Genomic DNA, 71300 nt, shown 5'->3' with positions numbered 1-71300 from the left:
ATCTGGTTTGTCTACACAGAATTTCATGCCCCTCTTCGTTTTTACTTAATTCACACCGTTCATGAACTTCGGTCTGTCAAGGGCTTTGAAATGTTGTCCGGGCAATTTACATTACATCAAGAACGTGATGGTCTTTTTCGTTACTCAAAATGATAAACACTCAGGTCAGGAAAATTCATGGCATTCCTTTCAAAATCTGACTTTTAAAACTGCATTTGACCTCTAATTTAAATTGTTGCTTATACAATAAGCTGAGGGTCCTTAGAGAGAGAAAAGGAATGCTTTGTATTCCTGTCGACAAATACTTCGATATAAAATATGTCAGTGGTCAACTCCACACTAAGCTCGTATCTTTTCAAACAAGTGTGTAGCTTTTCTATAAAGGTTTTGCGTGGATATGCCAACTACACACTGCTTGGAACATAAATACCCTCAATTATAGTAGGCCTACCACTATAACCAAAAGAACAAGGAGTTCCCAATTTACTAACGGGTTGTATTTCAAAACCTCATTTTTTAAGTACTTGGAACACAGAATGCATTTTCCCATGGCAACACTGTTGTGACTATTCCATTCAAAGGGGGCTGCCTAACAGCCCTTCCTTCACGCTCTTCCAAGCCCTGCCCCTCTGACTTGACTCATGCATCTTCCTCCTCTTGGAATGCCCTTTACCCCTCCTCTCCCTCATGTCCAAAGCCAACTCATACCCTTGACAACCAGCTTAAATGTTACTCCATAAAGATTCTCAACAGATGGAACCAATCACCGGATCCTCAGAACTGAAGGGCTCTTCATGGTCCTTCTGTAGTATAAACATTGTGGTTATTTCCCCCAACATCTGTTCTACCCCCCCAGGCCATCCAATCTGTGGTAACAAAGATAGGTTTATGGTGAGATCAATCCCACCCCTATTTCCTGGAGCAGGGTCTATGCCAATAAGGATAATCCCATCTCTCTTGATCTACACATTGGTCCAGGGAATCCAGGCTTAAACCAGAAGGTGTTTGGCATTTTCCTGGCCACGTGGGCTGGTTTAGGTCCAACTAGCATGCATGAATCTTAGGACTTCTGACCAATGGCTGTGGGCGGGAGCATTCTCTTCCTGGATTTGAAAGTTGGGGATTATATGGCTCACGCTCCAGTGGGCAGGCATTTTGTTCCCATGAAGGAAGCCAACATGAAGTCGATACCCAGAGGAGGGCAGAACCAAGGGAATCAGAAAGAAATGGAGCCAGGATGCTGACAGAACAAGCTCCCTGAGCCTGACCTACCTCTGAACTTTTCAGTTACATAAACCAAGGATTTCGTTCCCACCTATCATTTAGGCCACTCTGAGTTGGGTTTTTGTTTCCTCCAGTGAAATCATCCTTACTGCTTCCTACTTCGTATCATTTTCATATCAGCTTTACATTGCCTCTTATAGCTTTTGACTTTATCTTTGGACCCGCCCAGGGTGCCTATAGTATATACATCTGTATATGTAAACATAACTGCGGGTTGAACTCAGCCAATGAATCCAGTATTTCTCAAGTGAATGCCACTTATGTGGGATGTTAGGGCATTTTATGGAGGGAAATAATTCTACCTTTAAATAGGATTGACAAGCACTGGGTTTTTTAAAAAACGAATAATTACTACAGTATTTATTAAAGTCCTCAATAAACTACACTAACGTGCATGGGGACAAAGAGTAAGATCTAATCTAGTATATGTGTCGAACATATTTAACTCCTTGTCTCTCATCCTGCACATCCTGAGGAACGAACGTGACAAAGACACATGAGGGAAAACACTACCGTATGTCGCAATGTACCTAAAGTACGCTAAGTACTCCAACCTGATAGGCTTTGAGGAGTAGAAAGGAAGAGGAAAAGCAAGTTTTCTTCACAACTTCAGAAATGAAGGCCAGCCAAAGAATTTATCTTTGATGCCCTCATCCCTTTCCACACACCTTCCTATCATAAGAAAAATAATTGCAATTCTGTGTGGTAATAGATATTAGCTGAACTTATTGTGGTGATCATTTCACAATATATACATATATCGAATCATTATGTTGTATACCTAAAACTAATACAATATTATACATCAATTAATCTCAATAAAAAATAATAGTAGTGGTAATTTTTATGCTATTCTTACCTAGTAGGCATTGTTTTCATAATTACCTCAGTCATAACTTTGTAATATTTTCCTAGACTGTCCCAAACAGTCTTGTAAAGTTGCTCTATTTCTATATGGCTAGTTTTTATTGCAAAACAAACCCTTCCAAAATTGAATGGCTTAAGCTTTTTGTGACCCAGGAGATTTCTGACCCACCAGTTCCAGGGCTATCCCTGTAGTCCTTCTAATTCTCGTGGTCCCTGTCTCCTAAGCCCGGTCCTTCTGTGTCCTGGGAGCTGCCTCAGACCTAAGCCATGCGTGGTGTGCTTGGGCCATGGCTTTGATTCCGGAAGCTACACAGCCGTCACAGACCGCTCTGGCCCAACGGACATGGGAGCAATAGTGAGGAACTGGAAAACCTAGGCAAAACAAATACTTTCTTGTTAGATCTCGGCCCACAGTCAAGGGTGTATAGCAGAGAGTATTTCTTGGTGGCTTTTTATGGCACCAACATCCGTCGAAACTGAAAGGGAATGTTTTTCTCAAGACATTGATGTGATTAGGCCTAACGAAAAGATGCACCAAATCGCATCTTTATTTTTAATTCTTTCACGCATGGACACTATTAATCTAGTTTACAAACTTGACCTTTATCCATTTAGAAATGTGTTGCAGGGGCCACTTGATTTTTTTGAAGGTTTAGCTTCTGAGCCCCTCTGCTGGGAGGGGGAGATGAAACAGCTCACTGAGAGCCTCTCTGTAATCCCTGGTACCAGCCGATCACTCTAGACTTCCCTTTCATTGAGGAAATTTCTTTGCCAGCGGGACCTTTTTGTCTTACGAGTTTCTCAGGTTTTACATCAGGCAACAATATCAATAACACCATTCTGCAGAACAAAATTTATTAAAATTGCCTCAGATTGCCAGCTAATCGTTCAGACTGTTGAAGCATGCAAAAACAGATTTTTAAAAAATCACCGTAGTATATAAGCCTTTTGATCTGGGTGGTAAAAGTGACATTCTAAACAAACTAATTAAAAAGTGAATATTAAGTGGCTTATAGGGCCAATAATTTATTATTTCTCTCAGCCCTTCTGATGGGGGTCAACCTGTCATGGACTGAAAGGTCTAAGCCAAGGCCTCACAAGTCTGAGGTCTCAGCCAGAAAAGCTGAGATGGCTGGCCTGTCTCCAGGTGCTTTCTCCTTCTCCAGGAAGTTAGTTCAGGCTTCCTCAGAAGGTGGCCTCTTGGTTCCCAGCAGCAAGACAAGAACCCCCAGTGCTCAAGTACTTTCTAGATATACGCTGTGGCACGTGTGCTCATGTCCCATTGGGCAAAATTAGTCCCAAGGTCAAATTCAAATACGAAGAGGAGAGGAATACACTCCCCTGTTTGATGAGAGAGTGGCAAAGTCACATTACACAGGGGCATTTGTGAAGGGAGGGAAGCGATCAACACGGCCATCTTCGCAAACCATCCATTTTGCTCCCACTTGGACCCCCGTGGAAGCTGAGAAGAGCAGTCCCAGCTGAGCCCAGCACAAATTGCTGACCCACACAATTGTGAGCACAAGACTGCCATTCAGGCTACAAAATCTGGGGACTATGCCTCGACTGCAAAAGCTAACTGAAACAACTTCGGAATCCATAAAGTAGGTAAAAGTTCCAAAATATTTTTCAGTTTCCTTTTTAAAATTCCTCTTATTTTTTTATGTGGAAGTATTTTAAAGGACTTTAGAGCCATCACGTGACTTTCCCCTACAATTTCTAGTAGGCAGGTTGCAAAACAAAGGGTTGTTCACTCATGGAAGTCAAGTATAAATTTGGTAGTTGAAACTGGGAGCAAGCCTCTCCTGGCCCTTCTGCACCCAATGTGCCAACGAAGAGAAGGAAGAGCGAGGGTTTGATGGAACCGTCACAAAAGCAAAACATACGTTTGACTAAGAAACAATGTAGGAGAAACCACCACGTGCCTTCATGCTCAATATGACATATTAAGGCCAAACCATAAGCAATGCGTTTCCTTCTGAAAGCTCTCAGAATTCATAGAACAGATTGCACAGCAAAGAAAAAGCAGGCAAATAAGAGAGGCTGGCAACTCGGCTGTAAGTTTGAATTTTAAAAGGAAACATTCCCACTTTACCCACCCACCATTACTCAAACTGTGTTTCCACACTAGTCCTCTATCAGAATGTAGAATAAACGCCGATGAGAATTGGGACGCCTGGGTTTTCATTTTGCCACTAAGCAGCTGTTGAGCCTCAATTAAGTCATTTGACCCCTCTGGGTCTGTGCTTTCACAACTATGCCCTGAAAGGGTCAGACTAGGTGACGTGCCTAAAAGTTGCTCTTCTAGAAATTAAATGCCCGTATTGGAAAGCTGGGCGGTAGAGCATTGTGGTCAAAAACATGAACTCTGCGATCAAAAAGAACCAGTTTCAGGTTCAGCTCAGCAACGGACGAGCTGTAGAATCCTGCGCAAGTGTCTTAAATTCTCAGTTTCCTCATCTGTAAAAGGAGAACAAGACTGGTACGAGAATCTGCTAAGTATGAGATACCGCATATCACATAGTCAGCCTGTGTCCAGCCCATTAGGAAGTGCTCTTCGTGTTGTTGACAGGAACCTACACCATGTCTGTTAATCCTGCCCAGACTGTCAGAAAAGACATAGATCAGGTCACATGTTTCACAAAGGAATCCTAAAGCTGCCCCCTCACAGTTGCCTGAAACTCAGCTCTGCTTGCATGTCCTGGGGACAAAGCAGAAGTTGACTATCCAAAATCCACAGAACATTCTGGAACTACTGCTCTCCCTGCCCAAGCTGTTTCACTTCCCTTTTTAAAAACTAATATCAAGTCTAAGAAAGAAAAAGAGATTCAGGATCTGAGCTTAAAGAGGCAAAAAGCAGGTCGTGCAGACAACTTTGACTTCTGCCCTGATTTGTGGAGGATCTCCTAGCCCCAGTTCCCAGAGTATCTTTAGCTTCCAGGCATTTGCTTGAAATAGGATACTCAGTCAAACCAGTAATTCTGGTCTCTCCATGTTTCCCCTTGTGTACAAGGCATCAAAGGAACAAATAATGTTTAAAACATCAAAATATCTTTATTCCTCTAAAAACAACTATATCATGCACAAAATGAGAAATAAGCGAGAGTAGACTTAGGCAGGAAGGCTGTTATTCAATCTTGAAGGGTCTCCACTGGAATTACTAAGGATAATAACAAAACAACAATAGCAATGTGGGGGCCGGGGGCAATCTCACCCCCTCCACCTTCATCTAAGCCCGTAGACCCAAGGAAGAATTTATATGGAAGCAGGGCCAAGACAGGAGAATGAAGGAATGCCCACATACCGTATGAATAAATAATTAAAAGCTATAAAAATAGGTGAAGAAATAGATAAACAAAATAAATTCTATTTTCCTGCTTTGACAGCTAGACCTTTATTAACAAAGAAGACCAGGCTGCCATTTGGAGTTCCACGTTGACACATGGTGACCCGGGGAGAGCCGCCCCCTGAACTCTGCCCAGCCCTTCTCCATCTCCTGGTTCTATCCAGCACCACAAGCAGCCCAAGGCGCATTTAGGAGTCACCTAGCCCATATATCCAAGTCGTTCAAACTCCCTCTGCCAGTCACACAGACCTAAAAGTGCACAACAGTCTGTAGCCAGGAGGACAAACCCAGGGCAGATGCCCACACAGGCACTGGGGTCAGGCCTGGGGAGGTCAAGAGGCCTGAGTATCTGGGATAGGGTCTCTAAAAAGAGCATAAACTTTATTTATTTATTTTTATTTGAAAAAGAGAGAGAGAGAGCACAAGTTGGGGGAGGGGCAGAGGGAGAAGTAGGCTCCCTGCTGGGAGTAGGCCCCTGATGGGACTTGATCCCAGGACCTTATGATCATGACCTGAGCCAAAGGCAGACGTTTGGTATCTGAGCCCCCCAGCTGCCTCAGAGCACAGACTTCCGACAGGTGTATATCCCCTTGACCTCTCAGACTCCTCGCTCAGTCGATCCCAAGGAAACCAGATGGGACCTGCTGAGTGTGGAGCTCAGGTCAGAGGCACCTCTTGCCTTGTCCCAGGAGCAAAACTGAGGAGACCACAGCCTTCTCAAAATCTCCTCAGACCTTAGTCCCAGGGGTTGTACCACCAGGGAGAGTCCCCCACACCTTCTTCCACGGACATACCGCCTCTGTGGAAATTCCCTGCACTTCAACTTCTTTTAGGTAACACCTCTGATCCCACAACCTCTGCCATAAATCATGAACAAATGTCAAGCAACAGGCTTCTTCTTAACATCACCCTTTTGACATGATTCTTCAGTCTAAAAGTGAAACCCAGATTTCTCATTTTCTCCAAATTCAGAAAATTCGTCTTATTTTCACATTTCACCCTGCTCTGGGGTATTCTGTTCATTTGTTATCTACCTCACGAGATACATACCTCACACAGGCACCATGACCATCTTCAAGTCATTACGCCTCCCTCACTTCCCATGAAAGCAGGAAATCAAGAGACATAAGAAATACTGTGTCGAATGCCTGGTTCCGTCTTTTAAATTAATAATTACTGATCTCCAAATTTACCTCTTTATTTCTGGGCCCTGATTATCTCCTGACCTTATTAGTGTCCCCTTTTCTGTAAGGTTAGTCCTCCCAATAGCCCTAAGACTAAAACCAATTCCGCCCGAACCACAGAAGTTACGGTTCTGGAACGCCTTCCCCGGAGCCCAGGGGGTGCTCCTCACCCCTCTGCACAAAGGCCATCACAGACCCCTCAGGCAGCTGCCTTTGCCGTCAGTCTTATTCTCTCCCTCAGCCACTCCCCGCTGGCTCGGCCCCCTTTCACCAACTCGTGTTAAGTGGCCTCTCCTTTGTCCCTGTCTCTCACGCTCCTGTGTGCGCCCGGCATAACCTCTCTGTTCTAAGTGCCACCTTCTCAGCCAGGACCCATTAAGATCCCTCCTCACAGGCAGTGTCAACTGTCACCAGGCCGAGATACAGGGAAGGCGCTCAGACAGCAGGCTTATTCTCTTTCAAGCAGCCCTTGAATATCTCCTACACGAACACCAGGCCAGTTCTAGAAAGAGTGGAGGGAAAAACAGGGCCAGTTTCGTGAACGTACAGCTTTCCGGGCCATGTGCTTGGTTTAAGGCTCTGCTGTCACTGTCCTAAAACTCTGAAATTTTCTTATAAGTGAAGTGCAAGGGGCCCTGGGGCACGCATGTGAGCAGAGGTGCACACCCACCGCGCCTGTCTGCTTCATTGCCACCGGCTTCACAGTGTGCAGTGCCCCGTGAGGAGCACAGGACCCCCTGCGGCTCTGTCATGTTAGGGAGTCCTGCAGGACTGCACGCAAGCACAGGATAAGCGCTTTCCCTCCGTGGCTGCATAAGTGGGGGTGTGGGCCATGCCTGGGGACCATGCTTTCTATTCCGCCCAGAACTTGCTACAAACGCAGGAAAGCAGTGGGGTTGGAAAAGACCCAAACAACCAAGGGAACTATTATATCTTTTGTTACTCCCGGTACTTCCCTGTACTAACCAAGCACCTACCCTGAAAAAGATGACATCGAAAAAGGGAAAGACAGGGCGACAAATAGCTCCTTTCCTTGTCATCCCTTCTTACTCATCAATAAGCAAAAGGCAGGGTGTTGGTACATGTTGCATATCAAGAAATGGAAACAGTTGGGTTCATATAGTGCATTTCCGCTGTTCTGGTAGGAGCAAAATCCATATGCATGTGTGAACTACAAGACATAGAAATGTACTCTTGTGATTCTGTATACAAGTAAAGTGATCTTATACTTGCATTTGAAACTGGCACTGCACAATATAGACCTGAATGGTAAAATTAATGCTAATAATTTTAAATGTTCATGTCTCCTTACTTAGAAGTGTATTAAATGGCAAATTTAAAACACTATGATAAATTGAAAAAGGAGCTGCAGAAGAAAGGGAAAAAATTATATTTTAGTATTTTTGGCAGTGTATTTTTTTCTTGCTATTTGAACAAAAGACCCTATATTTCTTTTTGGACTGGACCATGCAAGTTACATAGCCATCCCTGGTGAACAGTGAAAACACTGAATGGGACAGAGTCCGGGCTTGAGGGTGTCAGAGCCGGGCCACAGCCCAGCAGTATGTAGACATTTGTCTAAATGTGCTCTTTTACACCAGACCCCATACTCGAACTCCTCCAGTAGGGTCTCATCTCATTCAGAGTGAAAGCCAAAATTCTCGCTGTGGCTCTATACCTCCGACACCTTCCCTGCCCACCTCTCTGACTGCATCCCCCACCTGTCCCCAGCTCTCACAGCTCCAGCCAGGATGGCCTACTTGCATTCTCCCACCTGTCAGGCATTCTCCTGCCCCAGGGCCTTTGCACATATCATCACTTCCCCTAGAATGTTTTTCCCTTCAGCTATCTGGAGCATTCCTCACATTCAGACATCATATCACATGTCACTGTGCCAAAGAAGCCTTCCCTGAGCGCCTCATATAAACAAATAATACTTCATTTACCTTGCTTTATTTTCCTCTTTAGCACTTCTCACGACTGGGCCTATTACATAATGTATTTATTTCTTTATTTAAATTCTTGGTCTCAAGGCGCCTGCCTGGCTCAGTTGGTAGGGCATGCAACTTTTGATTTCAAGGTTGTGAGTTTAAGCCCCACGTTGGGTGTAGAGAGAATATTAATCGATTAGCTAGTTAATTAAATTCTTGGTCTCTTCCACTGGAATGTAAGCTCCGTGAGAGTAGAGACTTGCCAGTTTTATTCCCTACTATACACTCAAACTAGAACACTACACATATCTGTTGGATGAATAAGGCGAATACACTTCCTAGAATCTAAAGTCATTTAGATCGAGATAAGAAAACTTACTTAAATACAGAAACATAAAGCTGGATAAGCTTTCATATTACAAAATAATCTCTCCCATGGATCCACAAATGGTGTTTGATGTCCAAAGTCAGGAGGCATTCTCCTTAGGGAAAAGAAAACCACCCAGCCAGGGCGCCAGGGAGCCTGGGGCTGGGGTATGGACTCTGTCTTTAATGAGCAATGCCATCAAAAGCAATAACTAGAAGCTCCTAAAGCCTCAAGTCCCTTAGCTGTAAAATGCACATGATTTAATAATACCTGCCCTCTTTATCTCACAGGTTTTTGCGTGTGATGAATGAGACCATAAATGTAAACATGGTTTTGCAAAGCTGAAATATTAGGAAACTCTAAGGACCTGTATTTGCCCAGCTGAGTAAGGCGCCAGCGGGACGAAGGGAGGGGCTTTGTGGCGGGGATACCAGGACTGTTGGGCCATTTAGCGAAGACTGGTATTCAGAGACGCAAATGAAAGAGGCAATGCAGAATCTCAGATGCCAGGTCCTTGCTGACCTTTCACACGGCGACCCCCATACGTCTCCCATTTGGCATAAATGTCACTGAGCCCAATTAGAATTAGCCTTTCACATAACATTCAAATTCCTGGACTTCCGAGAACAGCCATATAAGGGAGGAACAGACAGTGCAGATAAGAGGAGAGGAAAGGAGAGGCAAAGGTTACAGAAAAAAATGAAGAGACTTTTGCATTCCGCCCCACAAAGGACAAAATGTTTCAACAAATCCTGCAATTCTGGAAAAGATTTAACTGGAGAGTATTTACCCAAGTGGCCGGCCATTCTCTTTCCCAGCATTTTTATGGGGGGTGTTTTGTTTTGTTTTGTTCTGTTTTAATTAGTTTTTACTTCCAGACCTTATTTTTACTTGTTTTATTTGTTTTGTTTTTACTTACTTGTTTAATTTTTCATTTCCTTTTGCTGCCCTCACTATGTAAGCTGACATATTCCCAGCACCAAAGCCACCCCACGTCCCCCAATTTAGTCTGCTTCGCTATAGAGCAGAATTCGTCACGGCAGGGCACTCGCCTCCGCTAGAATATATTTTTAAAATTCATTTTCATGTTCACAGTGCCCCTGCAAAGATGGCAAAGCCCAGCAAATCAAATGGTGCGTGATTCTTCGTCAGGAAACAGAAGCCTTTTTTAAGGCGCCCTTAGATGCTTTAAACCAACCTTTCTGGTCAAGGGCTCCAGATAACTTAACTGAACAGTGCTGAAATAAAAATAAAAACGCTGTGACATGTAACAAAGAAGGGGGGTAGAAGTGGCTGTCGAAAGTGGGCAGCCTGACAGCGCTCCTGACAGGGAAACCCTGCACTCTATTTTTAAACCAACCTATGTAATTTAGGAGAGAAGTTACCACACCTCCTAATAAAGCTTCTGGGGGCGGCTAGAAGATAAGTTTGCCGTGCTGGAAATGGCACTGCCGCCCACACTGAAGTACGAGCCTGGAGAGTCTGCCTTTTCGCAGCACCAAAAAAAAGAGAAGAGAAGAGAAGAGAAGAGAAGGGAAGGGAAGGGAAGGGAAGGGAAGGGAAGGGAAGGGAAGGGAAGGGAAGGGAAGGGAAGAGAGAGAAGAGAAGAGAAGAGAAGAGAAGAGAAGAGAAGAAAAGAAAGAAGAAAGAAAGAAAGAACGTAGACAGAAAGAAAGAAAACCAAAAGTATGCATTTCCTGAGTAAAATGGAGGAAGCAGCCTCTAAGAAGAGAAAACACAGGGACGCCTGGGTGGCTCAGTCGGTTAAGCATCTGCCTTGCACTCAGGTCATGATGGAACCCCACATGGGGCTCCCCGCTCAGCGAGGAGCCTGCTTCTCCCTGTGCCTCTGCCCCTTCCCCTCTTCATGCACGCTCTCTCTCTCTCTCTCTCTCAGATAAATAAATAAAATCTTAAAAAAAAAAAAAAGAAAGAAAGAAAGAAGAAGAGAAAACACAGAAACTCCTTGTTACTGTTGATAGCAAGCAAGAGATGTGAGGGCCATAGAGTTTAAGTGAGTGACATGGGGAAAAATCAGTAGTGGGTCATAAATAAATGTGGTTGTTGAACATAATTTCAATGAGAAAGATGGAGCAAATAGGACAGCATTTGTACAGTAGTGCCCCTAAGACTCCAATATCTGGTCCTCAGAGAAAGGATGAGGATGGAAATTCACCTCCACGGTGACGGTGCAAAGTGTTCTGTCAGAGAGAAGATAGAATCCCACCCCTCAGCTTTCTAACTGAGTGTGTACTCTTAGTTAATGAACCTCTCCGAGCCTTGGTTTTCCTTCTCTATAAAATGGGACTGATGACATTGTACCTGGCAGGCTTGCTGTATTTAATAAGAGCAACAGTGAAAGGCACACCCTAAACATCTGTCAAGTTAAATTGGTCCAAAGGGCAATTACTATGAGGAAACAGAAGGGGTTTTCTGGGGGCACCTGGCTGACTCAGTTGGAAGAACATGCCACTCCTGATCTCAGGGTTGTGAGTTTGAGCCCCACGTTGGGTGTAGAGATTATTTAAATGAATAAATACTTTTTTAAAAAGGGGGGGTTCTGGGGGATACCACACAGATTCTCCTTGGCCATCAAATAAATGCCCCAACTGCCTCCTCCAACTTCTAGACAGACCAATGCCTGGGCCTGACTTAAGATCTGACTAAGTCAGTAACCACACTCCCAACCCCCCCATTCCAACACCCACTACACACTACACACACACACACACACACACACACTCCCCAGGCCACAGCCAAGAGCACACGCTGTGCTATTGCCTGACCCTGGGTGACCGACCCTGACATGGGCCCCCGAAGGGCAGTTGTTTGACTGAATGGAACCTCTTATTAAAAATTAATTTCTGTCAAACCCGATTACATATGAACACAGCCTCATTGTGATCACTACTGTGATTTCTGGAAACAAACATAGGCTCTACTGTTGCCAAAAGCAAGGGGCAGTTTAGGACAATTCTAAGTCTTGATCTATGAACATGGAGACAAGGCCAGCAGATTCCCTGAGGCTCACAAAGGCATTTGTCCCCCAAGGACAGCCCTCTGCCTCACCCTCTTCCCCCTACTCCACCCCGCCCCACACCCACTCCCTCTCTCCCTGGGGCAAACGTGTAGAGATGGAAAAGCATGCTCCTTAATGCAGATAGACCAGGTACTGAATCCAGAGTCCACCTCTTCTAAGAGCCTGTGTTTGTCCTTTAAGAATTTAGGGTTCCTCCTCAGTAAATATAGGATAATAATGGCAATGCCACCACCTAACCCATAGGGTTGTTGCGGTGGATTAAATGAGACGATATATCGAAAGCACCTAGAACAGAGCGAGCAGGAACTCAAGAAATACGCATCTTACCTCCTGCTGCCACCCTTTCCTGTGCGTTACTTACTGGAATCCTGTCTTCCGCAACGCTTTTTCTACATTTAGGGCACAAACTTGGGGCTGCTGTTTTCTGAAAAGCAATGGGTTGAAGAGAACAGAGCTCTGTGGTTAAAACACTCAAAACCAGATTTATGGGTCCCATAGATCTCTAATAATATTTGTGTTTTCCCCTCTGCATTGATCGTTTCTTCTACTTCCATCTCACGAGATCAAGAAGTGAGAGGTAGAGGTAGAAAGCCCCTTGTGTCCCCCTCTTCTCTACTTTATATAGCTTCACTATTTTTGCCATCAACAACTGTGACCTGGCATTGCGTGGTCTTCTCATGTGACGGAGAGAACCCCAACTTCTGTCCTACTAACTGAGAAAGAATAAAAAGAGTAACAATGTCCAAAGAGATTACAGTGGCAAGTCTGAAAGAGGGCAAGTAGGCAATATGAATCAGATATAAAATGTGTGAGATCATTGACCCAGTCATTCCACTTCCAGGAATTTATCCAAAGGAAATAATTAAGCAAGTGTAAACCAATGGTTTTCATTATACTATTGCTGATCATAGTGAAAAATTGTAAACAAGCTAATGTTCCTTAATAAGAGGTTGATCATATAAACTATTGTACATTCATACAATTGAATACAATGGCATAATTTTTTTCTAAAAAATGAAATAAAGCTGTGCTTAGTGAAATGGAAAGAAATCTCTATAAATTGTTGAAGTTGAAAAAAGTTCGTTGCTGGAAGTATGTGAATATAATCCTGTTTATGTAAAAATACAAAAAGCTCTTATGTATATTTATACAAACATTTGTAAAACTTAAACTATGCTTTGTCAAACTTCTGAGTGGTTATCTCTGGTGGGAGGATTATAAGAGTGCTTTTAAAAATATTTTATAAACCTAGGCATGGTATGAATTTTGTAATTTGAGCCCCTACGCATTTATAGTCACCCAAACAAAATTTTTTTTTTTTAAAGATTTTATTCATTTATTTATGTGACAGAGAGACAGCCAGCGAGAGAGGGAACACAGCAGGGGAGTGGGAGAGGAAGAAGCAGGCTCACAGCGGAGGAGCCCGATGTGGGACTCGATCCCGGTACGCCGGGATCACGCCCTGAGCCGAAGGCAGACGCTTTAACGACTGCGCTACCCAGGCGCCCCCTCCCAAACAAAATTTTTAAACGTTTTGTTTTTTTCAGGGTGTTACAAGTTTTAACCTTTCTCATCTGGAAAATAAAAGTGAGAGTATGCACTTAATTAGAGAGCAAAAATTGACAGAATTAAAGGGAGAGATAGACAATTCACCAATCAAGTAGCAAATCTGAGCATACCTCTCTCGGTAATTAATAGACCAACTAGACAAAAATGTCAGTAAGATATAGAAGATCAGAACACCATCAACTGTGTTGAACTAGTTGATATTTATAAGACACTATACCCAACAATTGCAGAAAACACACACTCTTTGAGTGTATACAGTATGTTCACCAAGATAAACCACATGGTAGGCCATAAAATGAGTCTAGTTTTTTTAAAGTTTGAAATTATATGAAGTATATTCTCTGACCACAGTGGAGGTAAATTAGAAATCAATAACAAATCATCTAGGAAAATCCCAAATGTTGGGAAATCAAGGAACACACTTCTAAGTAATCCATAGGTCTGAGAAGAATTTACAAGGGAAATTAGAAAATATTTTAAGCATAATTAAAATAAAAACAGAACTTATAAAACTTTGTGGGATGCAGCTAAAACAGTGACTAGAGGGAAAGTTATAGCTTTGAATGTTTATGTAAAATAAAGTCTAAAATCAATAATCTCGAGTTCCTACATTAGAAGCCAGAAAAAGAAGTACAAAGTAAATCCAAAGTAAGTAGTAGGGAGGAAACGATTCAAATAAGAGCAGAAATCAAAGAAATGCAAAACAGACAAAAGAAAAAATTAATACAATAGAAAGACTGGATGAAGATCTCTAAGATCCCCCTTTTCCAAAAAGTTATGTAATTCTATGTGCCTTTAAGATATCAGATTCCCAAAGACTTTCTTCCTATCTCTGGGTGACCCATCATTCTATTTTGAAAGCATTCATTGATTGGCATGTTTGTCCTGGGCAAAACCCATATAAGACTCACATACTGTTTGTACCCCCCAGAACATAAGCAAGGCTATGTATATCTATTTAATGAAATGTAGTCACCCAGACTCTTTACAAACACGCACATTATAAATATTTATTAAAGATCTACAAAGTGTGTGACACTCTGTTTTACATATGCATTGCATTAATTCATATGCACCACAGTCCTATTTGTTCATGCATTCTAAAATATTTACTGAGCACCTGGTATGTACCAAGCACTATTCTAGGTGATGGGTTAATGAGTGGAGGAAATGGAGTTTCAGAGAAGTTAAGTAGCTCAGCATTGGAGAGGATTAGTTGAACAAAGATTCTCAACCCATCTCAAAGACTAGTTTTCAACTATACTGCATGAAAAGACACTAAAACGCCAAGATGAAGTGACACAGTTGAACCAACGTTTATAATAGAATCTGAGGTACTATTCAATGGAAATAAAGGCAAATTGCCATGGGAGCATGTTCAAATCTACTGAAGGAATTCAGAAAGCTTCCCAGAGAAAGTGGCATTTGAGATGAGACTTGAAAGAGGAGGAGAAGTTTGCCAAGAAGGCTGGCAAACACATCCACACATTTCGGCTACACAATAACCCTGGAGGGTGGCCATTATGGCTCTTTCATGGATGAGAAGACTGAGGTCAAGATCACTGAAAGGACTTGCTCAGGCTCAGACAGTCACTACGGTATATGCCAGGTTCCGTGCCAAGCACCTCACAGCCATTGGTCTTCGGACAACCTGTGGTTCAGAAACCCCTCCCCGCCGCCCCCACCCACCCAATAACACTGTTGCCGCTGGGTCTCGCCTAGGGTTTGGCAACATCCTGTTCCTTAGCAGTGAAGCTGGGCTACACTCCCAGCTCAGCCTGACTCCCCAGGTCAGTAAGACTTTTCTGAATTATGAGTCCAAAGTCCTGGATTCTAAGGAGAAGAGGGACTTGAGGAAAGAAAGGGAGAAAATTTTTATTTACGTAGATGTCAAGAATCTTGTTCTTCCCACCAAAATAAATCATAGGTGTACCTGAAATAAAATCATAAAATCCTAAAAAATCCCTTCAAGTTAGGGAATAGACTCCAAAATGTTAAAAAAAAAAAAACAAAAAAAACAAAAAACTCTTTGCTTAAACCTCCCTTCTCCCCAGCACCTCCCTTCAAGCTGATTTACTCACACTCCTTAAACTAAGTCAGGGACTGGCCCAACTCTAGTTTCCCTTGGAAGGCGAGACTTGAAGCTGCCTGAGCTTCCTGTCTTTTTGTGACCTTCTGATGACCTGGGAGTTCTCCCCCACCCCCACGCTTTGGTTAAGGCCACTCTGGGCCTCCAATCTACACATCAGTGGGATTTATTTTTCCTTTTGCTTTAATGGTTCCTCAGAACCATACTCATTTAGCAAGCCCACCCATTTCCTTTCTTGTTTCTCTGGCCTTCAGAGGTTATGACCCACCTCTCCTCCGAGCAGGCAGGCTCCTTGGAGGCCCATGGTGATTGATTGATTTGCAGTTCTCCCTATGTTTTATTTGGTTGGTTTGGTTGCTTTGTTTTGTTTTTCCTTCTCCTGTGGGGTAATAAGCCAAACTGTGTTTTCCTTTCACTGTCTTACGACTTCGGGTGACAGCTAGTAATCCTTTGACTTCTCTTCCTATGTGAGCCTTTGTTTTTTAGTTTAATTATAGGCCTCCCTGCACCAGACAATCAGGGATTAAATGGGACTATGCTTAGGCTGAAGAAATCATCTTGAAAATCAGAACCAATACAGGCATCATGTTATTACATTAACATTACTAGGCCCCAACATCTGAAGAGAAAATATTCTGGGGGGCACCTGGCTGGCCCAGTCAACAGAGCATGCGACTCTTGATCTCAGGGCTGTAAATTCGAGTCTCACATGGGTTGTAGAGATTACTTTAAAAAGTAAGATCTTTAAAAATATGTATCTTTTTTGAAAAGAAAGAAAGAAGAGGAAAAAGAAATGTTTGACTCAGTTGGCACAAGCATGTAGCCTTCCTATCCACCGTCACAGGGGTCAGGAAAAGCCTTTGCTGAGCTGGAAAACCACCAGCAGCAAAACTCTGAGATTCTGAAACACAACTCTACAAAATGCCAAGTGTATTTGGCATAAAAGAAATACACCGCCCAGAAAGTTTTGTCGTTGTGTAAAAAATTCTATAAATGAAATAAACTACAAAGAATACATGTAACAAATTTTATAATGAGCTTTCAAAAGCCTGACATTTCTCAGGGGTTTCTAAAGTAATCAAATGTCCCACATGGTAGCATCCATTTCTTTTTTTTTTTTTTTTTTTTCGCATTAAAAAAAAAAATGTTTTCCTGTTGGTTTATAAAAAGGTAGCATCCATTTCTATAGATCTGAGTTTCTGCTCTGAAATGATGTAATCTTCTATCTGGGGCAGCTTATCGTGATCTTCCCCAAATGATCAAGAAAGCAAATTCAGCCTCGTCTCTTCCGTTCCTAGTAGAACACGCCATGCGGGGCTGCACGTTAGTATCCGTCAACCAGGAAATAGTTAGTAAACAGCATTTGCTCTCCATTTATTCTGAGTTTACTTTAAGAAGCCACTTATCTCTTTTAGAAGGACTTCCCTTGCCAATCACCTTTTGGAAAAAGCCTGGGAGAGACACTCCCTGAGGACGTGCAGAATCCTAGTTCAATGGATTGTTTGGCAGAAATAAACAACAAAAGCATCGACATCTTGGGATCTTCCCTTTTCCTTCCAAAGGCAATCATTGTTTTTAGGGCAACTGAAACACATGTGCAGGTGTGCACGCAAGAACACGCATATGCACAAGCACACAGGTCCATGCACACACGCAAATACACATTGCAATGTCCCCTCTGATACATTCTTAGACACATGACCACCATTTCTTCCCTAACGACGGCTTATGCTAAAACACCTAAAATAAATAATAATTTGAGGGGCAGAAAGGCCCTTAAAAGTCACATTGTTCAACAGTTCATTTTGCAAATGATAAAGCTGAGGCCCAGATATGTTAAATTTCTTCCAAAGAATTTCTATTCCCTGAGAAATTTTGAGGTAAGATTCGAGTTTTTCCTTTTCTGATCTCTCTCAGTCAGAAGATCAAAGGCTCTGAGGCCAGATCAGCCTGGGTTCAAATCCTGGATTTACCATTTACTGCCTTAGTGATCTAAGGTAAATTAATTTGTCTAAGCCTCCATCTTCCCAACTACAAAATGGAGATGATAACGTTAGGACGGATGCAGAATTTACCACTGTAAAGAGTTTTGTTTTGTTTTGTTTTAGCTCCTCTTATTTGCCTAAAAAGAGTCTCCCAAAAGAATTCAATGGTCATAAATGTCCGTGCGGAAGGTTTCACAACCAGGAAAGATTGATTCCTATCGCTGGAGAGAAGTCAGCAGCAAGATAAGAAACCACCTAAACAGACCTTGTCACAAAATTATCATACCTCCCATCTATTCGCCTAAGGGCCCATTTATTTTCCTAAAAGTCATTTGCTTCCTCTAAGGGCCCTTCCCCTTCTCCCCTTCCCCTATTAAGATGGTAATTCTAACTACTTTCTTGAGTCCTACTTTTCTGTGAATTCCTGCAAACATAAGTGATTAAGAGTTTGTCTTTTCTGGGGAGCCTACATGGCTCAGTTGGTTAAGTGTCTACCTTGGGCTCAGGTGATGATCCCGGGATCCTGGGATTGAGCTCCCCCATGTCAGGAAGCCCACTTCTCCCTCTCCCTCTGCCCCTCCTCCCCCCCACTTGTGTTCTCTCTCTCTGTCTCTCAAATAAATGTGTAAGGTCCTTTAAAAAAAAAACAAAAACAAAAAACGTACAACTAAGAGTTTGTCTTTTCTCTTGCCAATCTGTTTCTGGTCAGTTTAATCTGCAGGTCTCTGATTATTAAACCTAAGAGATTAGAGAAAAAGTTTTCCCTCCCCAACTGAGCTACTAATAATGAGGAAGACACTGTTTAAAGAGCATTTAGTGTCTCAATTCATTTTTTCCCCACCACATTCTTATATTATTTCAATTTTAGAGATAAGAATACTAAGGCGTAAAGAGGTTAACCCACTTGCTTCAAGTCACACAGCTAGCCAGTGGTGGAGTCAGGATTTGAAGTTAGCAGCCGAGCCCCGGAGCCCTCTCACTTAAGCTCTACCTCACAAGAGGGTACCAAAGATTACAGGAGAAAATCTGTGTATAGCGTCCAACCAATTCTTACTATGAGAAAAATGTGATGTGTCCATGTGCTGTTGATGAACCTGGAGCACTTCCTGTCTTTCATCAAGAGGTTAGGGCAGAACAAGGAATCTAATCTACAAGGAATATTAACTATTTTGTATTTCAATTAACTATCACTGGACAGTCAGTGTGGAGGGTTCGGAGTTCCTGAAGAAGGACAAGGACAAGAGAGTCAGCGGATAAAACTTTGTTAGGATTGTCCAGAACCACCCAACGGAACCCAACATTCCAGTGACTAAAAAAGTGTGGGTTTTGTTTTGTTTTCTTGTTTTACCACAGAATAGGAGTATTTGTCTCGACCCTAATATAACTTGGAGGAAGTATGCCACAGACTCCCTGAACCCTGATTCCTTGCTTGTCAGCAATCTTGCGATGGCGAATTCAGCTCTCTGTGTACCCTCATCCTGGGAAGGGAGTGGCCCGTGAAAGGAGAGATACCCACATCACTGGAGATGGGTGGACAGCAGATGTTAAGAACCTGAGCTTTTGAAGTAAACAGACCTATGAACAAATACCAGCTTCTCCACAACTTACCTGGGGACCCTTTGGCAAGTTACTTCATTTAAACTCTGAATTTCTGTACGAAATCGATCTGCTAGGATAGTTGGGCCAGCCTCACAGTAACAGCTCAACTCATATTCTCTGGTAAATTTATAAATTGGCTCTATGATTTGTCAGCCACTGGCAGGAAGTCTTCCATGATTCTTTCCTCCCCCATGCAGAAAAGCCATTCCCCAGCACCCCTGAATTCCTGCAGTACTTCTTCTCCATTTCTTTTGGGGAAATAGGTGACATGGCTTTCTATGTGCCTCAGACAGTGCTCAGAACTTTATGTGCATTTTTTCATATAATCCCGATAACACTATGAGGTTAGTACTACTATTATTCCCATTTTTTCACAGATGAGAAGAGGAAAAATTTAATGAAGTCAAGAACCTGGTCAGGGTGCCTGGGGGGTGGCTCAGTCAGTTAAGCACCGGACTGTTGGTTTCAGCTCAGGTCATGAGCCAACTTAAAAATAAATAAATAAATAAATAAATAAATAAATAAATATTTAAATTCTTTTTAAACTCGTAATTGTTTTTGCCAAGAAGCTAGAAGAGGCTTCAAGATGTGAAATTTGGGGCAGAGATTAGTGAGAATTCCCAAATTTCCTTATAGGAAGGGTTTGGGAATAACAATTTCTTTGCAATTGAGGTGGAGGGGAAGGGAAGGGCAAGGGCTTTCTTTAAATTAGCATAAAGCTGTATTTTCATAGGAGGCTCCCTACTTTTTAATCAGGTTCCAGTGTTATTTGTGGACTGCCAATGGATACTATAGGGGCACACTAAAGGGATAATTGGTCTTGTGTTTGAGGACATATTTTTAAATGTGTATTCCATGAATCTGTGTGTGGACCAGTCTTGCTTATCACTTTTAAAAGTGATTTAAACAACAATAAAGAGAAGTCTCAAATTTGTAAAAGACACCAAGATTTTCTGGCAATTGCAAAACCAACCTGACAAGAATAAACATGAAGAAGATCTCACGGAGCTGTGTGAGTGGGCAGAGAATATTTACGCGCAGTGGAGGCGGTTCACGTAATGCCAAGAGGAAAAGGGAACCCACCTTGTTCTCGGGAGAGCAAGGCTTCTGAGTGCAGACGTGATCCAGGAAGAGGATGATGGCATCATTGCAAACCATTCCCTGAAGAAGTCGGTCCAAAGCATTGTGGCAGTTACAAAAGCAAGCATCATCAGGAAGGATGTTAAAAACAAAATAGAAAGCACAGTGTTACGAGTGCTCGCACACACGCACACACAGAGACACGCGGAGACACCAGAATTCATCTGCTCCAGAGGCTCTGGGTAGAGTTCCAGTCATTCAACCTCAAAAATGTCATAGCGAAACTGGAACATGTCCAAAGAAGGTCACTCAAAAGTATTAAGGTTTGTAAAGACACCAGAGAAACTTTAAAACCCTTCAGCCTGAAAAGACAAAATATGAGAGTTGGTGGGCCAGAGTCTAGAAAATCACAGAGGGTGCTGATAGAGTGAACACAGACTGTGACAAGGCCGACTTAGAAGCCCTGGTGAAATTAAAATAAAGTATTTTTAGGGCAATTTATGTTTTCCAATGCTACTTTATAGAGCAGGTAATAAACTAGGGGGTGGGAAACCCATAACTCTTAAGAGAGCCTATAGTAGTGAGAGCGTAATAAATTCTGATGCAGTTATAACTAAACTATATACTCAACCTTTTGATGTCCATGTTATGAAAGACATCCAGCAAGCTCCCTTTCATGCTGTCCTTTGCAGACCCCCAAAGAGAGGACATGCTAGACAAAATTAACTACTGGTTTAATACATACAGCCTATCTGGTAATTCCCAAACTGATGAGTCAAAAGAATCAATCAGCTGTGGATCTTTGAAAACAAAACCAAGCCAAACCAAACCAAAACAAAAACCAGACTCCCAGGTCTAATTCGGTAGATCTGGAACTTCGCAACTCTAAGAGAAAAATTCTTTCCGTGAAAAAATCCAGAGTGTAATCTGATTGGCTGGATTTGAATCATGTCTCATCCCTGAACCAATCACTGAGAGGGGAAAATGAGACCCTCTTCTTGCCCTGGCCTGGATCCTGTATCCGCCGCTCTGGTGGGAGTAAGGTTCTCCCCCGGGGGGAAAAAGTGGGTAACAAACATTCAGCCTCCCCTTCTTCCCAAGTAACAGAACCTCAGTTATATTAGGGGAAGTAGATGCCTAACTAAACATGTATATTCCTCAGACTCCATAACTAGGGCCATGTGGCTAATTCTGGCCACTGAGTACATAGAATATGGGTCTGGTATAGGATTTCCAGGAAGCTTCTTTAAGGGAACTGACTCTGCAGAGAAGTGCTCTCTCTTTCTTTCCTCCTTCCTCCTTCCTCCTGACAGGAATGTGAATATGATGACTAGCATGTAGCCCCCATCTTGTGGCTGTGGCAACCAAAGCTAGAATAAGCTTGAGTTTCAAATGATCCCATGCAGTTGTCCTACCAGGCCAGGATTCCCCACCTCCTGACTTTGACAGAAGACAATAAACCCGCATTAGTTTTGATGGTTTTTTTTTAGTTTTTATTCCCTATTTTAGGCTTCTGAACCTAATTCTCCATGAAACTGTAGGATTCTGTCACCAGATGTGTGATACCGCGATTAATAAGGCACATTGGTCTCTGTCCCAGTTCCTGACACAGGACCCCTGAAACCCTTGTAATTTTCTGGGTAACAGAAAAACCTCTTTCTAATGAGGTGACTCTGGGTGGGCTCCTGGTTGGCTGCTGGGTGAAGGCTGCTCCCTGGAAGGAACGAGTCATGATTAGAAGCTTAGAATTTTTAGCTCTACCTCCCGTTCCCCTGACAAGGGAGAAGGGCAAAAAAAGAAAAAAAAATGGAGTTAATGATCCGTCGTGCCGGTGTGATGAAGCCTCCGTAAGAAAATTTCAATAGTTAAGGGTTCAGAGAGCTTCCAGGTAGGTGAACACATCCCTGCCAGGAGTATGACACATCCCAGCTGCAATGGTTACAGAAGCTTCTACACTCAGGACCCTTCCAGATCTTGCCCTATTTCTTCATCTGGTTGTGTAGTTCTTCATTTGTCTGTATCTTTTAACATATCCTTTCATAGCTTGTAAACATAAGTGTTCCCCTGAGTTCTGTGAGCTGTCCTAGCAAATTAATGAAACCTGAGGAGAGGGCAATGGGCACCTCTGATTTGTAGCCGAGTTGGACAGAAGTTGTGTGTAACCTGGGGACCTGCTACTTGCTGTTCACATCTGAAGTAGGGTGGCAGCAGTCTTGGGGGACTGAGAGCTTAACCCGTGGGATCAAACACCATCTCCAGGGTAGATGGTGTTAGAATTGAATTAAATTGTAGGACACCCAGCTGGCATCAGAGAGAATTGCTTTATGTGGGAAAATCTCCACACATTTAGTGACCGAAGTGTCTAAAGTGAAGTGTTCTGTGTGAGTAGTCAAGGAGACACATAGAAGACTCACGGGAAGGAAGAACTGCAGTGTTTCCAGTTCCAGATGTAACTGAGAGGCTAGGCTGACCAAAACCCCAAGTATTTCTACACTCTGCAAATTCTCCTTAAATGTCATCCCCCATAGCCCTGAGCATTCCGATGTTTTGCTCTCTGTTCCATACTTTGAAAAATACTTTCGCTAGGCTACATGAAGAATTTGTCTTATACTCTTCCAAAGCTAGGCTCAATTCATCACCTACAGCTCTGGCATTCTTTTCTCTTCTCTGTGAAAAACCACCCTCTTCCAAACTTTTCAAAATTTAGTCTGCCCCAAAGCACTTCTACACCAGCCCCACTTTAGTCTAAATCATCAAACATAGCTATCTTTTCAACTCAATGTCTCTGACTCTGTTTCCATGTGTATTAAATAGATTCAATCAATAGTTTTCACACATTTTTAGCTACAAGTCCCTCGATTCAAAAACCACGGGCCTCTAAGACATCCACGTAAGCTTTTGCAGGTTGGCCATGCATTTTTGTCACTGTCTTTTTGACTGGCGCCTTTTAGAATTGTACAGGGTACAACCTGCCCCAAATGCAGCTACCCCCTTCCCTGAGGAGGAACAGAGGAACAAAGTTTGAAAAGCATTGAACTGATATTTTCAATACATATAATCAATACAAGACCCGTCTTTAGAATATCAGAGCACTCCTCATATCGATTCAAAAAACCCATAAATACCTCCATTGAAAACTTGGCAAGAGATTTGAATAGGCGCTATGCAAAATAAAATATCCTTTGGCCAATCCGCAGAAGACAAGGTCTCACCCTCTTGACGAATCAGATGATGGAAATCATAATAAATAATCATTTCACATCCACCAGATAAGCAAAAACTAAAAAGTCTGACACTATCAAGTGTTGACAAAAATATGGAATGCTATGGCAATTCAGATACTGTTGGTGGTAACGTGAATTGGCACAACCACCTTGAAAACAGTTCGTCATTATCTGAAGTTGGGGATCTACACAGTCTATACCTATTTTACTTCCTTTCTACCCCAGGGAAACATATGCATATGTACATCATTGGGCTATGTGCACCAAAGTCTTAGCAGTATTGCTCAAAATAGTTAATGGAAAAAACCCAAATGTCTATCAAAGGAAGATGGTCTACTACAGTGGAATGCGATGAAATACAGTAGAGTGCTATTTTGCTTGAAAACAATGAACTATCACCGTGCTTGATAACTTTGGTGGATCTATCTTGAACATAACATTTTCTCTGCCAAAATGAAAACATTGACATTCTTTTTGAAAACTATCTTTTATTCTATTTTATGGATCAATCTTAAGGATTATTTTGATGATATTGCTCTGTTGTGAAAGTTAGAGGCGGATGAAAAAAGGGCTAGATTGGAAAAATAATTTTAGCAGTTGTTGACAAATATAATGTTTTTAAGATGGGGTCCTGAGACTAATTTAGGACCTCACTATTGCTTCTTACGGTTTTACATTCAAAGAGTTTCCATGTAGGATGTGGCCGACTGTGTTTTCCCCAAATGGCTGCAACAGTACTTCCCATCCCATGTTCTCTTCCAGAATCTTGCCCCTTCTTCATCTCCTCCTTTTGAATGGAGGTAGATCTTGGCATACAGCAGAAGTAACTTCTGAGCCTAGGTTCTAAAAGTCAATACAGTTTCCACCTGGCTCTCACCGTTGGGAGTTTCACCTACAGAACTCGGACACCGTACTGTGAGAAAATTTAGGCCACATGGAGAAGAACCGGAGTCCCTGGCCCTAGCCCCTGGCTGAGCTCCCAGCTGACAGCCAGCACCAACTTGCCAGCCATGGGAGAGAGCCATCTTGGAAATGGAGCCTCTGGCCCACAGTCAAGCTGCTGTAGATAATAAGATGCTGAACAGAGATCAGCCTTCCCTGCAGAGTTCTGCTCAAATGCAGACTTAGGAACAAAATAAATGAGTGTCATGATTTGAAGCCACTAAGTTTTGGGGTGGTTTGTTACAGAGCAATAATAACCAACGCATAAGGTAAAGGGGCATTCCTGCTAAGGGGCACCTTAGTGGCTCAGTCAGTTAGCTGTAATTGTCCTGGGAGCTATGTGTTCCCCCAACCCCCCTTCTTTGCCCTCTCCTCTTTCTTTCTTCCTTCTCCTGTTCATATTTGCTGTAGGAATTAAACTGGATCTCATGAAAAATCCTTAATCTAATAAATAATTAGGCTGTATCCAAAAGCAGGAAAGAGGGAATTCTAGCTTAGAAGAAGCAACTTTTTTCAGATTTGCTTGATGCTTTTTAGGATGTTATCAAATGATGAATGATATTTTCTCTTTCTTCTTTTGTGTGACCGAGGGTTCATTTTTGAAGATACAGTGGTCCAAAACTTCTCCTTGTATATATCTTCTTTGGAGATATATACATTCTTGAAAGGTATTTTCCATGACAAAACAGGGAGGGCCAGATTGCATACATGTGGCCTATTAATCCTCCCCTGTTATTTTGACTATTGCAGCGTGTAGGGACATACAAGGACCTGCCCCAGAGTTCCTTGGGGGTTCTGCTCTGATTTGGGGCACTAGCAGAGAGATTAAGCCATCACACTTAGAAGTATTACATTGCCGAGGTGCCTGGGGTGACTCAGTCGGTTAAGCATCTGACTCTTGATTTTGGCTCAGGTAATGATCTCAGGGTTGTGAGATCGAGCCCTGTGTTGGCTGTGTGCTGAGTGTGGAGTCTGCTTGCCATTCTCTCTCTTTCTCTCCCTCTGCCCCTCCCTGCCCCCTCCCTCAAAAAAAAAAAAAAAGGAAAAAAAGAAAATGAGATTGCCTTCAGCCTTCAAGGGCTTGGTAAGTCTTCCATTGCCTTTATTTCAACCTTGTTTTCATCAAATCAGTACAGCACAGATCAAGGCCTGGATAAATATTTGTGAATTGTTTGAACTTTGTTCTGTGCCCCTAAATACTCTTAGGAAATCAGTTTTGGACTTTAAAGAAGTTTGAAGATCCCATCACCAGAACTAGACTGATTCAGGGCCAATTGCGGTAAGAACACAAGAGGAATAAGGGTATTTGAAAGTCTGCAGGATCTTTTGAAAAATGATTATTACTGTGTGAGCACCTGCAAGCAAATTTATACCCAAAGTAATTCTTTTGAAGCTGTTTAATCCAAAGAATGATTTCTAAGATGAATTTTCAAGAATACTTAACAGTAATCTGCCCTTATTGTGTTTCACATCTCCACTGGTTTCTAATTTGCCTCTTGTAGTCTGCAGACCTTGCTGTATGTTCTCTCCCTCTCTCGCTACCTCCTTCCTTGTCTCTTCTGCCTCTTTCCCCCTCTCCCTGTCTCTCTCTCTCCCTCTCCCCTCTTCCTCTCTGTCTCCCCCCCCTCTCCCCCCACCCTCTCTCTCTCTTCTTCTCCCTCTCTGTCTCGGTCTCTGTCTCTCTCTCTCTCTCTCCCTCTGTGTGTGTGTGTGTCTGTGTGTGTGTGTGTGTGTGTGTGTCTCTCTCTCTCTCTCCTCCCAAACCAGCTTTCCCCCGGGAAGAATCAGAGTGAGGAAGTGAATTTCTTTGGGGTCAGTTCACTGTGTAATCCTGAAAGGGTACATGGGCGGGGGGGTCTGGGCCAGCTAGACAGCAGGCTATCCACGCTAGAGATCCTTAGGAAAATCAGTTTTGTAATTTCTGTGCTCATGGGCCCCAAGATAGGGCAAATTCTCCAGGGAGAGAGAAGACCGAAGCCTCCAGGCGGACGCAGCATCTCTGGTGACACATCCGCGGGGGGCCCCGTGGCTCCCTCATGATTGAGCTGTTGAAGTTGGGTGTGATTTGGCAGGTCACTTAATCTCTGCTTCCTCCACTTCCTCAGCTGTAAAGTGGGGTCACCACTTCCCCGTCGACATTAGGAGACCTTGTGAAGACGAGCAAAGACTGCTGTTTATAACAAGAAAAGCTGAAGCTTCAAAGTTCCGTTCTACCACTTCCCATTAGTTGACTTTGGCGCTGTTGGTCTCTCTGGGTCTCAGTTTCCCCACTGCAGTATAAGGGTGATAGTAGGAACCACCCCACAGGGCCGTTCTGAGGGTGAAATGAGCTGATATTGGACTCGAAGTAGCGTATGATAAATGTCACTTGTTCTGCCTGCTCTGTACCTCATTTTATCATCAAACAAGTGTCGCCAATCCATGACCAGAAGGCTCAAATTAGAAGAGAATCCTAGAATGAAAGGGGAAGGCTCTCATTTTACAGACAAGAAAGAAGAAATTAGTGAGGCTGGGTGACTGGCCCAGGGCTATCCAGTGCCTGAGTGAGAAAGCAAGAGTCAAGAGTTCAGGGCTCTTAATTGTTGGGTTAGGGGGCCAGTCTCCAATTTTCACTCCTTTGGAAGCTGTGCTGATCTTTCTATCCCCAAATAACCCTTTCGTGGTCTGATTTTAACCTCAAGACTAGTTGGTCCCATGAACCAGCGCATTCCCTAAGTCTCCTAGAGCCCCATGAATCCTGAAGATAACCTCCTCTCTGGAAAGGCACCCCCAGCCCCTGCGGGAGGCCAAGAAAGGTAAGGCTTTCTCCTGAAGGAGAGACCTCAGGAGGCCGCTAACGGGGACAGCAGGTGAGGAGGGGGGCCGGGGAGCTGCAGCTGCTGGCTGGCAAAGGTTGCCCTAGTAACCATGCAGGCTCCATTCAGGAAGCGAGCCCAACTCCAAGACACAAACTGATCGCCTTCCCCAGCTCCTGCAAGCACAAAGGAGCCAAAGGGATGGAGGTAAGGCCAGGAGAAAGGCAGGCGCAGGGCGAGGTGGGGGCCCATGCTGTCAGTTACAACCTTCCACCTTCCACAGAAGAAAAAGAAAGCAAGAGAATAGCTCTTTGAATCTTCTGGCCTGAGTGAACCATAAAAATTACCCATTTAATATGAGTCCTTTTGTGGCCATAGAGGGAAGCAGGCACCCCTCTGTTACCAGCCTTATGAAACAATATGCCAGAAGGTGGGGGGGGGAGAAATCCCAAACACTGCAACTTTATGGGGGCCCTAAACTCTTCTTGCTCCCGCTCCTTTATTCAGGCTGATGACAAAGACCATTTGCTACCAATTTATTGGAAACTTTTTTTTTCCACAGCTTGAGCTGCTTAAATGCGGGGAGCTCCTTCTCCCCAAATCGCTGTCAGACACTTGCTGAATGGGCCAGGCTCAATTATGCTCCCTCCACAGGTTCAGCTCACACTGTGACCCTGCATGGCTTCCTGCTATTCATGTGTTACTTCCCCTTTGTGGTAATGGCTTGTGGCACTTGGCCAGAAAACATTATTAATTTCAGAAGTGGACTGACAAACAACAAACCCGCAGTGAAACGAGAGGAAGTGCTGGGGAGGCCAGCTGTCGGCTGGAGCAGAGCAGTAGGAACTCAGTGCATGCAGGTTCCAGGAGGAAAGGAGAGGATAATCCACAAAGAGGAAATGCACTAAAATTATCCACCGCCCAGAGTAAAGAAAAAAGGAAAGAAAAAAAGAAAGAGAAAAGAAATCAGAGAAAAGAAACGGGGGGGGGGGGGAGCACGCAGCTACTTGAGCTGCAGCTGGGCAGGAAATTGCTAACGCTGCTTGCAAATCCCTACTTTGAACAGGCAGTTTAGGGAATGCCAGGAGCGGAAACCGTTCAGAACTGGATTAACACGAGCCAAGTTGAACTGCAACCCACTTCTCCTTTCTAAGCTCTGGCTGACTTGGGGCACCCAAATGGGAAAGACTGAGTTGGTATTTTTCTGCACCGTTTCTCTGTTTGCTTTTTATACATGCCTAGTTGCTCAAAGTCGCTCTGGACGGTTTGATATGATTGCTCTGAAATCAGAGCCCGTAGATCACCAAACCATCCCAACATGTGCCCCGTGGGGGAAAAGCTCCTCTTTCTCCTCGAGGCAGGTAAAGAGACTAAGTTCATTTGAAAAGAGCCTGAAATGTAGGTATGTTCTGATTCTTTTGATTTCATCCACCTGCCTTTTATTTTGGTTTGTGTATTTTTACCCTTGGGACAAGGAGAGGGGATGTCCCAAGGAAAATGACAGGGTATTAAGCCTTTACCTTGAAAGGAACTGTTTAAAATAACCTCAACATAAGGTTCAATAGTGCTTTCTGGCCCACATTCTAAACCAGTGAAGCACAAAGCACATTAGAACGGGACTGGCAAAGTGTGATCTCAAGTGCCAATATGAAATTTTAAAGCCCACATCCAGGCTCAGTGAGCTTAGCTCTGCCTTGCCACGTATATGAGAAAGGCAAGGGGGGGGGGTCATCATTCTGTATTCATTTGGTATTCCACCACCAGGATAATTTGCAGGTGGAATGGCCACGGGAACAAACTTGAAAGAAAATTATCCCTATGTCCTCCCTGGCATGTGTATTACTGAGTAGAAGACCCTGGCAGGGAAGGAGAGAGGTTAACACTGCGAGTGTCTTCTTACTCCGGTATCCCCCGTTCTGACCAGTCACGAACAGCCAAACCCCGTACCTGAGCAAGGGGTACTATAGGGCTTGTTTCTCTTCAAGAGCATTACTAGTTTCTTAAAGAAGCCAGAACTGTCTTTGTAAAGTATTGTTGGGACACATAATACAGGCAGTTCATTCTACGATGTCATCTTTATTTGAAGCAAAAGATTAATTTCATAAACTACACCTGAAAAACATTCCTGGGGTTGCTAAAACCATGGGAACTCTGACCTGCTGTTCCTACAGGACTTTACAAGCCGCTGGCGCTCCCCCACTCAAAGATTCCTTATAAGTATCATTTCACATGTAGGTACAATGAAGGAGAGATTAAAAAAAAATACACATTCAATAGCCAAAATAGTTATTTATTAATAATTTAAGGTTTTACATTCTTATAATAAATTTCAGCTCAAAACTTTACACCATGAACCTATGGAGCAACCTGACTCTCCCTTTTCACAATCATATGCACTTACTTCACCCATCAGACGGGGACCCATGCTCTCACACACACTTCCAGTTTTATACAAATTTTTTTTAAAAAGGAAAGAAACCAACCCAAAGTATTGCATTTGAGGTGACACTCCCTGAAGAATTTTGTACAGAGGTAATAAACTGTTTAGCACAGCTGAAGTTTAAGAAAAAAAAAAAAAAGTGAGCCCATGATTTTGGTGTCTTTCCAAGATATCCCCTTTGAGACAACACAAGCCAAAATATTTACAAAGGTAAGGCATAGTCAAACTACATTAAGAGGAAAAAAAAAATCACAAGGAAGATATATGAAAGAGATTAAAGGCTGCACCATACCAAGGTCTCAGTGATAACAGTGTCCATGAAAATGTCGTTCAGAGTTGGTGAAGTCGAGCATGCTGCAAATATATCCTTTGGATTAGAAAAGAGCAAACGTTTCTATTTTTTTGTTTTGTTTTGTTTTAAGAAGTGGCATACTGCTCTTTCTCCCTTTGGATGATTTCTTTTAAACCCATCAAAGAAAAAACAAACACAGTTCAAACAAACACTGTCAAGTGATTTAAGATCAAATATTTACAATAATCAAATGGAGTATCAGATTAATTTTATTTATTATTATTTATTTTTGTTTTGTATTTTTTATTTTTTGCGAACTGATACTACAAATACAGAGCTGAAACCTCTCTTTGGCTCCTCTATATGCAAAATTGAATCAGTCTTCACTGAAGACAATATAGAGTCAGTTCCAGATGCAAAAGGAAACAGTCACACGAGGCCCTAAAGAACACACGCTCCTACCCCTACCATTTGGTCCTACCCTATATACCTGGAAACACTCAAATTCCAGTCCCTGCATGGGTAGGCTGTACACGTAGGTATGGAGCAAACCTACGGCCTGGATCTACACAGCATGTTCTGTTCTTCCAACAAGAGTGGAGCAAATCTCTCCCATTGTAATAACCAATTCCACATGTGGGAACCTTGTCTAATACAGACAACTGGAGTCGTTTTGACCCCTGGGGCCACGTACAAAGAAAGCAGCCCAGCTGATGCTGCCAAGAGAAACCGCTAATGGACCGGACACATCCCACGAGGGGCGTGGGGCCTTTCACGTGGACTGCAGGGAGTCCACCTGGTAGACATTCTGGTTGGAGGGGGAGGTGAAATAGAGCTGCTGTGCAGGGACCCGATTGTCACAGGGGCTGCTGAGTCCAAGCGTCCTCTCGAAGTCCAGCAGCTGGCCCATGAAGTTGAAGTTGGGGGAGATGTTGGATTTCTTCATCTTGACAATGTCATAAGCATCGTTCATTGACAGATTGAGCTTCTGCATGAGATAAGCCACAGTGACAGTGACCGAGCGGCTAATGCCAGCCAAGCAATGCACCAAGACACCACAGTTTTTGCCCCGGGCTTCATCTGTAAACACAAAAAGAAAAGCAAGATTTCAGTAGACCAAAACCACTCTTTGTGAATGATCAGTCTAAAAACTGAATCTAAAAAAAAAACAAAAAAACAAAAAACAAACCAAGAAGGAAAGAAAGAAAAAAGAACCATGTGTGGCAGTTGAGCCCCGCAGGCAGCAGCAAATGTATCACTGCGATAAAACATGTATACTGGGTACAATTACATATTTCAGATATTTTCTGAAAAGGGAGCTTTTGTATTAAGTTTCTGCCAACAAAAAAAAATCCTTAATGTGTGCATTCTTTGCCTCAGCATGTGAATACCAGAAACCCTGCAATATGGTCTTGAATGCCTTTTATACAGACAAGCAGACTGCAAGGGTCTATTAAATTATTCTCCAACTGTTGTGCAGCTAACAATGGAGGTATTCAGGCATTTTAAAAGAGAGAGGGAAGTCACAGGGGACAGCCCATTAGGAGGAACAGGATGTCGACATGGCCTGAAAATGAGTTCCTTTGTAATAGGAAATGCATTACAATGCCTGGAGATTCGCTTCTCCAGGCTTCCAGCCCACAGTCCTTCCTGCTGGGCTCAGGTTACCCTCACTGTCTCACTGTTAACCGGTATCACAGTAACATTCAACTGGATTACAACATCTAGCATTCATAACGCTCTCCCAACAACTAACCCCAAGTCCTACAATAACTCCCCGATCTTTTAAAATTATAAAGCTAAAATTCCTATCAATAGTGAGTACTTCCATCTAGCCGTCCTCAAGTCCAAAGACTGTGAGAAAATTCTGTTGTCTGATTACGTACAGCCTTTCAAATGACTGAATTCAAAGACTCAAGAAACCCCATTGCAAATACACCTGTGGTCTGCAGCCATGTCAAAAGGTACTTTTTCTTTTCTATACGAGAAGATAAACCAGAATTAAGAACCCCCTCCTCACATTAGAGACGTGCACTCAGGCCAGCAAGCAACAAGAGAGATTAACAGCTTAAATTCTATGAATGGCTAAGAATTTTGCATTTAAAAGTCTGTTCATTAGTCTCACCTATGAAAGAAATGGCCTCAGGGAAAAACTGGGACAGGTTTTGACTCCAGTGATCCGAGATGGGGATCTGCTTGTATTTAAACTCTCCTGCGTTCTCAAAAAGATTCGGCAAATTGGGGGTGACGTTCAAGATGTACTTGATGCCGAACTCCTCCAACACGTCCAGGTTGGTGGAGTCCTTGGCACAGCCCAAATAGAGGAAGGGCAAGATCTCCACGGGGAAAGAAGGCTGGCTGTTGGACAGCGGGCTGCCATCCGAGTCCGTCGCACTATTGGGGTCTCGGTCAAGGTCAGACTCAATATCCGAGGAGGAGTCGGAGCTGATCCGCAGGCCCCCGAGCCCCAGCACTGGCAACGGTGGGGAGCTGCTGCTACACGAGCCGTCTAGATTGGTCTCGCAGTGCAGGGCGAACTCGGCTTGGAACTTACTGAAGCCACCTGCCAGGACGAGAAAAGCAATCGTGTAACCTGAGATTCCGTAGTAGTTTTCACAGCTTGTGAGAGACGCAGCTGGGCGCAGGGAACACCACAGCACCCTACGAAACCCCCTACACACAGAGCCAATTATAAGAGAAAGACACTTAAATGGGTTCCCTTGGGAGTGGAACGACCAGGCCCGCCTTCCCTGGAAACCCTTATCCTTTTAAATCCGGAAATGCACAAAATGGCAACTTTTCTAAATATTTTGAGGGGCTAGGAAGTGCAATCTGCACCCCCAATGACCTCCACTGTCCTGCAAATCGTAATTCAAAATCGAACGATAGAAAGCAGGGACAGGTGGAGAATATTACGGGTAGGCAGGAGGAGATCTCGTTAGAAAGAAACAACCCGTGCCTGTGGCCGGAAGCTGGTGGATTCTGCGCCAGCCTGCTCTCGGGTGCGGGACGCGCGAGGTTCGCAGCCGGGAGCCGGCGGACGACCCCCAGCCCGGCAGCGCGACTCAGAAGCGCCGGTGGAGCGCAGCAGGGGCACTTGCAGTCCGCGCGTCTCACCCGCACCGCACAGTCCCGCGACCCCCGCCCTGCCCGGCGCGCGCGGCTCCCCCGGCGCCTACCTTCCAGGTAGAACGCCCGGCAGCCCTCGTCCTTGAGCTTCTTGAGCAGCAATCCAAGCACCGACTCGCCGCCAGTGTTCTCGTTCCAGTCGCTGCTACTCTCGTCGTAGAGCACTACCGTGTCGGTGCCGCAGCGCCGGGTGAAGCGGTCGCGGTCCTCGCCACGCGTGAAGAGCGCGCGCACCGGCAGGTTGCCCTTTTGCAGGCGCCGCAGCATGATGCCCGGGATGGCCACATTGATGGCCGACTCGATGTGCGACGACTCATACAGCTCCTGCGGCCGGCAGTCCATCAGCAGCAGCCGCTCGTTGCCCAGCTCCAACTGCTCGTTGAGCCACGCCACGGTCTTGCTGATCGCCATTTCCGACGCGAAGGGCACGGGTCTGAGCGTATCTATCATGGGGGTCGAGCTACCGGAGAGGGCGGGTGCCTACCAGACGCCCCTCGGGGCAGGCATAGGCCGAGCGCGCCGCGCGAAGCTGCCGCTCTCCGAGCGGGGTTTAATTCCACCTTGCCCTTCCCAGACCGGGTTAGCGGTTGGGGAAAGCTAGACAGAAGTGAAGCCGGCGGTTCCCTCTGCTCCTGGCTGCAGCCGCTCGCTCTTGGTGTCAATGAATCTCTTTGAATGAAGCTGCCCAGACAGTTTTGTTCCTCCCCAGTGAATGAAATCCAATTAATTCGGACTCCCTGCTACTAAGAGGGGAGGGAAGGGGAAAAAAAAAAAAAAGTCCAGCGGCTCCTAATCCCTCCCTTCAAGGCTGCACCTCAAATCCGCTCGGGTGTCTTTCTCCTCGAATTATTCAAACCTCGATTTGCTCACTCTCCCTTGGACTCAACCCTCGCACACCCCCTGCGCGAGGCAGCTCCTCAATGGATACAAACAGCAAGCGTCTCAATGGATACATTCTCCGGGCCAGCCAATGAGCGCGCTGCGGAAGGGGCTGTTGCCGTGGGGACGGGCCGGCTGGAACAGGTTGTGTTGATGAATTGTTAATGAGTTTGTCATTCACAAAAACGGAAAGGAATTTCCGCTCCGGATAAGCCCCAGTGCAAACAAGCTGCAACAGCGGGCTCGGCGGGAGGAAGGAGAAAGAAGAGGAGGCGGCGGCGGAGGAGGAGCAGGGCACATAAACCAGGGCACTTCAGTTGTCTCATGTTTCCTTCTGTTGAGAGTTCACACTTCGCGTCGGAACTTTTGCGCACAAATGGTGCAATTAGCAGGCACAAAAGCCCTTGTTCATGACGCCTGTGCTCGCAAGCTAGCTTTAAGAAAACTTGTGCTTTTCTCCCTTTTTATTCCCTTTAAACTCATTTGGACCGCAGTTCGCCTTAACCCCCCTCCTCCGCCCTCCTTTAGGCGGTGTGTGGCATTTGTTTGCCAGTTTAAAAAGCCCAGCTCTGTTTGCTCTGATGTTCTTTTAGCTGAGGCTGTGTTGGGGCTGGTGAACTGCCTGGGCTTTAGTGACCGATGAGGTGTTAAATGCTAATCCAACATCTTTCGAAACAAACTAGGATTTTGTTGAAACATTTTAAGGCAAGCAAACAAACAAATGCCTGGTTGTCCAGATAATAGGAAGAAAGAGGGTTTTTAAATAGCATTTAAATTACTTTATTTTGTTTTTAAACAGTGGAGCCTGTAGAAACAAACTGGTTGGACAGTTCAATGCTTTTATTCCTCTCCAGCGGCCTGGGGCGTTATGAGCCATTGTTCCGGGGATCCAAGTCCCCCCCCCCCCCACACACACACCCGCCTTCCCGCGGTCACCCACCGCTCGCTGGGGGGTTGCGCTCGTTAATCATTTCTGGGCAGCAAGCTCGGCTTCCGACAGAGGAGCCGGTCTGGCGGGGCTGCCTGGGCTAGGTGCATTTAGGGCGCGCGGGAGCCAGGCGGGCTGTCCCCACCAGCGGCGAAGCGTGGAGAAGTCTTCCCGCAAGGCTTGCGGGGGCTCAGGCAAGCTGCGATTGGTCACGTGGCACAGAGAGATCCGACAGAGGGGCGCCTTCTGTCCCACCCCGGCAACCCCCTCCCCTGCGGGTCGCCAGGCACTTGCGGAGCACAAGCCGCGCCTGCGCGTTGCGTTCCTTGCCTAGCACCCCGACGCCCCCGCCTCCTGGCTCAGCTGGTGCGGGGTGTTGGGCGACCCTGTTGAAGGGTGCGGAGCCAAACGCGCGACTCTGGGGTTCCGTCACGGCCGGGGTGGGTGAGGGGCAAGTTAGAGTGCCTGCCGAGACCTCCCTGGCTCGCAAGGAGGGCTGGGAGTCGCAGGGAACGTCGCCGCCGCTCTGCAGGGCCAGCAGGTAACTGGGGAAGTGCCGGCCAGGCCAGCGCGCCGCGTTCCGCCCAGGCGCCGCGGGGAGGGCAAGCCGGGAACCGGATGGAGGCGTGGCCCGGCGGGGGCTGCGGCGGCTAGGAGGCGCATTCCCGGCGCGCAGAGCTCTATTGTTATATAAAAGTGCCGGGGCCTGCCCCTCCCGAGCGGAAAACCACCTGTGTGCGGCCGGCGCGGCGCTGGGGGCGGGGGGGGGGGGGGGGCCTGCGGCCGGAAAGCGCGGGCCCTAATCCGGCCTCCCCTCCCTAACCCCCGGCGGAAAAGAGGCCGCGCATTGTCCCGCCGCCGCCCGGGAGGCGGAAGCGGGGGCAGCGGCTCGGCGGGGAGCGTCTATCCCCGACGCCCCTCCCGGCGCCCACCGCAAGTAGAGCGGAGGGCACCTGAGGTCGCGGGGTCTCCCCCAGCCAGACGCCCCGCACCCACAGGCCTGCCTGCTGACGCCCCGGCTCCAATTTGCACTTTTAGTCACCCGCCTCTTCCCTGGTTTGGGGAATGTAGGCTAAAAAAAGGCGGCTGCGAGGCCCAGGTTGCCAATTTTGGAGCTGTGCTGCAAGCAGGCCGCCCCTGGAGGAGCGTGTTTGACGAAGGTGGGGGTTGCCGCGCGCTCTCCCCGCGCCTTTTTTGGGCATCCCGTGGAACAAAATCCCCACATTTCACTGGCTATCATCTAGTTCCAACTGGAGGAGGCCTGCACTGGAGTTGACGCCTCCGATCCGCCCCCACCTGTTACAGGCATTCCCACCCGAAGACGTTTCAGTCACTGGGACCCGGGGGCGAGGCAGGACGTCCTGCAGGCGAGCTGCGAAGTGCGAAATCTTTGGGCCCGGGATCTCCCCAACAGAAGAGACAGGGAGGGAAATTGGTTGTTACTTCGTTCTTTTAAAAATGCACTCACCTGAGCCGGGGCATAGATTTGGGAGGGTATTCGCAACACTTCTCAAACCTGAAGCTAGAGACACTTAGTTTGACCCATGCTTCTGAACCGTACAGCAAGGGGATGTCGGTCCTTCTCAGCACGTTTTATAAAATGGCATTCTGAGTACTCGGTTCTAAGAAGTGAAGCATAAAGGGTCGTGGAACCTGGTGGCCAGGATTGAAACTGTGCCCCTATCACTTCCTAAACGTGTGCCCTTGGTTAAATCTGTCGTGAACTGCGTCTTCCACGTGGCATAATGAAGATAATGAAAATATTCGCTTCGTAGGGCCTCTGATGGTTCAATGGGTGAAGTGGCCTTAGCATGATGTTGATGTGCTATTAGCTGTTGATGTTTTAATTGTTCTGAATTCCCAACCTGCACACCGTTCTGAGTCCATATCCAGATGCCGTTTGAAGCCTGCCTAACGGCCCGCCTGGAACTCCCTAGTCTAGTGAGAAGCCCTCTGGGGAACTGCCCTCGGCAGTTTAAACCGTGCCGATTCTGCAGGCAAACAAAATAGGTGCTGTTACAGACCAGGGTCGAAATCCTTTAATATGGTTAACACAGTGTGCCCAGCTACCTTTCTGACTGCTCCCTAACCGGTCCCCTTTCAACACCCATTTCGCCAGCCACACCAAACTGACAGACTCGAAATACTATGTAAATTGGGCATTTGCTACTTGGAAGGCTTAGTCTCCATTTCTGTTGTTTACCATGCATACTTTTGGTCAGTCTTCAGAAAGCCCATGTAAATCACCCCCATTCACAGAGATTAAGGAATTTGCATGAGATCACACAGTAACAAACAGTGGGGTCAGGATTTGAGGCCAGACCCTGTATAGACCATTAAGGATTACCACAATGCGCGTTTTATAGGGTATCATGGAGGCCATGCATTGCACAGTTCCCTGTCAAAATTTGAAGGATTCAGCTCTACATTTTGAATTTTGACCGCCAGGCTTTTCCAGCTTCACATATCCTGTTGCACCTTCCCCCTAAATGTGAAAGATCAAAAGTTGTACTTACTTTCCCTGCTCCTTTAGATCTGGTGATTTTCTCTGCACGCACTTCTCTGTTAGTCAACCATTCACTAAATGCTTCCTATTTTTCTTCCTTAGAGTTGGTCCTAGGTTCTAATCCGAACAACTGCCGTCCCTAATATAGTGTGTCAGCACGTGGGCCTGGGTTCCAACCTTCGCTCTGCCACTCACTAGTAGTTTGATAGGGAAAAATCACTTAGCTTTTCTGGGCCTCCACTCATTCATTCATTCATTCATTCACTCATTTATTCTGGGTTCCAGGAAATCAGCAGGGAATAAAACGGGCAAGAATACCTACCCCCCCACCCCCGCCAAAGCTTACATTCTAGTGAAGACAGACAATAAACAAAATAATTATAGGGTGTATTAGGAAGTAAAGGTGCTGTGGAGGAAAACAAAGCAAAGAAGGTAATTCAGCAGTATGTAAAATTAGAAATAGTTATACCTTCATTACAGGACCAGGAGGATTAGAGACACACAGAAAGTATAGGGCACAAAATGAGTATTCAAAAGATGATGTTTTTAAAACTCACTGCCTCATTCCTGCAGAAAACTGACTCTCTGTTGTTGGTGATCTTGCCTTGAACCTCCTCATCCTGGCCCTGTTGCCCAGGCTCTCAGGAAAAAAGCTCAGAAGAGTTCTAGCTAGCGTCAGGAAGGACGACAGGCCTCCTCATTTCCGGAGGCCCCAGGTCCCTGCTGAGTGTATCACTCATATCCAGAGAACTGTGTTTCCAGACTGGAGAGCCAAGCAGGTCACTGCTTACTCCTCGTAAGTGCACAGAGCAATGTTATCCTAACCTCTGTGTGTGTGTGTGTGTGTGTGTGTGTGTGTGTGTGTGTGTATTTGCGTGCATACACCAAGCACCCGTGCTTCAATTCCGCCTTCTTTCATTAGCTGTTTCCTCCTGGAAAGCTTAAAAATAAGTCTTTTGTTTATGAATGTTTGCTTGCCTATTGGAGAAGCATTTCAACAAATTTTCCTGTGTTTGAGGACACTTGTGATTTCCTAGACCCGAAAGAGTTAGCATGACCTTTAATCCTCTTGGAGTAATCTCTGTGAATACAATAACATTTATTAACACATCATGTGAAAATAGTTAAACAGTTTTCCGTTAATAAGGAGAGAGTGTTTTGGAAGGTCTGACTTAAAATGTGGTCTTGTGACATAGTCAGGATTCCCTTTTAGAAGTCCCAAGGAGCCCTCAAAGTGACAGCAGTGGCTTTCTGAGCCGCTAAATCTCAGAACAAAATTTTACTGCAGTTCAGAAATGTGTTTGACGTAGACTGACTTAAAGGGCAAATGGGGTTCACAAAACTCAAGCTGAGCTCTCCTGACAGGTGTCTCAAAAAGACAGCAAGTTACATCTGACCAGCAGGAACTGTGGAACCGCAGCGGTCCAAAGGACTGCCAATAGGAAACACGGTCCTCACACTTTAGGCTGTGCATAGGGAAAGCCAAAGGCAGTTTCAAATATGAGCCCCGCTTTGCAGTCGAACAGCCTGCCCCTTGGTGCGGGGCTGCAGGGTCTAATTTATTAGGCACAGGCTGACGATTTCCCAAACAAGGTAGGGGCTGGGGGAGAGACAGGCCAGGTTAGACAGCAGCCAACGGGAGCCAGACAGCAGCAGAGCGAGAATCACACAGCCACAGTCACATCCAGGGAGTGGTTGGAGCTCTCCTATGAACGAGATGGCACTTTCGCACCTTGCCAGGAGGATAGGACCTGAAGAAAAATATAAACTATTGTGAAATTCAGACCTTGGCCCCAGTCAGGCTAAGCTTTTAAAAATTACGGTCTTCATCAACTTTCGTGTGTTTTTTGTTTCCCCTCACCTGACGGAATGCACATTTACATTCAGGAGCCCATAGGGACGTCATCTAGAATTTTCTTTTGAAGCTACACAGTCTAGCAAAGACGTTCATTTAGAGATACTAATGTTGATTTCTTCTTTTGGATGCTTTCGTCCCTTTCCTTCCAGTGGGGAAACATTCATTGATTCTTCCCTCGTATCTTTTATTTTCAAAAAGTAAGAAATCTAAAAGCGTACGTGAATGTACATGTCAGCAGTCATCGGGAAGCTGACATCTCTGAGTACAGCTAACCTCCCTTACGATTTTTTGTTGCTGTCATTGTTTGGAAAAGGAACAATGACACCTTGCTTCCCATTGTCAAAGCCCAGCAACATCTTCAGCGGGAAATTAGGCTTACATTGCCTTCCAGGGAGGCACAGAACTGTATGTAAGCCATCTTTCCAGAAGCTCCGTAGTCATGCCATGAAGCATCATGGATGCTTCCTGGGCATTAGCCGTGCTGTATCTACACACAGAATAGTTGCCTCGTGCCTCCTTGTGCGGGCCACGGTTCCTCTGGCGACTTTTCTCCTCATCTTGTGTTCCTTTATTCACGCAGGTGTGAGCAATACAAATAGCTGTTGTGTAAGAACTATTTTTCTAAGGAGGTATGATTCCCTGTCAGCCCCTTTTGCCTCGGCGATCAGTGAAAATGACTGTGCGTGTCCACAATACAAGGCATGCTTTAGCTTAATTTATTGAATTTAAGAATTCACAGATCCTCCAAAATATATTGAGGGAACCCCAGGGACCTCGAGACTCCAGTCTAAGCAGTACTGCTATAAGCCATTCGGTGGTTTAATGACAAAAGATATATTTGGATATATTGTAAAAACAAAAACGAACAAAAAACCATAACGGCTATGATCTATTTGTATTGTCAGATTAACTACTACCATGATAACTCTGCCGAGAAGATACACCATTACCACGGCTTCGTAGCGGGGAAGGCTGGACTCAGATGTCAGGCACTCACGCGAGTCCAAACTTACATCTCCTGGAAAGGCCCTCGAGTAAGTATGTTTTGCTCCCTAATGGGTAGAAATAGCCCTAAAGCATGACTCCGTGCAGCCTGTTATGATTTCAGTCTGTTATAAAAGGGCAGCTTCTACATAACTTGTTAAATTTTACTTTGCTGCTCAAGACTGGGAGTTCCAGAGTCAGACCCCTCTCGATTCTAATCCTGACTCAGCAGTTTTCTTTTCTTCTTTTTCTTTTTTTTTTTTTAAGATTTTATTTATTCATTCGACAGAGATAGAGACAGCCAGCGAGAGAGGGAACACAAGCAGGGGGAGTGGGAGAGGAAGAAGCAGGCTCATAGCGGAGGAGCCTGATGTGGGGCTCGATCCCATAACGCCGGGATCACGCCCTGAGCTGAAGGCAGACGCTTAACCACTGTGCCACCCAGGTGCGCCTGACTCAGCAGTTTTCTAATCACGTGATTCTGGGGGAGCTCACATCGTCTCCCTATGCCTCAGCATCCTCATCTGTAAAATGGGGATACTATATTACAGGGCTATTGTAATAGATAACTTCTGTTTGTAAAGGGGTAGGAACAGTCCTTTTTTTTTTTTTTTTATAATGATTTTTTATTATATTATGTTAGTCACCATACAGTACGTCCCCGGTTTTCGATGTAAGGCTCGATGATTCATTAGTTGTGTATAACACCCAGTGCACCATGCAATATGTGCCCTCCTTACTACCCATCACCGGCCTATCCCATTCCCCCACCCCCCTCCCCTCTGTAGGAACAGTCCTGAAACAATAATAATTCATTGACAGTTACCTGTTTTTATTATTAACACATACACACACAGTTCTTAACAATGTTTATTGATCCTGCTGAAAGGGGATTATATAGTGAAAAACACTACAGTGTCTGTTCTCAGGAATAGAAAAACTATCCATACAAGATTTTGAAAAATAAAAGTTTAGAGAAGAGTCAATTGCTTTACCATCCCCTTAGCTGGTGATGTAAGCAGCCCAGAAATTGCAGTTTCTCAACGTATGGAGACCTGGATAAATCAGTAACATTGAGATCGCTGCTTGCTTCCGAGGGATTTCCCAGCAGTCTAGGACTCACCTAAGACTCACATGTTGCCCCTAGCCCACCCCCCCCCCCCATCACTGTCAGCTCAGGCCAGTCCTGTTTTTTAGTTTGTTCTAAATTTTTATTTATTTATTTTAGTGGTAGCACACTGGAGGAGGAACAGAGGGAGAAACAGGCTGTGCCCCAATGCGGGGCTCTATCCCAGGACCCTGAGATCATGACTAAAATCAAGAGTCTGAATCTTAACCGGACTGAGCCGCCCAGGTGCCCTTCAAGCCAGTCCTGTTAAATTCATGTTCTGCAAGAGGAGACTTGGGAGTTTACCGGCCCAAACGATGTAACCACTGTCCCTCAGTGGTCTGGGTTCTCTGTCTCTGATGGGAGCGCCCCTTTATATACTGGGTCCTTAAGCTTTTAAGACCTCCTTGCATCTAAGAAACCTCATCTTGGGGCGCCTGGGTGGTTCAGCCTATTAAGCATCTGACTTGGACTTAGGTCATCTCAGGGTCCTGGGATGGAGCCCCCCCCCCCATTGTGCTCTGCGCTCAGCAGGGAGTCTGCTTCTCCCTTTCCCTCTGCCCCTCCACCCCCGCCCCACCCCACTCCTGCACACTCACGTGTGCGCTCTCCCTCTCTCAAATATATAAATAAAATCTTCAAAAAAATTTTTTTGTAGAAAGGAAGAAACCTGATCTTATGGGAAGTTCCTTCCTTCCCCTGACTTCCTGCCCAGCAGGAGCTTTTCAGATGCGGGAGGGAAAGGGGGTGGGTCAGAGCCAGGTTTGAGAGCCACTGTCCTGCGAAATGGAAAGGAATCTTCCATTCCTGGGGGAAGGATGCTAGAGGACACATTATGGAAACACCCCCAGCCCTAAGTAAACAGGCCAGCTGCTTAACACAGTTTCTGTAGTGATTTCTGCACGTGTATGATTCCCAGATTATTTTTAACCATCGGACGAGTGTACATCTTTTGGTGTATTCCCATCAAGTTTTTCTGGACCTACCAGAACTTTTAGACTCTTTACCCAGACCCCAAAAGTCTAAATGCTCACTAAGTCATGCCCCCCACTTCTCCCCTTTCCTCTCTCCAACATTTTGCCTAACCAGTTCCCAGGGGAAAAGCCTTTATGTTGGGATTTCTCTGACTTCTGTTCTATTGTCCTTATGGTGATTTACTTTGAAGTAGGTCGGTAAGTAAGAACTGTAGTACTCTAATGCTTTAGAAATGGGTACTTAGCTGGGACATTCTTTAATATGTATCAACACCTTCTGCTTAGTGACCAGAGGAGTTCATTTGTTTTTGCTCTTGTTGTTGTTGTTTCAGTTTAGGGTAAGAAATGTTTAAAAATTATTTCTAAAAAATACTATTTCTATTGCTGAAATCAGTGATTGTTAGAGGAAGTGTGAGAGGACCCTCGATCTTGCAGCCCACTGATATGTGTAACCATGCAGCCTCCAGCCCTGGACCCTATGACCTCTCTCCCGCCCCATTTCACCTAGGATCTTGACCCCATGAGATTACAAAACCCGCTGGTTTTGATTTTGGAACATTGCTGTCTCTCCTTTCGGATGGCCTTTTCATGCAAGGTGCTGTTAAGCAAAGCACTGAGGGTAGAGAGACCTTTCCCAGCCACTGCACTTAGCTGCTAAAACATATTTTTTTACGTGTTAAATTTGGTATGAGATTTACTTCTATAGTGAGAGTGAGGTTGAGTGCAGTGAGGAGTGCCACGTAAATGGGAGCTCTAACCACTAGAGACCTATGATTTTTGTCAAAGGAATCTGACATTTATTTTACCACCAAACTGGTTCAGAAGGAGAGGTTTCAAAAAACATGGAGGCCCAAATCCCATCTTCAGTAGTTCTGATCTAAATGATGTAAACGGAGGGGGTTCCCCGGTGTTGATAGGTCTCAAAAATCCCCCAGGGGATCCTCATATGCAGCCTGAGCTGAGAACCACTGGCTTACGTGGATCCACGACGCCTATTCCCCATCAGTCCCCTTGCCTACGGAGAGGTGTCCAGCCAGACCAGGGTCTCAAATGTTTAGAAACTCCTTGGAGGTACTTGCTCTCAGTCCAGAGGCCTCACAGGTCTCTAACTCAAGGACTCTGATTCAGAATGTCTAGAGAGGAGCCCAGGCAACAGTCTTGCAGTCCAGCAGCCAGGAGTGGCCCATACAGGTGAGCCAGGCTTTAGAAAGCTCCGAATGCTATCCCAGACTGCCAGGTTGCTAGCCCGTCAGCTCTAGTTAGGAAGTACAGGAATGTTTTGGATGGTTACCCGGAATCAAATAGCATGCTCTCCCCACAAACATCAGAACTTCCTAACAGAAGAACGCAATGTTCAACATAACTAACCTGCTTGTCCTCGAAAGCTCGATTCTTGAATTGGCACGCAGCCTGATTTCTTTTCACAAGGCCTGAAACTGTACCCAAAACTGCCTGTGGATTTGCCTAAAAGGAGGTTGCTCTTGAAAACAGCATCAAGTTCTTGAGCCCCCATCGATCGTGTCTCTGGAACTGACATGATTGCTAGGACATGTGGAAATCGGTCAGGGTCAGACCCTGCTGTCACAGGGTAGGTTAGACTCACGTCCTGGTAGCTAGAGTGTAATAATAAATATGATCATTGCAACAGAAAGGAAGTGCTCTGGGAGGGAGCAAAAGGAGGAAATGGTTCATGGGCCTTGGATGTTGCGAAGTGTCCCAGAGAAGGCGGTATCTGAGTTATATCCCCATGGATAAGCAGGTTTTCCCCTCTCCCTCATCCCAGAGGGACAGGAGAAGACAGGCACTCCAGGCTAGAGAGATCGGTGGCATGGAGCAAAGGTCTGGAGCCATGCACAAGCATGACCGCTGTATGGGAAGCGCTGAACGGCAAAGCATGTAAGAACGGCAGTTGAAAGCCAGATGGAAATGGACTTTGGATGCTATGCTGAGGAGCTTGGAATTCTTCATTAGACAGCAAGAAGTCATCAAAGATATTTACACAAGGGTGTGACCTGATTTCAGAACGTGATTCTGATAACAAAGAGGTGAGTAGGCTGCAGGGGAGAGAAAACACAGGGGCAGGAAAGCCCATCAGGAAGCAGTTGCATCAGGAAACCGATGCTGTACCACCAGGCTCCTAGAATAACGTGCTCGTCCTCCTGCTTCGTTTTACTCCTCTTATTTCTGGGGCTAGAAAAATCACTTAGCCCTCTGTGACTCAGAATCCCTCCCTATGAATAGAAGAGGACAAAATACTTACCTTACCTCACATAGGGAGGTATGTGAGATGCTTATAATCGTAGCCAGGAAAGAGGGGGCACTGTTGTTCTAAATGCCAGTGGTATAATTCCGCTCCAGGAGAGAAACTGCCTTTCGCCTCTTACTTTTTGTTATAAAAATTCCAGCCTCACAGGCTCCTGGGTGGCTCAGTTGGTGACGCATCCGACTCTTGATCTCAGCTCAGGTCTTCATCTCAGAGTTGCGAGTTCAAGCTCTGTCGTGGATCCTACTTTAAAAAAAATGTCCAGCCCCACAGAAAAGCAGAAAGCCGAGGGAAGCCATCAAAAACACTGCACAGAGGGAGGCGGCTGCCGAAGTCTCAGGTGCTCACCACCCAGGAAGTGGTATTTCTGATAAAAGGGTCCGTCACCTTTAGGATGAAAATGTCATGGCAATGTTTGGTTGCAAAAGTGACATTTTGTAAAGAAAGCCTGTCACCCCATTGTTTTTCATTACAAACAAAAGTGTAAGGAGTGTTACTCCTAGTGTCCCATTGCCGGGGTGGGGGGGCGGGGAGCATCCGATGTTCAGAACCAGACGAAGTTACACACAGTCATTTAAATGGAGAGTTGGGATAAGGCCTTCAGGTTGCGCTCGCCTTCTGGGTCCTGGAGTCTGTCCTCAGAGTAAAGGGCACCCAGTCATTCCTTCTCCATCTGCCGTCTGGCCCTTTCTCACAACTAGATCTCCAATTCACCACCCTGGACCACGCCAGAACTCTCTCTTCTCTTTGGAAATGTATCACGGGTATCTACCACAGAAAGCACTACAGACTGAACATGCTTTAAGTTGTGCCAAAATCACTTTGTCTTCTACCTTTTAAAAAAATCCATGCTCTATATACCTGCTGAGTTGATACAAGATAGTCCGAGGGATAAAAAGATAAGCCACATGGGGACCATCCCCTCCAAAAGCTAACAGGTGGGATTGTGACATAAGAGAGAAGATTACAAAGGTAGCATCTGGCATGCCGTGAGGACAATTCAAAGTTCTAGATCCAAAAGGATGGTCATGTTAGATGACTGATGTGATAGTCCGTTCATCCAGAGGCTTTCACTTTATATATGGCAACGAAGTGGTTAAAGAGTGACAGAGTGAGGAGACATGCCAGGATCACAGAAAGAGAAGAGGATATATGCTACTGCCCGAGGTACCTTTACCTAAGTAATAAATGGTAAGTTCCCTCTAATGAAATACTTGCTCTGGTACAGTAAATTATTCTAATTCACTATTCTCTCTTAACATGAACTTCTTGGAAAACTTACTGGTAAAAATCATCACAAAGAAATTGAGAGATTATAAATTACAGAAGAAGAACTTTTAAACCCTCACGCAAATTAGATCACATTTTAAGGGCTTAGATGCCTTTACAACAAAGGCTCCAGGAAACAACTAGAAACATGGCTGTGCTGACAACAAAGAATCAGTTATAAAGGGAAAGTAGCAAAGATTTATCCATTTGTTAATATCCTAGCCATTTGATAATTTAATTTCTGTTTCAGTCTTTAAAGGTGACATTCACTAATTAAAAAAAAAAGTGTGCAAGCCACAGACTGGGAGAAAATATTTGCAGAAGACACATCTGGTAAAGGCCTGTTAACCTAACTCTTGAAACTCAGCAGTAAGAAAATGAACCAACCTGATTAAAGAATGGGCCAAAGATCTTAATGGGCACCTACCAAAGAAGATATACAGCTGGCATATGAAAAGATTCTTCACATCCAATGTCATCAGGGAAATGCGAATTGAATCAACAATGAGCTACCACTACCAACCTATCAGAACGGCCCAAATCCAGAACACGGACAACACCGAAAGCCGGTGAGGATGTGGAGCCACAGGAACCCTCGTATATTGCTAGTAGGAATGCAACAGGGTGCAATCATCCAGAAGACAGCTTGGCAGCTTCTTAACAAAATTAAACATAACTCTTGTATGGTCCGGCAATCACGCTCCTTAGTGTTTACCCAAAAATTCGAAAACATGTTCACACAAAAACCTGCACACGGATGTGTACCGTGGCTTTGTTCAAAATTGCCCAAACTTTGGAAGCAACCAGGATGTCTTTGAGTTGGTGAATGGATAAACAAACCGGTTCACCCTTTGGAATATTATTCAGCACTAAAAAGAAATGAGCTATCGAGCTAGGAAAGGACATGGAAGAAACTTAGCATATTGCTGAGGGGAAGAAGCCCATCTGAAAAGTCTGCATAGGCTGCGATTCCAGCTATAGGACCCTCTTGGAAAGGCGGAACTATGGAGATAGTAAAAAAGTCAAGGGACTGCCCAAGGTGAGTGGGCGGGAGGGATGAACTGGAGGGACGCAGGGGGTTGTTACAGCCGTGAAACTATTGTGCATGATACTGTAATGGTGAACACGTGTCATTATACATTTGTCAAAATCCACAGACTGTATACCGTCAAGAGTGAACCGCTATGTCAGCTATGATCTTAGGGTGATAATGGTGTGTCCACGTAAGCTCATCAGTCATGATAAATGTATGGTGCTGGGGCTGGATGTGGATCGTGGGGGAGGCTGTGCGTGTGTGGGGATGGGATGTATAAACCAGATCTCTGTGCTGCCTGCTCAGTTTTCCTGTAAACCTAAAGCTGCTCTAAAAAATAAAGTCTGTTTTGAAAAACAGCAACGTGTATGCTACTGGCAGCAGACTAGGGGCTGCAGAATGTAGTTCCCATGCGTTAGAGCCCCCTTTCAAATGTCTGCACACGTTATAGAGTTTTTTCTTCTCCTAAAGAGTAAAGCATTCTTGAGCTATATATGGCCTAACTTGTGCATGGAATAAAAGTCAAAAGGAAAGAAGCGACCTACAGTAAAGGTAGGCTCTCCTAGCTACCTAGTTCTCCCTAGAGGCAACCACTGTTAACTAGTTTTTGTGTATCTGCCCCGGCAGAGACTATGCCTATAAAAAGCGTATACATTTAGTATTATTAATGTTCTTATTACAAAATCGTGGCAGACGAAACACACAAGGGTGCAGTTTGATTTTCCACCGAACACATTTTGGAGCTGGGATCATATCAGAAAACATGGAGCTCCCTCATTCTCGTCAGTGGCTACATAGTACCCCGTTGTGTGGGCACGCGTCTGTGTTCACCTGATCTTACAACTGATAGGTATTGAGGTGGTGCAGAATCTTTTTTGCTATTGTGAGCAGTGACTGCAATGAGTACGGTCTTTTACACATTTATCCCCTTTACATGTGAGTATATCTGCAGGATAAATTCTTTTTTTTTTTTTTAAAGATTTTATTTATTTGAGAGGGAGAAAGAGAGAACGAGCAAGGGAGTGGCAGAAGGAGAAGTAGGAAAAGCAGACTCCCTGCTGAATAGGGTGCCGACACGGGGCTCGATCCCAGGACCCCAGGATCATGACCTGAGCCGGAGGCAGACGCTTTACTGACTGAGCCACCCAGGCGCCCTCAATCGTTCGTTTTGAACAGAAAACATGTAGAGGCACTTGATAATCCCAAAGCACATTTTGATACAAAACTCACTGGTGCCTGACTTTCCCTTCTCAGCTTGTTCTGAACCTCATGCTGTAATTAAAACTGCTCTCACTCCTTAGAATTGCTCGGGGTTAAGGAGCCCTGGTTTTTGTTTTGTTTTAATCCCAGAGGGTTGTTTGTTTTAAGCTCTGCCTCCGCCGTTATTATCTATGCAAACCTTCTAAGGAATTTTAACTCATTAAAATCACAGCCCTAATACACTGTCCAGGCATCCAGTACCTGCCTCCTGCCCGAGCGGAAGGGGAAAAGTGATGCCACCAAATATCTGAGGTGTTCATCCTCGCCCCCCAGTCCTCTCCCTGAGAGATGATCCGGCCCATTAAACAGAGACATGAAAAAGTCCCTGACGTCTCGTTCTCAGTCTGGGAGAGACTTGTGACACCAAAGTGTCTTGTGTACAATCCGCACATATCACATTGCTCTTGGCAGCTGATGCTGTGCAGCTGCTGATTAAAAGATACATATTTTACACAGAACAGAATATCCCGAGTCGAAAGGATTTTGAATATTACTTTGAACTGGCCTCATCACAGGTACATATCAGGAATTCACTGTAAGTGAAATGGGAGGTAAGGACACCGTGACGGGAGAAGATGGCATCAGAGGGAATAAAACGGAGATCAGGAGGTAGGTTGGTAAATAGCAGGGTGGATCTAGGAAAAGGCTCTCTCAGGTGTCCTGCTTCTGCACACCGAGCGGGGCAGAAGCAGTCAACCCGAGAAAAGAGCTACTATATCCAATCCTCGCTCACAGGAAAGTTAGATGAGTTTTAGGAAACATATTCTCAACCCAGACACATTTCGCTGGAGCAGCTCTAGTTAACCTTAACAGGGATTAAAGATCTCCATTCATCTTTCTAACTGGGAAGAAGAGAGACTGTAGGCAGGAGGCCAGATTGAAGCTATAACATGTGATTTTTAAAAAATCATTGTCTTAGTCAAATCATCTAGAAAATAAAACCTGAGGCAAAGATCTCTTGCTAAGACTGTGTTGGAAGGTGCAATCCCAAGGCTTCGAAAAGCGAGAGAAAGAGAGAGAAAGCCAGGAAGGAAGGGACGCGGATACCAGGTGGTGTGGCACGGAACTGGTAATAACTTCACAAGGAAAGCCGCGACCTTCCTTGCTTGTCCTACAAGTCACCTTGAAGCAGTTCATCAGGAGGGAGATGGTGCTGAGCTGGCCAGGACACAGGGGAGGGGATGGGCCATCAGGAAGGCCCAGGAGCCTCGGCAGCTCAGACCCGGGCCCTGGAGTCCCTGGCCACTGTTGCAGCAGGCGAGATGTGGTCTCTTCAAAGCTGGACCCTCAGGAGTGTGTCCGTTCAGAAGGAGGCCGAAGCCTGGGGATCAGGTGGGGCTGGGGAACGATGAGAGGCACAAAAATTAGTCCAGTATGGTCATGTTTTACAATCATGAAAGACAGGGGCGCCTGGGTGGCTCAGTCAGTTAAGCGTCTGCCTTCGGCTCGGGTCGTGATCCCAGGGTCCTCAGATCAAGTCCTGCATTGGGCTCCCTGCTCCACAGGGAGTCTCCTTCTCCCTTTCCCTCTGCCTGCTGCTCCCCCTGCTTGAGCTCTCTCTCCCTGTCAAATAAATAAAATAAAAATCTTTACAAAAATAAACTTAAGAAAGATAATTTTAAAGCTTTTCAGGATTCAAGAATTAGTGCTTTCGTGAAGGTTAAGATGAATGACTTTCAGATAAATGAGTCATCAAATCATAATGAGTATAGGGATAGAAATTCTATTATTAACAGGATTTATGATTAATGAAATATTTTTTATTGCTATTCAGATTGGTTTCTGGACTGAGTTTACTCATTCTTAATCAGATGATTTTTATTATAACGTTAATTTTTAAAGGAGTGTTCATTAATTTTAAAACTGCCAACCACAATGCTTTGTTTCCAAATAGTATGTAAGTTGTGTTCAGGAATGTATTTCAACTTCTAGGTGCATATTTTACCAAAACTCCTAATGCACCAGGGAAAGAGGTGACAAGCTCTTATCTCTCCGCACATTTGGGTGCTCACAGCAAGGCCCTGTGGTATGGGTCTAGGGCAGGGAGGGCAGGTGGCAGTGACGGAAGACTCTTCTTAAGAGTCTGTCAGTGAAGTGAGTTTCATACATCTAAAAATAAAACAACAATTACTGACCCTAGTATATACATCCAGGTGACACAGGGAATTTATGTAGAAGTAACAGCAGGGCCTCCACGAAACCTTCTGAAAAAAAGTTTATCAGACTGAGTGTTCTCCTGAATCCTTGGGATTCTAGAAACTTATTTCAGTTCTCCAAGCGAAACAACCACAGTAGGTGACATCTCAATACGTATGAGGAGCCACACACGGACGCTTGTCCCTGAGATCATAATACCTTTATGTCCTTTTCACGGGCCCAGCACCAAAAGTCCCACCAAGAACAGTTTGTGTTTTCCTGCTTAATGCCTGTTTTATCTGAACGTAAATCTCCCTCCAGTTTGCCTATAGGCGTTTCCATCCCTTATGAGGTCAGGAGCTTGTGTTGTGACATAGGAAGAATATTTATGTACTTACTTCATATCCTGCAGGACAAAGAAGACAGCATGAGAAATTCGTTGCCACTAATCGTATGTAGTTTATCACTTTATCTTTAGAAGGTTTAATGTCAGAACTTGGAGGAGAGGGTAAATAGTCCAGTCTGGGCCAGAGCCTGAGTTTTCTGCTCTCCCCGGCGTTCCGATGTCTGAGAAGAATCCGTGTGGCTGTGGGTTTGCATGTCAGCACCTGAAAGCGGACGCAGCCCCCACCCGGGAATGAATGTACTCTTCCAAAGGCTTCGTTTCCAGAGGGTGGTGGAAGGAGCAACAGAGACAGCTATGTGCCCACACACACGCCATCTGCTGTTCCAACCACATGTCTCTGCCCCCCGTTTCCTGCAAGTGATTCATCTATTCTTTTTCTTCTTCTTCAAAGATAACTGTGTAGGCATTTAAGGAGGGGAAAGTCATTAAGAAAAGTGGAATCGGGAGTTCTTAGGATGAGGTAGAGCCGATTACACCGTCTGGAATTTCACAAAGCAAGCAGTGCGGGCGTGGACTCCGGCTCTCCTCTCTCCCTCCGCTGCATCAGTTCGTGGCAGCTCATCGCCCCCATCGTGAACAGGCCCCCAGAAAGGGCTGCGTGTAGACTGGGAGCGCAGGAGCCGGAGAGCAGAACAGAAGGGCAGAAGTCAGGAGCGAGATTCGGGATTCTCTCACTGGAGACGCTGCTCTTCTTACCCGCTGTCGTCCATGGCTGCGGTCATGAATTTTCGCTGATTTTCCACCCATGAATTGGATGCTTGTGACTTCTTAAAAAGTTTTTATTTAAATTCCAGTTAGTTAACATGCAGTGTCATATTAGTTTCAGGGGTGCGGTATCATGATGCGTCACGTCCATACAACACCTGGTGCTCATCACAGCAAGTGCCCTCTTTGAAAAACATGGATGTTTCATGAGTTTGTGGGCCATCCTGGTGCAGGGGCCACGCTAATCTTCCCTGTACGGGTCTGGTTTTAGTGTATGTGCTGCTGCAGTGAGCACTGTGACTTTTTTTGATTTTTTAGCACTCTGACTTTTGAAATAGGTAGATTAAAAAACTGCCTCCACGGCATGCTTTGAAGGAGACCCTGACTGACAGCCAGAGAAGGCGATTATGGCCGTGTCCTCAGCACTAAAGGGTACTGGTGGCAGCATGCTGTGTGGGAAGGGGATGAGCACATCCAAGAAGAGGTGATCCGTAGATATTTGCTGAGTTGCATGAGACTGGAGGTTCAAATCCTGGCTCTGCTTCTAGCTTCTAGGACATTAGGCAAGTTGCTAACCCTCTGGGAATCTCAGGTGGCTCACATGTATGTTGAGGGATGAAGAAGGGGTAAGGGTAAGGACTGAAGAGGGTGAGGTACGTAAAGTCCTGCGTGGTCCTCACAACAAGGTAGATATGTCAATATCAGATGCAGAGGAAAACTCCTGATCATTTCACTTCAGTTTCTGCCACAGCCTGCACCTTACAAGGTGTAGGGAAAAAACGTAAAGGAGAAGTAGGGAACTCTGGCCAATTCCAGTGAGACTTTACCCATCAGGAAAGGAAGGGGTAGACATCCTGCAGGACTTGCCAGTAGGACTGCGTGGGGCAGCATCTTGTTAATGAAAGACATGGGGAAGAAGCAGGGAAGCAGGGAGACGAGCGAACCTGATCACAGCTTCCTCCCAACCCCCAGCAGCCGCCACATCCCCTGCGGCAAGCGGAAGGCCCAAGGAATGAGGAATTCTACTGCTGAGTAGAATATACAGATCCCAGATCAGATCGAGTTCTTAAAGATGTTAGCATAATGCCTCCATTTTCTTATCTGTATAATGGGTGTTATAATAGTCCTTACACCTTGGGTGGTTGTGAAGATGAAATAAGATAATCTACGTGAAGGATTGAGCATAGAAGCCCCGGACAGACAGCAAGCAGTGCACGAACGTTAGCGACGGTTAGTATTTCGTGTTTTTTGTCAATAGATGGAAGTGTTAACAATTACTTCATTCATTACCTTATTTATCAGTGGATCGATCTGAATTTAATAAACACTTGTTCACTCCATTTATCATCAAATATTTACGAGATCTTATACTGTGCTGGTCCTAGGCTGGGCTTAGGAGATGCCAAGACTCATTTGGCAAGAAGTTTGAAGGCTAGTGGGAGAGAGGTGGGTAAAGAAAAACAGGACAAGACGACATGTATAAAGTGTCACAACAGATAGTTGTATGAAATGCTGCTGGAACCCAGAGAAGCCAGGAAGGGCTTCACACAGAAGATGCTCTTCGAACCCGATCCTGGAAGGTGAGCAGCCTGAGGAGTGTGGGCTGTGAGTTTCAGGGTAACAAAAACAGCTTGCAGAAAGGGCACAGACGTCCAGTTATAAAATAACCAAGTCGTGGGGAGATCGCATGCAGCATGACGGCCACAGTCAATAATACTGTATTGTACATTTGAAAGCTGCTGAGAGAGGGGCGCCTGGGTGGCTCAGTCGGTTAAGCGTCTGCCTTTGGCTCAGGTCATGATCCCAGGGTCCTGGGATCGAGCCCCAAGTGGGGCTCCCTGCTCTCAGGGAACCTGCTTTTGCCTCTCCTCCCCACTTGTGTTCTCTCTCACTTGCTCTCAAATAAATAAATAAATAAAATCTTAAAAAAGAAAAAGAAAAAGAAAGAACGTTGTTGAGAGAGTAGATCTTAAAAGTTCAAGAAAAAAGAGAAAAGAGAAACGGGAGTGAAGTTGTGAAAACGAAGGGGCTGGGGGCCGCGAGGCCTTTGGTGTGGGTGGTGCCCCGCCATCTGCCTGGCACCCCGCCCTGATTCAGACTCAACCTCTGGCTGGGGCTGCAGAGCCCCACCTGCCCCACAGCCCCAGCCCTGGGCCCAAGCCCGCTCCTGCGCCGAGGAAACACAGTGGTTCACCTTGCTCGCTCTCTCGTCCGGTGGGCTCTGGAGTCTGTTCCGAGCTCCTGCTTCACTGCCAGCTATGAGGCGTCCTCCTTATTCCTGTTACAGGCTCTCCCTGGTGTTCCAGTCCTAACAACTGACTTGGTCTCTTTCTTTCTTCCACATTTTGCCTCTAAGTTCCTCTGACACTGGAATTCTGCCTTTTCTTTTCCGCACTCCGCAGGGCTTGGGGTCTCTTCGCAAGCCCTGTCCTTGGCCCCGGGGCGCACCCCGGGCTGTTTTCGGTCCATGGATGGTTATTGCCCACCAGACTCCTCCTCTTCGCCCTCCTTGGGGTGGCCTGCCAATGGCCTCCAAAGGGCTGATCTGCCTCTTTGCTCCCGTCTACAACCTGTTTCAGCTGCCTGCCGGAAGTGCCCTCGGAACCTTCCCATCCACAAAACTGGTTTGGCTCACCACTGATTGAATTCCCAATTCCGTGACTATTGCCAATGACGAGTGCATTACCTCGGTGTGAAAGGTACCACCAAACATCGGCTTTCGGGGACACAGGTATGTCATAAGCTTTTGTAAATTCCCCGTAAGAATTTGGACTTGCACAAGGTGTCCGGCAGAAACTATCAGAATATATGCTACCAGTGAGCCTTGGCTTTGAGGGCCCAGGCCTGTCTGTACTGCTGAGCTCTTCATGGCGCGTATCATCTTCCCCGACATCGCTCAGGGCATTAGGACACCAGTCATAGGCTACCAGCCACAACTTTTCAAAAACAAACTTGGGACTAAAGTCACAAGAGGAAATGAGGACCATTTGGAAATTTGAGAACCCACATGTTCTCCGGGGGCTTTTAGGTTTTTTGTTTTTTGTTTTTTTTTTTTCAGGAAAGATTGCAAAGTTTCAACCTGCTCTAACGCTAGCCCGTCTGCTGCTTTATTAGTGACAAGGGCAGCATCTTCTAATGCTCTCGTCTGAAGCAGTACTTTCCCAAAAAATTACAGAAAGAACTTTTGGATTTGATGGACCATATTTTGTCTTTTTTTTTTTTTCCTTTGAAAAAATAAATCCCAACTGGAGAGCATTTTAGAGAGATGCTCTAAATTTCTATGTGCATAGAAATATTCAGTGAGTCATGCCTAGTGTTGTAGGTCTATTCCGGTGCGTGGGGTTTCCAGAACAATTACATAAGTGTTAGCATAGCCAGGAACTTTTGACATTTGTGGCAGCTTAATGGAATTCTTTTCATCGTTGAAAATATCCTAATTGTTGTTTCCTTAAATTTAAAATGCATAAAACTGGTGAAGTAGTATAAATTGATTTTGAGGCATTTCTATCAAATGTGCTTTGTTGGCAAAGAGACTGAAGAAAATTTATTTGAAATGAAATACAGGTGATCAAGCTGTAAGAAATACAATAATCCAGTCATCCAGCAGAAATTGCCTTAGAGCATAAATTGTACAGGAGACACTGTCCTTTTCCGTCTCCCAGCCATCAAGATTTCGTTTATAATCTCAGTGTCTGTAGCATATTGTTTACTAAGACAGATTAAACATGGGAGCTCTTCAATAATACGGTTTTGAAAATGCTGGGCATCCGAAAGCTACTAGAACACACCAATACATTGCTTTTATTTTTCAGAAGATTGCCTAGGAAATAATGGGATATTTCAAGTACCACCTGTGTTTGTGAAAATGCTCATTACCTTTTTTTGTTTATTTGTTTGAAGATACTCAAGTTCCAAGGTATCTTCCAATAAGAGAAACTAGAGAAAGATCCAGCTGGAGCTGTTACCAATTTGTCTTTTCCATCTCAAAAGTGAGCCTCCCCAAATCCAGGGCTTAGGGGCTTTCTAGAGAGGGGGAAGTTCATAGTTCTTGTAGATGTTGTGTGTCTTGCACAACTTCCCTACCGGCTTATTTTCCTGCAGATAAGAGGTTGTAGTTATGGGTGTCACTGTATTTATTGGTCCAAAAGACTGGTACAAAGGACAGGCAGGCAGAGAGGGCACTGACTCACAAAGGTTGCCGTCTGCCTGTCCCTTTGGAAGGGACAGGACAGTCCATCGAGTCCAACTCTTCACACCCGAGTGCTGTTGGGTTCTTTCCACATGACCACAAGCACTTGAATACCCTTCCTCTGTAGCAAAGCCTGTAAGCGCAGGGCACCCTGGGAACCCCCACAGGTGAGGCCGTGTGAACTGCGTGGGCTGTGGTTGCAGAGAGGAGAATGTAAATGGGATCAAATATAGTAAGTATGCTTGTGACATAGAGTCACCATTAGAGTTTGCCTGTTGATGTTGGACTGCTACGTGCCACCCAGGACTGTTTCTAAGAATCTGAACATGTACCCCGGGGCTTAGGAGAGAAGATGAAAAAAGGAATTTGGTGTCCTTGCCAAGATTTCTAGATAATGGGAAGGACTTTTTTTAGGAGGAAATCATATTCATCCCAGGGCTGGGAGGGTGGAGTGGGAAGAAGACAGCCTTAGCGAGTAAGAAAATACTGCCAAAACCGAGGCTGACTCAGAATATAGCCTCTAGACCAACAGAAAAGAGGTGAGGGGAGCTGTCCTACTCTCTTTCACTGAAAAGCTCCTCATCCTACTCTCCATATTCCTGGCTGCCCACATCTGGTAGTCACCAAGTCCAACTAAGCTCTCTCACCTGAGTCTGGAATCCATCTTCCCCCTCTCCATTTCTCCAGCCTGAGTTCAATCTGTTACCCTCTTTCACCGGAATCACTGTGGTAGTCTCCTAACTGGTTTTCCTGCTTGTGATCTTCCCCTGACAACCCATATCTCATCTAGGGGATCTTTTATTGTTTAATAATGGGAATTTATTGGGAGTATTTCTGTCAACCCTCAGGATAGACCAGAAGACTCAGAAATTGAGAGAAACTGGTGAGGTGTGGGGATGAGGTAAGTGTAGGAGCTATTCAACAGCGTTGTCATGTCCTGCCCCAAAATGAATGATTTTCCATCATTTCTGGGGAATTGTTTTCTAGCTTTCTATCCCCTTTTTAAGATTTTGATTCTAAAGAGTGAATATTTGTTCCAAGTTGGTCAGGTGGCTGTTTGTTGGTTAGTAGAGGGCTCAGGGCACCTGGATTTAACAGTCTCATCACACTTTCCAGTGCGGGAGATGTCATCCTTCAAAAGGAAATAAAAATGGAGTAGATAGGGGCATCTGGGTGGCTCAGTCGGTTAAGCGTCTGCCTTCGGCTCAGGTCATGATCCTGGGGTCCTGGGATCAAGCCCCACGTCAGGCTCCCTGCTCAGCAGGGAGTCCACTTCTCCCTTTCCCCTCACTTATGCTCTCTCTCTCAAATAAATAAAAATCTTTAAAAAATTTTTTTTAAATGGAGTAATGACTGTTCAAAAATCAGCATGTGTGCACTATATGTTGATTATAGAAGGGGCACCCAAGTGCAATGGAAATATATTTGTTATCCCTTTGTTATATAAAGTTAACAAGATATAAGCTTGTTCACTTATGTCTCTTCACCAAAAGACACTGAGGTCATTGAAGGAGGAACCACGTCTTACTCATCTTTGTGTGCCTGACCTCTCACAGATACAGTAAATATTCATTGTACATTGTACGAAAGAATGAATCAATGTCCATTTAAATTAAAGCTTTGTTTTGTCTAGTCTATAAGTTTCTGGAATTACTTTATGGTCCCCCAGGTTTCAGTGATCCTTCTTCCTGACCTAACCTGCTCAACACTGAACTCAGTAGTACTCAGTCCACTCACCCTCTGGGTGGTCTCGAAGGGAGAGAGAGAGAACCAAGAGACTATATGTCAAATACAAGATTCTTTCTGCTCCCATTGAGCCATCTTTTCTGTCCCCATTTGATCTTCAGGAACTCCTAACATGCATTTGTTCCTGGGATGCTTAGTAATTCTTGATAAGTTGATATCTAACTATCTTACTTGACATAATACAATGAATGGAAAGAATGTGTTTTGAAATCAAACAGATGTCGTTTCCAATATGAACCTACCAATTACTAGCTTTATGACCCTGGATACTTTTTTTTAACTGCTCTGAATCTTGGGTTACACATATGTTCCCTGAAGATACTACAACTGTAAATGAAATAATATATGCAAAAACACTTGTCAAAATGCTTATCATATGGCAGGTGTTGAGGGAACATCAGCTCCATTCTGCTTTGGTGGCCAACAGTGACAGAGGCATGAGAGAAATTTGCAGTGCTGGAGTAGGTAATTTGAACTGAAAGGAAAAGAGAGAAAAGCAGAATGAACATAATGATTTGCTCTAACGTAAATCAAACTCAATTATTAACTTTTCACTGAACTATATGCAACATACCAAAGTTTAAAAAATGTTAAGAGTGCCTGGGTGGTTCAGTCAGTTGAGCGTCCAACTGTTGGCTTTGGCTCAGGTCATGATCTCATGGGTTGTGGGATCGAGCCCCATGTTGGGCCCTGCACTCAGCATGGAGTTGGCTTCGGATTCTCTCTACCTCACCCTCCCACTCTCTCTCTCTCTCTCAAATAAATAAAATCTTTAAAAAAATTTTAAGTGTGTTTAAGGCAGAAACAAGCCCATATATATTTCTGAAACAACAGAAGTAGATATTCCCCAGACTAGAACCCGCATGGGCATAACATTGGAAGAGATTTCTTCTCCAGCGTGTGGCGTCGTTTTGTTCCACTCTAGGGTGCACTGGGATGAAGTCCTGAGTATATTATAAGTTGCTAGCTACTACCAGCAGAGAGGTCACTTATATGGAAACCCCAAGACAGAATAGATCTAGGGCTGGAGAATCAGCAAGCATTCAAATGAGCACGTCGCCTGGGGGCGGGGGTGAGGGAGGGGCTCTGCTCAATAACTTTTTTCCGCTTCTCTGGAAGGCTCATTTTTTTGGTTTATCTCATCAATAAAAGAACGTGTTCCATTAGATATGGTATAATTAATTATGTGATGTAATAAAAATTATAGTGAGGTCGGTTCTAGAAAAATGAATTAAAGAAACATTGGCTATGACTGTATTTTTGTTTTCTCATTTAAGAGATCACAAAAAACTCAGGTACTACAATAGAAAGATAATTTGAGTTTCTCTCAAATTAAATAATAATAATTTTTAAAAACCGTGTTGACCTGAGGAGACATTAAAATCAACTCAGCAGCTCAAGAAGACGGCAGGATCCCCACTTCCGTCTCCAAAAGCACTCCTTCCTCTTGCCCACTTTCCTTGTTCTCCCCAACTCTAGCTGCTCACACATGGCAGATCCGTCCCCTGGGGAGGAGCGTAGGCTCTCCTGGTGTGGGGATGCCGGGTGTGCTCATTCAGGGTTGGGAGGTATGGGAAGGTATGAGGTAGAGCTGGAAGACAGTGAGCTAAAGATAGTATGAGCCACCTCCACACCTCTCCCTGCCCAACGGCACCATGTCTCCCCCTGCCAAAGGGGAACCATGGTGCCACAGTGGCCTGAGGACAGAGAGGCTTAATTTTTCTTTGGAGAACAGCCCTTCTCTGAAAGGAGAAACGGCTATCAATTATGGTGCCTCCCCTTAACCCGGCCAAGGGGAGGATGGATACACGATTGAAGGGAGGTCTATCAGATGCTCTTGACCTGGAATTCTGATGTCAAGAGAAGTGACACAAAAACTCAGAATGATCCCAGGTTATTTACTCTGGTAGCAACAGCCAAAGAAAACTGCATTATTCCTAACATCTGAATTCCTAGAGCTTCTCTTACACTTTTATGAAGCAGATCCTCAGCTTCTCCTGTTCTGTGAGCTACTACTCTCTATCCTTCTAATAAATTCATTTGTTAATTGAAGATATCCAGACTTAGCTTCTGTAATTCCCAGCACCGGATTCGGACTAACATAGCTTCTCCGATGCTACAGGCTCAAATGTAATGCTAAGGGTCAAAATGTGGGAGGTGGGAGGAGTCACTGGGGGTCAAACATTTACTAAGGTACCAAGTTCGATTTTTCTCAAGCCATTCAAATCCCCTATGTTGGCTTTATGACAATCCTCCCAAGCCTGGGAAGGCAAAGGAGCCCCACTTTCCCAGGATTAATCTGGTTGAAATCACCAGATTCTCTGCTTCTGCCAGTGTAATTCCAATAAGCCCCACAGATTCTAACAAAAGGTCAGTGGTGCTGGTCCAGGTGGGTACGTTTAAATCAGTCTTGTAAGAGGCAGAGCCAAAGTCGCATGGTAATTATATAACAGATTAGGATGGAAAAGCAGCCACTGCAGTTAGGTCAATAGGCATTTAAAAAATCACTGCGTGGGAACCTTTTCAAACCACAACCCTCCATTAGGAGCCTACATTTCCCAGAAGATCCTCATTCCTTCATTTCGGCAGCAATTTCAGCCGGCTGGAACCACTGTTCTGCACGACAGCAACTGGAAAAGAAACCAAATTTTACTTTCCTATAAGCAACATCTCCTGGAGATGGCATTTTGTGTCCCTAAGACGTCACATGCTTTTGAAGTTATTTTCGGTTTTGGTTTGCAAAGTATCCTAAATTAGCAATAACCAGCCTTCTCATGGAGTTTAGGGAGGGAGGGGGAAGGCGTGCCTAGATAGGAGAGGAGGCCCCTGAAACATTTACCAGAACCCTCCCTCAATCTGTTGAAATTTCTTCTTTTTAAATTTTGTTTATTTTCGCTGCAGGTGCCCCTCCAACATCCAGCGTCTCCGGATATTCTTTCAGTCAACATTCGTTGAGTCCTTACTAAGTGCCAAGCACTATAATCTATACCAGGCAGCGGCAAACGAGGTAGGCAAGGGGCTTAACCCTGGGGAGCTTCTAATGCGATGCAAGGAGATGGAAACAAACATAATATCAGATCAGCTTGGCCCCCCGGGCCGCCCCTGGGTCTCACCAGTAGGTTAAGGGGAGTCTGACATCCTGACTTTCCAGGTAGAAATGGTTGTTATGTGTGAAGAAGCAATTAGGACAAACACCTCAGGCCAGAAAAGATCAAACCAGGCAACGGTTGATTGCAAGTAAGTTCAAAGAAAGAAAATCTTTCTGGGAAGGTCTTACTTCCACTGACATATTCCAGTATTTCTTTGTTTGGCGCATTTGGAATCTAGCAAGTACCTGGCCTTTGTAGAATGCTCTTGAGGAGGGCTGTGTACATATTAGCCTGATTTCACAGATGAGGACACAGAGGCTCCTATGGCTTTCCCAGGGTTCCCAGCTGGCTTCAGTGTGCCAGCCGCCGGGCTGTCCCCCTGTCTGGGCCATGCCACGGTAGTCACTTCTCTTCTGCCTGACTTGTCGCCATCTTTTTCATCTGGCACAAAGTCTTCCGCTACTGTGGGTTTGATCGGGCCCAGCCACGATATTTTGATTGGGACACAGAGCACGTCGTGTCCCCCGACGTGCGCACACTCCTAGAAAGTACATACCCCCATAATTTGCTACCATCATTGGTCAAAGATTATTATTTTTAAACCTTTCTGTGCCTGGCTCAGAGGACAACTGAGGAAAAAAACCACATTGCCAGTGGGGCGTTGGCCTTCCCAGCAGGGATGGTCACACAAAGCAATCTAGAGAGGACACTACAAACTTAGTTACTGTTTTGCATCAAACACTAGGAGCAGGAACACTGATGCCATATTAATCACAGCAACCTTTCCTCTGAATTTATAACAGAAAGTCTTGGCCTTCCATGACCCATTGGCCTGATTCATCCAACCCCATAAAAACTGATTAATTTAATGAGAGTAGGATAGAAACCACGCACAGATAAACCCTTGTTGTGACAACATGGCCTCTACTGTGCTTGCTTCAGCAGCACATATAGTGATACTATGTACTCTACTAAAGAACGGTAACGCTTCTCTAACACCTGTTATAAGCCGGGGCCTATACTAAGTGTTTCGTGTAATTCTCTCATTTAGTCTTTATTCCAACCTGTTTGGGTAGGAACTATTATTGTAACAGTTTTACAGATGAGGAAATTGGGGCTCCAAAGGGGAACTGTGTGCTCAACCATACAAATCTACGCAGTGGCGGGGGGGAGCCCCCGTGTTTGAAACTGGGGCTATCTGACCACAGGACCCTCCTTCCCGATCACTGTTCCAATGACGGGTACAGACTATTAGAGTCAGACCTTCACCCAACTCCCTATCTTAGGCACAAGGCAACAGAGGTCCTGGTAGAGGAAGGGTCTGCTTAAAGTCACACAGTAGGTCTTCACCAACCGAATGAGACTTTACTTCCATGTCATCTCTCCCAACTAAAAGAAAAGCTAGAATAAGTCTTCGATATTTGCCTCCAAATATACAGAGGAATATCTTTGGAGAGTGGAAGCTGAGTCCATGCTGTGGAAAGTGGTGTCCTGACAAACTTACACTCAAGAATCCAATGAGGAGGTCATTCATTCAGTTATAAGAAACATTTCTAACCACTCGTAAAGGAACCGTTTTCCAGCACGAGTCCCGATCCCACTTGGATGCGTTCTGAGAAGAGCGAGCCCGAGGAAGGATTATCTGTTTCATAAGAGTACATTTTTCTCAAGCTGTCAGGGGAGTCATCTTTGAAAAGCTCATAAGCAGAAAGTTAACTTGTAATAAGCTGATGATGATATTGCAGATTTTATTACTTTTGTTGTTTGGGCTGTCTTCCTTTTCTTCTTTTAAAAGAGCTCAATAATCACACTGGATGTTAACAATCCATTAGCTCTAAAAGGAACATTTTTAGTTCCCAGAAAACTCATTTTACCTCCCAAATCTGAACCTGTAAACACAAAAGCTCTTTGTCTAACAAAAAGGCTTAGTATTAGTTGCTTCCACAAGATTGGCCCCATTGATCTGAAACAACTACGCTTCTAAAAAAAACGTAGGACATTATCAATTCTAACCATTTGTCCGGGAAGCTACACTTAAACTAATGTTATTTATCCAGCTGGGTATACTGACTGGAAGGGAGCAGATCAAAGCAGTTGGTGATCGTGTAACATCTAAGATCTGTCCTGCTCATCAGTCAAGCCTGGACCCGTGGGCCTGCCGACCAACGCCTTCTCACATGTCCTTACAGGATGCTGCTGCGTGGACGGCAGGGCTACCTGGAACGGCCGCAGTCCCCTCCAAGGATTCCTAGGATCTCTTTTCAGGTCATTCTGTCGTTCTACGTAGTTTTCCACATGGTGAGCACACAGAAAGCACGAGATGAAAACACTGACATGCAATTTGCAGCAATGGACCCCTTGTGATTATTTAAAAAGACACACACACACATAAAAAGGGGTGCGGGAGGAGGCCCGTGGAACTGTGCGTGCCGCCCCTAGATGGGCCTGCCTCGGCCCTCTGCAGGGAGGGAGGCTGAGCCAGCACGTCCCCACGCCTGTCCCACCTCCTCACTCTCCCTAACGGCAGGAGGCAGCAGAAGGCATGGAGAAAAGGCACTCCTGGGGGGGACCAGTCCTTGTGTGTTCAGCGAAAGCATGAGGCTGGAGATGGGGGGGCCCACACAGAAGGAGGAAAAACACAAGATGGCTTGGCCAAGAAAGGAAAAATGGAAAGGGCAGAAAAATAAATCAATGAAAATACACATCACATCAACACAAAACCCACAGGAGGCATTTACGTGAGAAGCAAAGGAGGCAATTTAAAGTAGAGCAATGTCTGGGGCACCTGGGTGGTTCAGTCAGTTAAGCGTCTGCCTTCGGCTCAGGTCATGATCCCGGAGTCCTGAGATCGAGTCCCGCATCAGGTTCCCTGCTCAGCGGGGAGTCCACTTCTCCCTCTCCCTTTGCGGCTCCCCCTGCGTGTGCGTGCTCTCTCTGTGTCAAATAAATAAATGAAATCTTAAAAAAAATAAAGTAGAACGATGTAAAAGTGACAGGCAGTGCAGGGCTCCCTTCTCCCGCAGGGCTGCTTCGTGGGAGAATCCACTCCCGCCAGGGACACGATTGCTTTCTGAAGGATGCCAGCCTCGCCCGGATGCTTAGGAAGGTAAGAGGGAAGCGATTGCAGAGAACCTGCCGGCGTGCCCCTTCCCTTCCTGAGTCTGAAAGCTTCTCAGAGAACTTTGAAGGCTGGCAGCTCAATTTCATCAGGATTAAATCACTGAAACGACGATCATGTTCTTACACAGCGCAAATGAGAAGTGAGTCTGCCAGCGCCTTCCCTACAAGGTAATGACACGGGCTCCCTGGAGCAGCACCCCGCTTGATAAGAGGAGGCAGGAAACGTGGAAGTCTGGTTCATTGCTAATGTCTTCTAGGGACTGGAGTCCTGGAGGTTAAACAGGCGGGGTCCACAGCAGGTGTTCTGCACCGACAGCGCTCACTCGGCTCTCAGTTCGGCAAAATTCTTCCTATGCGGCATCCTAACTACATTCTATATTTAAGACAGCCGTTTTTCCTTAGGCACGCCACACGTTGTCTGCAAAAGGAGCTTGCAGAAACCGTACCACCAGGGACTTGGACTGATGAAACATCAGTTCGTTTCGATTTTGTATCAGTTCGGTCATTTTAGAAAATGTGCAGGTCCAGTCCTGGTTCAGACTGGCTTACCATGTGATTTATTTTCTTTAGACATCAATGTTAAGTCAACAGCGATATGTCACGTACCCTTGATATGATGAAATGGCTGCTTTACCCTCTGTAGGCGTCCTCCCCCAAACCCATAACGCTCATCAGACCCTGAGAAAGACATCAGATAAACCCAGGGGAAAGCGTCCTGTAAATTACCTAACCAGTAATCCTCAAACTGTCAAGGTCATCAAAGAAAGTCTGAGAGACTGCTACAGTCTGGAGAAGCCTAAAGACACATGACAACTGAGGAAATGTGGTGTCCTGGATGGGACCCCAGAACAGAAAAGGACATTAGGTGAAAACTAAGGACGTCTGACTGAAGTATGGGTTCTAGTAAATAATGGTGTATCATTTTTGATTCCACAGTTGTGACAAATGTGCCATGCGGGTGAAAGATATTAATAGTAGGGGAAACCAGGTATGGGGGATATGGGAACTCACTGTACTATCTTCACGGTTTTTCTATAATTCTAAAATTAAATGTTTATTAAAAATAAATGTTAAAAGTTAGTTTGGCTCATAGTTCTGCAAATCCAATCATTTGAGTCCATTTCAGGTTTCTACTTACAGTTGGCTTCAACTCCTGTTTCCAGGGTCCCATTATTACTGATGTTTGACCAAGAGGAAAATTGACACATAAAGATAGTACTGAACGCACAGTGAGGGTTCATGTGGTAAAGGCGAAATTTCTCTTCTAGAGCTCCTCTCTTTGCTTCTCCACTCAAGCACCTGGCGTTATGGGCCTCATCCAGTACGTCCTACAAGGGTGCTGGCTTGTAAAGGAGTTTCAGGTGATCCCTTTTTAAGGGTCTGTGTCTTTCAATAGGATATTTTGGAATCCTAAGGGATGATTTTATAATGGTAGAATTCCCCAAACAAGAAGCACTTGGTTAAGGATAAAGAATGGCTCCACTGGCCCTCAAGCCCTTTCTAGTCATTGGGCCAGCCACTACTCAAATGACACAACGTCAGTCAGAATTAGGGCAGTGGCCATAAATCCTGATTTCTGAGGTCATGAGTTCCTGGAGTCTGTCAGGGATAACGTGACTTCTCGTCTCGCTACGTGCCATCCAGTCAGTGTGGGAGTGAGTCCTGGAGTCTGTGACAGCAGAAGACTGGGGTCAGCCTCCCAGAGTCAACCTGTACCTTGCTTTTTGGTCTTTAACAGCCTGAGATGTTGCCGCTAGCTATCTAACCAATTTCTGCAACTGCTACCAGGAGGATATGACAGACTTTGGACTCATAAAATCCTGAGTTCAAGTCCCCACATCCAAGTTTGCCACTTCCTGGCTGTTGGCCCAGGTCAGGTTACTCAATCTCACTGATCTTCAGCTTTTTCATCAGGAGCAAGACTGGTCGTTATCCTGCTTTGAAGGACTGCTGTGAGGATTAACCACGTGCAGCATGCGAGAGCCCCTCGCCCAAAGTTTGGAATACAGGAGGTGCCGAGGGCCCTCCCCTTGCCCTTCCTTTCTCACACAGCCAGGACAATGGGGACAGGCATGGCCTGGACAGCTCAGCCCCTTCTGCAAATGGCGCTCTCTGTTCTCACGAGATTAGCATTTCTAATAGGATCAGGAATTCTGTTAATTCATTGATCATTAATCCTGAGGTGTGCAAATAATGTCTTCTGATTTGTGCAGAACCAAGCAAATGCTTTCTTAGGGTGTGCATTTATTTATTATTATTTTGTTGTCACTCAGTGGGAAGGGCCAATTTTATCCCACCAAAAATTGTCTGGGCAGCTCTCTTATTGGACAATGAAGGTCAACTGAATCCAGGAGCTGCGCAAAGTACAGACAAGAAAGGGTTGTTCAAACAAAGACAGGGACTGTCTGCCAACAGGACATCTTGCTGCGAATGCTGTCACTGTTTTCTGTAGAACTGTGGGAACAAATAAGCAAGAAGCACAGTGCCTAGGAAGGTGAAGAGTGCTGGGGAGAAAGAAGCAAAACAATATATATATTTAAAATAAATTAATACGATACAATACAACAAAGTAAAATAAAATAAAATGCAAGTGGCCAGGCGGGGTGAATGAGGAAAGAACTCTCAATGCAGAGACCATCTGAAGGGGCAAAGGCTGGAGAAAGTTCTGACCTGAAACCCTTTTAGGGGCTCAGAAGGGGAAGCTCTCCCAGCACACAGGCCATTTATATTTCTGACTGGTGGCCTCCTTCACCGTAAATGTGATTCTGTCATGCTAAGTGTCTCAGGGTATTTTTCCTCCGGGACCTTCTCTTCTCTGCAGCATGGCCGACTACACCCTACAGTTTGCACCCAGCTGACAGAAGAAAGCTCCTGTCTCCTTGTAACCAGCATTAAAGTTAAACAACCAGACTCTCGATATTATTTTTCATGGTCTGCGTTATAACGTGACAGTGAAGCTATTAGGTAAGCCGTCATTTAGACCAAACTTGATCTTGAGGGATTCCACACAGATGTTGATACACTTGACCCAAAGGGGTCTTCTGAACCCCTGGAGGCGGGGGAAACGTGGATTTTAATGGTTTTACTGCTAAGTGTCCTTGCTGTATTATTTCAGAAAACTTTTTAATCAAGCAGCTATACATGTTTATGGTGAAAGATTTTGGCAGTGAGGACCAGCTAAATAAGTAAGTATTACCGTTATCAACCCATGATAACGTTGCTGTTTTTTTCTTTTAAAACTCTGTTTACAAAAAATAAAAATGAAAAAACTATGTTTACATTTTTTAATATAAAAGTTTAATAAAAATGTGAAAAAGAAGAAAAAAGCGTCCATAATTATTCAACCTTGACTACTATCAGAAATCTGATATTTTTTTTCAGGTATTTTTTCCATCTCTACGAATCATATTCCTTTTTTCACAGCGTTGCATATTACCACCTGTATGCAAACCGCATGTACGGTTGAGTACCAGGACACTTTACCTGAGGTTGCCACAAGTTTTTCAGGGTTACATGGTTTCTCTCCAGAAATCTTTTATTTCTGAAGTCACTAGTATCACAGACTAGTTGTACTGTTACTTATATTTAACTATTCCCCCATAGCTTGAAGATAGTTTGCTTCCAGATTTTGTTGTTAAAAATACCACTGTATCAAAACAGTACAACCCTACATTAAAAAAAATTTTTTTTAAGATCCTGGAAACTCTATGATCTTGTTACCTCAGTTGTTTTGCTTTACGTAGCAGACATGTACTGAGTAACCCGGATGTGCAGGGTGCTGGGATGCTGGAATGAAGAAGATACAGGCTCTGTATTCAGGAGACTGCAGTGGAGGCAGGATAGGGTGGAGACAGATGCTTACACAACACACTTTAGTTCACCTTGAGAAGCACAATAACAGAAGTCAGCACCACGTTCTATGAACCAGTGCATCAAAATCATGTGTGTGGTACCCAGCAGAGCAGGAAACGCTCGATAACAAATTGACAACAATGATGAAGATTGCAGCCATCACACGGCTGATAGAATCATTTAAATACTGGTTTCCATGATCCACATTTATAGAAAAAATAAATAAAATCAAGACAGAACCAAAAAGTGCTCCTTGAATTATTAAAATCAATGATAACCCATGTATGCCCAGGCTATGCGGCAAATAGCAAGGATGATCAAATTCCTTCTAATTCCTAAAACAAGGTTCCTCATGGAACAGAAGCTCCTTCCATAGCAATGTTCTAATGCCGTGATGTCATCCTACCTTGAATGCTGTCACACAGAATGACTTTACTCTTCTGGACATGACATGGGTCAGACAGAGCTATTTTCAGGAAGAGGTCAATTTAGTTATACTTTTATTTCTTTACATAAATTATATATATGTTATAAATATATTACACATGTATAAAATAAAACTTTAGTGCATGAAAGCAGATCTGAGAACTCTAAAATTTTCCACAGGTAGGATCTTATTTTGCATTTAATTCCTGATTCTCATCGTTTCCTTTAGCAGCCAGGTCTGCAGACCTGAACAATGGTTAATGTTTAAAAAGGTACAGCGTGTTCTGCTTCACAGCCCTGCTCATTTCCTCTTCCTGATGGTGCCCTTGTGATTGCAGGACTCAAGTAAGGCTTGCATGACATGAGAATACATGAGGAATGATGCTTGAGTCATAGTAAATGTGAGATTAAGGTTGCTCGCAGATAAATAACGTGTAGCTTTAAGGAAAAACTTGAATCAGCTTGGACCTCTCCCGGGGCAGGTTTACTGTAACGCAGGGACACCGTCCACAGCCACCGCTAAAATATGCATAAGGATTTCCGGCAGGAAACGAAGGAAATGCTGCATTAAACTGAAAGCAGAGTGGGATTTAAATCAGCTGAATATAGACTCTCTGGTGAGAATCTGATCAGGGCAAGGCTGGCAGTGGCTCATGCTCTCCGCTGCAACAGCAGAAAGAATTACACGGTCTGCCCATCAAATCCAAATGCAAAGTGCTTTCAAGTCCTCCAGCTAGCCTCCTCTTTCGGGTATCGACCCTCTTCTCGTCAACGCCCTGGACGATGTTCCCCGAGAGCGACGCAAGGCAGCTACTGACCTTTCCCGTAAATGCTCCGCTCTGTCCTCTTCCTACCAATCCAATTAGTTCCACACCCTTAAGTTTTTACTCAACACTCAACTCCTCTGAGAAGCGTCCCCTGATGACCCTGTCATTCTTCCTTATTGCAAACCCTGAGCAGTTGTTTGCCCGTTGCCTTGCGCTCTTCTTAGTGCTGAGTGTTTGATACGCTCCGCACCAGGCTCCGTCCTGCGGCTCCGTGATGAGTAAGTCCCCGGCCACTGCCCTCATGGAGGTCACAGTCCACACACAAAGGACAGCCTAACAAAAGGCACTAAGGGCAATGCTGGAGATAGGCGGAAGCACAGACAGTCATCTTCTGGGGTGTCACAAGGTTTCCTGGAAAAGCTGGGATAAGTGGAAGTTACGCAGGTAAAGGCAGGTGGGGAGAGGCTCGCCGGTCTGTACGAGAGGTGGTGCAGGTCAGACACAGATACGACGGCCCGTGGGCTCCCCCGTGCTTGGATGTATTAGGAATCTTCTACTTGCTGATGAGAAGTTCTCTGCATGTGGGCTCTTTTCGTGCCATTGAATTATAAGCTCTTTCAGGGACCATAGTTTCTACTTATTTTCCCCTCTTTCCCATGGGTCTGCTATTGTCCCTAGTGTTTGCTAAAACACTAAAAAGTGTTTTCCACCATCGTGGGCGACGCTGCTGACTCACCGGTCACCCCCTGCGCGCTCTGTCCACCAGCACCAACAAGACCGTGTGGCCGTGGGAAGACGCGGCCTGCGCTCCGCCGCAAGGTCTCCGAGACCCAGGCGGACGAGCATGCCTTTGACTCAAAGCAAGTACGCGCTGCTTCCAGGGAGGAACCATCCACACCACTTACCGGAAGTTCCACGGTCCTCATTAAATACCGTCTTTCTGCTATTTCATATTCTTAGCCTCTGTGATGATAATTTGCATTTTATATTCAAAATCTCTGCCCCAATAATTCCATCACGATTTCATTGGATAATAATTTTTAAAAATTCACAGAGCAAGTATGGGATAGAAGTTTTAATCATCATCCTACAAAAACAGTCATCGTGTTTTTAAAAGTAGAATCTTAAAAGCCCCCTTTCTATTGATGTGATTGTAGCCACCTCGAACACTGCAAATGTTGGGTGGTCACTGTTGTCTTTTGATCCGTTTGATTTTATTTAAAGTTAGAAATACCTCACGGGCACACAGGGCAATATCTTACAAACCTTCGAGAGCTTTGTGGAGCCCTACCGCTTCCCGGCAGGCAGGTTGGATGCCTCAGGCTGAGGTGGAGGCCGGAGCTGTGTGCGTTGCATCTGGCCTCCCATTTGACCTCTAGGTAAAAAGACCTCCACATTCCAAGACTGCAAAATTGCCATTGTTCATGGATGGTTAAATCCTAACCCCTTTTCCCACTGCCTGGGGTCAAGGGTGGAAGAGGGAGGAGAGGGAGAATAACAACAGGGCAAACTCTTAAAAAAAAAAAAAAAAAAATGGAGAGAGAGGGAGAGAGAAAGCACCAAACAAGTTTTACAGGCTTTGCAGCTCCAAAGCTGTCATTTCAAGGTTATGGCTTTAGAATGACAGAGGAGGCAGCTTTCCACCTGAGCGCTCCTCCGGTGGAAACAGCCAGGAGCTAGCTCGCCTCTGGAAAGAAGAAAGAAAACTCCTGGAGATTGGAGCCAGGTGGGGAATTCTGGCCACTGAAACGAGAGCTTTCGGAATGACCAAATAATGCTTGGAAACCCTTGTTTCTGATGGCTCGCTAGCAAGGCCCAAGTCCTATTTAGTGTGAAAATTAAACTAATGGCCTGTTTTAAGTTCTCCAACTGGACTTTCCAAACCCAGGTGATCTTCTAACAGGCAGACTTTTCACGAATGAGATGGTGAAAGAAAGCCAGGTGCCCACCCAAGGCCTGCATCTCGGAAGGCAGAAAAGATCAAAGAAAGGCAGAGAAAGGTATTTCCTTACCCGGTTAAACTTCACCGTTCCCAGGTCAAGTCGTTCCTTTCAAACACATTAGAACTTGTATGTGAACGCTCTGGGAAAGTAAATAATGCTTCCTGATTGGCTTTTGCTCTCAGCCTCAGTGTCCTGATTAGTACTTTTAGAGATGCTAACCCCTAACTCAGCGAGATTATTATAAAGACGACACGAGGTAAGATTTTCGAGGTCCTCCCACAGTAGGCCACCGAAGGTGATTCGCTTCTTCCTTTTCTCCTACCTTCCTGACTCCCACCGTTCTTACCGACTTGCAGTTGATTACGTAACAGATTCAGGACACCTGTTTGCTCATGTTTTCACTCTTGGAAGGGTCTGAAAACTCACTGCTTTACTAGAGACTAAAAGCAACCTTAGCTCGACAAGAGCCAGACCCCCAGGATCCCGTAAGTCTTCTTGAACATAGGGGAATCCCTTTAGAGACTTCCCTTATCTCCACACCCCCCCCAATATATAATCAGTCACTCCTCACAATCACAGCACAGCTCTTTCTGCCCACGGGTCCTGTCCCCGTGCTATAATAAAAGAACCATTTTGCACTGAAAAAGTCTCAAGAATTCTTTCTTGACTGTTGCACTCAATGACCCCGCATCACTG

General features: G+C 45.1%; 1 protein-coding gene, 2 long non-coding RNA genes and 1 other non-coding gene across 7 annotated transcripts; 1 reads left to right on the top strand and 3 right to left on the bottom strand.

Moving 5' to 3' along the window:
* Positions 1-29571: 29571 nt before the first annotated feature.
* Positions 29572-34179, bottom strand: DUSP6 (dual specificity phosphatase 6). The gene is made up of 3 exons (XM_026499929.4): positions 33214-34179; positions 32160-32597; positions 29572-31114 (listed from the first exon to the last, which is right to left on the bottom strand). Exons 1-3 carry the CDS (start codon positions 33611-33613, stop codon positions 30807-30809), a joined length of 1146 nt encoding a protein of 381 aa, XP_026355714.1. The 5' UTR covers positions 33614-34179; the 3' UTR covers positions 29572-30806.
* Positions 34180-34268: 89 nt separating this feature from the next.
* On the top strand, positions 34269-64708 carry LOC113256189 (uncharacterized). 4 transcript variants are annotated; one of them, XR_008960748.1, is made up of 7 exons: positions 34269-35511; positions 40240-40368; positions 54052-54203; positions 55373-55461; positions 60309-60414; positions 62686-63784; positions 63874-64708. It is a non-coding gene; the product is annotated as an uncharacterized LOC113256189 (long non-coding RNA). The 4 variants fall into 4 exon arrangements; XR_007189717.2 differs by lacking the exon at positions 55373-55461; XR_008960750.1 differs by lacking the exons at positions 34269-35511; positions 55373-55461 and adding an exon at positions 35769-38272 and having other exon boundaries at positions 62686-64708.
* On the bottom strand, positions 51661-51767 carry LOC113256483 (U6 spliceosomal RNA). Its single transcript, XR_003316689.1, has one exon. It is a non-coding gene; the product is annotated as a U6 spliceosomal RNA (small nuclear RNA).
* LOC130544465 (uncharacterized) lies at positions 55329-68772 on the bottom strand. The gene is made up of 4 exons (XR_008960751.1): positions 68713-68772; positions 63282-63430; positions 59961-60037; positions 55329-57882 (listed from the first exon to the last, which is right to left on the bottom strand). It is a non-coding gene; the product is annotated as an uncharacterized LOC130544465 (long non-coding RNA).
* Positions 68773-71300: the final 2528 nt, after the last annotated feature.

The sequence above is a fragment of the Ursus arctos genome, unplaced genomic scaffold, assembly GCF_023065955.2.
Source record: "Ursus arctos isolate Adak ecotype North America unplaced genomic scaffold, UrsArc2.0 scaffold_21, whole genome shotgun sequence".
NCBI classification, from domain to species: Eukaryota; Metazoa; Chordata; class Mammalia; order Carnivora; family Ursidae; genus Ursus; species Ursus arctos.
The sequence above is the reverse complement of the archived record's forward strand: the minus strand, read 5'-3'. Positions and strand labels throughout refer to the sequence as shown.

Coding starts and splice junctions, on each gene's coding strand:
- DUSP6 (XM_026499929.4), bottom strand. CDS start 33,613: ATGATAGATACGCTCAGACCCGTGCCCTTCGCGTCGGAAATGGCGATC. Junction 32,598..33,213: donor CCGGGCGTTCTACCTGGAAG/GTAGGCGCCGGG, acceptor TCGTCCTGGCAG/GTGGCTTCAGTAAGTTCCAA. Junction 31,115..32,159: donor TGAGGCCATTTCTTTCATAG/GTGAGACTAATG, acceptor TTGTGTTTACAG/ATGAAGCCCGGGGCAAAAAC.